The 72,089-nt window shown below is 45.3% G+C and overlaps 1 pseudogene; it reads left to right on the top strand.

Annotated features, from left to right (window-relative positions):
• Positions 1–36,086: 36,086 nt before the first annotated feature.
• LOC139009564 (mRNA export factor GLE1 pseudogene) lies at positions 36,087–47,772 on the top strand (annotated as a pseudogene).
• Positions 47,773–72,089: the final 24,317 nt, after the last annotated feature.

Raw genomic sequence — 72,089 nt, 5'->3', positions numbered from 1 at the left:
ATGGATGGACCTGGACAGCATTATGCTCAGTGAAATAAGCGTCAGAGAGAGACAAGTACCATATGATTTCACTCATGTGGAATCTAATGAACAAAATTAACTAAGAAGCAAAATAAAGACAGACTCATGGATAGAGAGCAGGCAGACAGCTGTTTGGGTAGGGTTTGGGAGCTGGTTGGGGGTGGTGGAGGATTAAGCAAAAGAGGGGAGAAAAAAGAAAAAACCTCATAGACACAGACAATAGTGTGGTGATTGCCGGGGGTGGGGTAGGGAGAGGTAGAAGAAAGTAAAGGGAACTGAATGGTGATGGTTGGAGACTTGACTTGAGGTGGTGAACACACAATACAGTGTACAGATGACGTGTTGTGGAATTGTGCACCTGAAACCTGTATAATTTTGCTAAACTGTGTCACCCCGATAAATTCCATAAAAAGGAAAAGAAAAAAGAAAAGGGGAAGAGAAGATTCGGGCCATTTAGCAATCTACCACAATAAATATAATGTCATTGCCCTTTAAAAAGGTAAAATCTCACCAATAGCATGGTGAGGTGCCTACTTCTCCACCCCCATTATGAACTGTGTACCAGTTTAAAAAACCTTCACTAATCAGGTCGATGAGAAGTAGTGTCTGATTTGCTCGGAGAATTTAATAGACATCCCTGGTGAAGGCAATGCAGGCTCCCACTGGCTCGCAGCAGGCAGGTGACCAGCCTTACCCTTGACTCTGGGCTGGCCTCGTGACTTGGTTTGACCAATGGCATGTTAGCAGAGGTGATGAAAGCAGAGGCTTAGAAAGTCTCTGTGCTTGCTGTCCCTTGTGCCCCTGTCGTCGCCAGGAGGACATGCCTAGGTGAGTGTGCTGCAGGGTGAGGGGCTCCTGGAGCAGAGATGAACCCACCACTGGCAGAGGCCATTCCAGATCAGCAGATAGTCAGTCGGCACCCAGACTCATGAGTGAGCCCAGCCAAGATCAGCAAGCCACCTGGCAGACCCTCTGCTGACCTCAGTGGTATGTGTTAATTGTTCCCATCTCACTGGTCTCCCCAGGAGACCTGTGAGTTTAGAGCAGTGGTTCTCAACCTTGGCTGCACATTAGAATCACCTGGGAATCTTTTTAAAATCCTGATTTCTGGGCCTTATCCTCCGGAAATTCTGTTTCTTTGTTGCTAATGTTGTGGCCCCACCCCATAATAAAGAAACAGAATTTCCGGAGGATGAGGCCCAGAAATCAGGATTTTAAAAAGATTCCCAGGTGAGTCTAATGTGCAGCCAAGGTTGAGAACCACTGGTTTAGAGCAAAGAACTCTGGGGCCCTACTGCCCCAGGTGGCAGAGGTGCTCCCTTAGCTCCCAGGGTCTCCAGGCCCTGGGGAGGTGGGGGCTGTGCCTGGCCTGTGGGGGCACTGCGGGGGCATGCTCTGCAACACTGGCCACCCCTTCCTGGCCTCTGAGTTGCCGCAGCTCTGGAGAGCTCTGCTGGGGCAGAGGCTGTTTGGCTGGGTGAGAAAAATCGCCATCCTTGTCAACGAGCTGGCCGGACCCAGAGCCTGCCAGCTAATGGAAAGGGTCATGAGTGGCGGGAGAGGCCGCTGCCGCTGCTGCTCAGAATGCCTGAGATGATGGATGGGAGGCCCAGCAGGCTGGGAAGGATGGAGATGTGTTTCCAGGGGCTGGCCTTTTCCTCCCAGGGCACAGGCTACTGGAAACAGGGTCAGAACAAAGCATGTTACATCTCTCCCTCTCTCTTTTCCTCCGATGAGAAAGAACTCCTACGCCCAGGGCAGGATAGACCAAGGAAACCGTACAGAGCTACATAGTCCTCTGAAAACTCTCCCCTTGGATTGTAATCTTTTCATGGGACAGTGACCTCTCTGAGAATCTGATGAAAGCTAGAATTCCCCAGGAAAAGCACTCACGAACACACATGTTTACTTATGATGTCAGGACATCGCTAGTGACTCTGAAGCCCACTCCTGGGACCTAGGAGAGGGAGAAGGAGAGACAGAAGGCAAGGGAGACACGGACCCGGGGGTTGGGGTTGGGGTGGGGGAGGAAGCGGGGAGTCTGGAAACAGGTGTGTGGAGGAGTTAGAGCTAAAGATTGGCCCTAACTATACCCCTCTGCACTCCGCCTTCTCCCCGAAACCCGTTCTCTTCGCCATGAGACGGCGCCGGGTGTGCTGTCCGCAGGCGCCCCTTTCAGTCGGTTCTGTGTGTTTGAGTCTGTCATGCTCACATATTGATCTGTTTATTCATCGGAACTGCCAGGCAGTACTCTATAGTATGAATACACTGTGTTTTATTTATCCATCCCTGAAAATAGACAGTTCAGTAGTTCCCTTCTTTCCTGTTCCCAGCAGGAAGTGTCCTGGTCTGTCTCTCCTCGCACAGTGACAGGAGTGGGTGACCCCTCGACGGGAAATGGCTGGGTGATGGGCGTGAGCGTTTCTAAGGTTTCTAAACGCCCTCGCCTTGCTCCCCGGACTCATCGCGCCACCAGCAACGCCCGAGGGTATGTCCCCCATATGCTGCCAATGCTTATTTTCTGACTTTTACATTTTTAAAACTAATTTGATGGATGTAAAATTATATAATTTTAATTTGTATTTTATTTGCATCTTTTTACTTTTGGCCTTTCTGGGCCTCTTCTGTAAATTACCCCATCCAGGGCTCAAACCTGAACCTAGGTATATGCCCTGACTGGAAATTGAACCCTAAACCTTTATGGTGTACAGGGCGATGCTCCCACCAACTGAGCCACCCTGCCAGGGCTAGCTCATTTTTAAAGAATATATTTTTATTGATTTAAGAAAGGAAGGGAGAGGTAGAGAGAGACAGAAAATCAATGATGAGAGAGAATCATCAATCGGCTGTGTTCTGTACACCCCCTAGTGGGGTTGGAGCCTACAATCCAGGCATGTGCCCTCACCGGGAATCGAACAATGACCTTCTGGTTCATAGGTCCACGCTCAATCCCTGAGCCATGCTGGCCAGGCTAGCTCATCTTTTTAAACACTGGTTTGCATCATGCTAGGGAGAGACTCTGGGTTAAAATCAATCTAACCCAGAGTCAACCAGATCCCACAACATACTGTCTGTGATGTTAGAAAAGTGGCTTTGTCTCCCCACCCCCCATGTTTCCTAACCTCCAAAACTGAGATGATAATACCTTTGCCTTGGCTTTGCTGGAGATAGTAGAGTGCAGAGGTTAGGGATAGGTTACCTGGGTTCAGATCCCAGCATCACCATTCCCAGTTGTGTGACCTTAGGCAAGTCTCTCATCCTCTGTGCCATCCTTCTGTTAAACTGGCAAAATAAAATTCATCACTTCATAAAGTTGTTTCAAAGACGGAGTTAATAACTGTAAAAGGCTTCATACCTGGCACACAGTGAGCACTTTCTAAAAAGTGTTGGTTGTTGTTGAGCAGTTAAAAACATTTAGCAGAGGGCAGATGCTCAGTACAACTCTTCGTGACACTGAGTCCCATGTAAATTAAAAATAATTACAGAGCACTGAAGGGCTTCTAATGAGAAACAGCATCTCCTGCTCCACCCACCTTTCCTGCTCTCTGGAGGCAAGCATTTTAAACTATTTGAGCTGCTTTCTCAATAATAAGCTCCTTTACCTATTTCTTTTTAAAAAATATATTTTTATTGATTTCAGAAAGGAAGGGAGAGGGGGGAGAGAGAGAGAAGCATCAATGATGAGAATCATTGATCAGCTGCCTCCTGCATGCCCCCTACTGGGGATGGAGCCCACAACCTCGGCATGTGCCCTGGCCGGAATTGAACCTGAGACCCTTCAGTCTGCAGGCTGACACTCTATCCACTGAGCCAAACCAGCTAGGGCTACCTATTTCTTGATGTATCAACTTTGGATATTGTCTATTTACATCCTGAAGTAATGATTGAGGACTTAGCTCTCTTATAGTTTCTATGTCTCATGTCGCTAATATAGATACCATTGCTTATAATTTAATAACCAGCAAATATCATTCACCAAAGGGCCAAAAGGTATACTATGATTATATTTCTCTTATTGAAAAATTTTCTTGTTGCCCTTCCTTTTTTCCTCTTTTTATTTGTACTACCTGCCTTTCTCAAATACAGTTTCTTCAACGACTTCATCCTATCAGTCACTCTATCAGATTCACTTGTTTTTTCCCTGGAGACTTTCCAAGTTGTATTGTTTTTGCTACACAGCTGTCATAACAATAGCAAAAAAAAATTAGTCTTTTCCCCTTTCCCTTCCAGCCTAATATCTGCTCCTGCGCCCACTCTTCCTTGGCGATCGTTACTGGCTGGTGCTTCTTCCTCCCTTTTCTTTTCCATCCATGCTTTTGGTCAGCTCCCTTCTTTTCCCGGCCATGTTCTTTCTTGGACCATCAATTTGGTCTTCTCAACAGTCCACTCATAGCAGTAGTATTATTACTCTGTCAGTCAACTTTTGGCTCATTATAAATTAGCATTTTGAAGTATTCTCATTTACATAGGGCACCCCAAAGAGAAGCTGATCCCCAGCTAAAAGGGCAGTTGTTGTAATGCAAGTCATTGAGACAAAGGCCTTGCAGGAAAGAGCAAGCTAAGGGCAGCTGATTATAATGAAAGGCTTAAGTGCGGCATAAATGCTTCAGGCCCGACAAGAGCACTGACGGAAACAATTGATCTATTTCAACAGAAACATGTCTGCCCCCAAGGAAACCTTTCCTAAGGGAGTGCCCAGCCAGCGTGTGGGCCTTCGGAAAGCTGGATCCATATTTTAGGAGAGAGCAACCAACTTTGTTGACAGGTCATAAGTCAAGAAACAAGTTTAATAAAAAATTCATTGAAAAACACTATTTCCACACCAGGCGCTAAAGCTGTTCTCAGAAGGGTAGGACTTAGGGAGGTTTTTGAACCTATTGTTGGTTGATATCAGATGTTAAACTTAGAAGACTACATCTTTAAGATTTATGGAGCAGTGTTTGGGCATCATGACCTGGACCTGGTCCAGAGTCCCATGTATTATCTACATGAATCCATTCGGACCAACTGCGTACCTACTTGGCTTTCGCCGTGCATTCTCTCCTGGTTAATTCCTGTTGCCATCGAGCCTGAATTACCTCTAGGGATGGGCTCTCACACTTTCCTACCCAGCTTAGCACTGTTGTTAGACAACCAGGCTGTGGACCCTGGAGCCCTGTCTCTGAAGTGGTCTTGCTGCTTTCCTGGGCCCCCTTAGTCTCAATTTCACACCTCAGCAGAGAGAGCGTTCTTAAGTATGAATCTGAACAGACCCACATCCTTCCTGGCTCCCCCCAGGGTTCAGGCTTAGGTCCAGTCTCCTTATCTTAGCCACAGCACTGCTTGTGCTCTGGCCTTGACACCTTCCCCTTTGTTTTAGCCATGTTGTGTGTGACCACATTGGCTCATTCAATAAATATTTATTAAGCGCCCAGCACTGTCTTTTCTTGGCACTGGGAATGTAGCAGTGAACAGAAACAAGACCCCTGACTTCATGGTGCTTCGTTCTAATTGGGGAGACAGATGGAATATGCCAGAAGGCAATGAGTACAGTGGAGAGAAACAAAGCAAGAAAGGAGTAGGGAGCCAGATGGGAGTGTGGTGCAATTTAAAAGAGGGTGTTCAGGGAACACCTCATCAAGGGGTGATAGTTTTGTATCTAGACTTTGTTAGGGTCACCAAAGGAGGAATGCATGAGGCTGGAAGGGATAAAGAATTATGAATGATGTATTAGGTCATCTGGAAAACCAGATGGGCTGACCCCAAAATGGCACCAGCACCCAGGGACAGGGAGTTGGAGATTTTAAAGGATTCTGGGTGGGTTTTTTCTGGGTGGAGAAATCTCTGGGCGGGTCCAGATCCTGGGAAGGTCAGGAGGGGAAGGATGATGGTCTTAGCAAATGGAATGTGGTCTTAGCAAGTGGAATGTGGTCTTAGCAAGTGGAATGTGGTCTAAGCAAAAGGAAATGTCAGTTGTGAAGTGGTCTAAAGGTCAGTTCCCAGGGGAGAAGGTAACGATTCAATTATTTAATCAGACCTAATATTCCAGCCTTTTTGTTTTATGGAACAGGGACAAAGGTTATATCTTCCATAGTTACTTCCTGCTGAGAGGGGATGTCGAGGTCCTAGGGGGGTGGACTTTGATTGTAGTTTGCTGGAACACTGTATAGATTCCTCATGGTTTGAGTGAGGGGTCACACGAGCATGATTTTCCCAAGACACTGGTTAGTGAAGGCTCAAAATCGGTCCCTGGGAGCGAGGTTCTTGTTTTCCCAGTTTTGCCCCTTGCTAGGCATCTGGAGCTTTCTGCCCTGTTGAGTTTCTGTACCTGGCCCATCGTCCTTGCTCTGGGGGTCAGAGGGATGATAAGGCCTGGGCACAAAAGGAGGTTGTGATGGTGTCTAGGGGTGGTATTTTCTGAGTACAAGTAGGGCTTGTAACCTGGTGGAGACAAACTGTTTTATAAATTTTAGTATTATTGAGGCAAAAGGTAGAACAACAAGAATTATGACAAATGGTCTGGTGGAAGGAAAGAGATATTAGTTTGGAGGGTTGTAGTATAATATATCAAAATGAGGTTTATTCTCTTAGCTTCATTTGTCCTTGGGTGTGGCTGTCTGTCTCCCTGAGTAGGTTGATTTAAGCTATTTACCCTCTGGTTGGGGAGGAATAGTGTAGATCATTTACTCTAAGTGTCCTTGGTTTAAGAAAGATAGGATTTACTATCCATCTAGCTTTGGACTGCTGTTTAACTATCTCAGTTTCCCTATTCTGTTTGTCCTGGCTTGCTGGCCTGTGTCATTTGTATAACTTCCTTTAAACATTTCTCCCTATAGACCTTCTATAACTTACACAAACCTTCTTTCACAAACCTTAACTCACTTTCTTTTTCCTTCAAAATGCATGTCCATGCCTCATGCCTTCTATTAGCCAAACCATACAATTTCTTTCCAATTTAATTAGAATTCTTAATTCTTAGAAACCTTAATTTTCCAATGATAACCGAAAAGTAAACAACCAGCACATATTAGATTGACATTTATAGATGCTCTCACTTTCAAGAAACACACCTTCAACAAAGCACAAGACATTACATGAACAGACTTGAAGGAGGTGAGAGAGCGAGCCATGTGGATATCTAGAGGAGGACACAGTGAGTGTAGGCCCCTGGGGTCACTTCAGGGGTCGGCAAGAAGGATAGTGTGGCTGGAGCACAGACGGGGAGAGCGGCAGGAAGTGGGCTGAGGCAGATCATCTAGTCCAGTGGTCGGCAAACTCATTAGTCAACAGAGCCAAATATTAACAGTACAATGATTGAAATTTCTTTTGAGAACCAAATTTTTTAAACTTAAACTATACTGGTAGGTACACTGTTATTAACTTAATTAGGGTACTCCTAAGGCTTAGGAAGAGCCACACTCAAGGGGCCAAAGAGCCGCATGTGGCTCGAGAGCCGCAGTTTGCAGACCACGGATCTAGGGCAGTGGTTCTCAACCTTCCTAATTCCGCGACCCTTTAATACAGTTCCTCATGTTGTGGTGATCCCCCATTTCAGTGTTACAAATTGAACATAATTAAAGCATAGTGATTAATCACAAAAACAATATGTAATTATATATGTGTTTTCCGATGGTCTTAGGCGAACCCTGTGAAAGGGTCGTTCGACCCCCAAAGGGGTCGTGACCCACAGGTTGAGAACCACTGATCTAGGGTCTTGCAGACCGTTCTTGTTACAACTTTGGCTTTTATCCTGAGTGAGATGGAAAAACCATTGGATTATTCTGATCCTAAGAGCCATGTGCTCTGACTTTCTATCTTAAAAATGAACCACTTGTTCCCTAGAATGCGTCCTAACTCTGCATTCTTGCCGCAATCTCCATGGTTCTCTCTCCTGACAGCACCCTCCTCACCTCTTTCTTTCAGAGTCATCTTTTCAGCAGGACCTTCCCTTGCCTCGAGGGTCCATTGAGGGGCCCCCTGTGCTGGGATAGCACTGCTGTTAGTGAGTGTTTGGGAGAGAGGAACATATGAGTGGGGTGTAGATCTGATTGGAGGGGAAGAGTCCACGTGGAAGGCAGCTGGGTGGAAGGTGCTCTCAGGACTAGCATTTTGGAGTGCTCACTGTTTGCCAGGCGTTCGCTGGGTGCCTCCCAGGGGTGATGCTGTCTGTGCTCAGAGCACTCTGGTGTGGGTGCTCTTTTAAACGTATTTTGCAGAGGAGTGGGCTGACCATGGAGAGGCGCAGCGGCTTGTTTAAGATCCCACACCTGGAGGAGGTGGGCCTGGAACAAGGAGCAGAGTCAGGCCTTCACGCCCGGGTGAGGGGAAGCGATCCGAGACCCCCTGGGCTTGCTTTCTGGAAAATTCCTGAGCCATATCAAAACTATAAGAACCAAGTCTGGGCGATGAAACTTCTACAGAGGTCAAGGGTGGGCAGGGTAGCCAGTGTATTCTGGGGCACCTGTTCCTTCTTGGAGATGGTCTGTACAAGCTAAGACAGGAAGGAGAGCTGTCACCGTGGGCAGCAGCAGGATTGGGTGTAGCAGCTAAGGTGGGGTGTTGTGTGAGGCAGACCTGAGTACGTTCGGCCCTCTCGTTGTCACCTGTGGGGCCTGGGAAAGTCACTAAGCTACTCTGGACCCCGGCGCCCCTCTGTAGAATGGGGATCTGGCTGTTTGTAGGGATCATATTTGGTAAAGCTTAGAAAGATGCTCCACCGTCTGGGGCCCGTCCTTTCATGGTTTGGCTCCTGCCTCGCAGCCAGGCAACCAGCAGACCCGCCAGCGGCCAGCCTTGCTCTTTGCTCTGTGGTCTGAGACGCACACTGGTGAGCATGAACATTCCAGGAAGCTCTTAAGATCTTTCCTTTCAGAGCTCAAGGTCTCAGGTAATAATCAGATCAATGTAGGAGCCAGATGCCCACATTTTCTAGGTGGAAGAAGCCCTTGCTTTTATGGAGAGAAACCAGTGCCTCTGAGGGTTCCTCAGTGCGTCACAGACTCGGAGAAGGGCTGCAGACAGCCACGTGGCGGAGGAGAAAGCAGGCCCACGCGGTTGTGTGGCGCCCCATCCACACTCCGTGCACGCGGATCTGAGACAGGGATCCAGGCAGTTGTCTGGCCCGGGACAACACTTTGTTTTTAGTCGCCAGCGGCCCTGGTGAAGGAGGCTCCTGCGGACGCCTGGCTAGGCTTCGCCGGGGGCCAATCCGCTTTAGAGCACCCATGTCAGCTGTGTTGGTGGCAAGTGACAGCCTACTTTGTACTGGCTTAAGCGGAAAGAGATTTGCTAGAAGGATACTGACTTCTCACATAGGAAAGTGCACAGTTCGACTCGGGTCGCCGGAAGCTGACCCTGCCAAGCCCCTGGGAAGCCAGGACCCATTCCTCTTGTTCGGGTCACATGTTTTCACATCAGCACATACTTCATACTTTTTCAAGAGACTGGCTCTATCTGCTTTTATAATCCTTGGCTGACCCTGAACTCCCAAGTTACATGTCCAGCATTCAGACAGCCTCCACTATCTCCCTGGCATCTGTCTTTGGCATCTCGGATTCTAATTCCCCAGAGAAAGGTTGGTGTCCCGCTGAGCCTGTCTGCACTGACCAGTCAGCAGCGGTGACGCAGGGCCTCGCAGGAAAGCCTGTGCGCCATCCGGCCGAGGGCGGTCCTCAGACAGGGGTGGGTCGGAGGCTCACAGGCATCCCTGTGGGTCTCTACCTCCAACCCTCACCAGCCAACTATGCTAAAGAGACCTCTAAATAAACTGACCATGAGCATAAACACTAAAGGATATAAAGAAATTAGAGCATTGTAAGGAATATGAATGCCTATGTATGATTTAGCATTTTTCTGTATACAGTTCAACTGATCATGATCAAACTTAACTCCGTCCTAACTGTGCTGTGAGGGCGCAGGGGAAGGGGCTTCGGAACAGGGAGTCATCCCCGAGGGGCTCGGCTCCCGTTGCTCGGACTCGGAGCACCTCCAAAGTCAGTAGTTCTGACCGAGGCTGTCTCCTTAGTTCATGAGCAGCAGGTCATGACCTGCTTCAGCGACTGGTGAAAAGGGGTCATTCTGCTTCCTAATTTCCTAATTAGCACCAGCACCTATAGCATGCTGCTCATTTCATCTTCTCTGAGGCCAGTGGTTCTCGACCTTCTGGCCCTTTAAATACAGTTCCTCATGTTGTGACCCAACCATAAGATTATTTTCGTTGCTACTTCATAACTGTAATGTTGCTACTGTTATAAATCATAATGTAAATATCTGATATGCAGGATGGTCTTAGGCGACCCCTGTGAACGGGTCGTTCAACTGCCAAAGGGGTCGCGACCCACAGGTTGAGAACCGCTGTCTGAGACCCTTTCTAGGAGGGAGAGCATCTTATTCCTCACGAACCAAGTTTTCTTTATGAGCAGCTTGTTACAAGCTGGAAGAGGATAAGGGGCTCGTTTCCGTGCCTTTCTTCTTTAATCCACGACACCTCTCAACACCAAGTACTTACTGAGCACCTACTACGTGCCAGGCATTGCAACTTAGTCAGGTTCTGTCAGCAGCTGTTTCATTACCTTGCTGCTCTGAAAGTAGATGTTCTTAAAGGATACATTTTCTCAAGCTTTCTAAAGTACACATGAAAAACATTTAGCAAGGTGCTAATTAGTGATTTCGACACCTATGGATCTGGAAGGTTCCGATGAGTTGTGGAATCTGTGCAGGTCGCCTGGCCTTTTTTGAAGCATATACCAGAACTTGTTCGGCCTACAGCTTTGCAGTGCGTCTAGATTAGTGACATGGTTATAGGTCAGGGGTGGGCAAACTTTTTGACTCGAGGGCCACAATGGGTTCTTAAACTGGACCGGAGGGCCGGAACAAAAGCATGGATGGAGTGTTTGTGTGAACTGATATAAATTCAAAGTAAACATCATTACATAAAAGGGTACGGTCTTTTTTTTTTTTAGTTTTATTCATTTCAAAAGGGCCGGATCCGGCCTGCGGGCCGTAGTTTGCCCACGGCTGTTCTAGGTACAGCAGGTAAAGAGGCAGGCAGTATGTTGTTACCCCTCACAGCTAACCTGTGATCTAACGCTGGCTTAAGTTAACTGCACCCACGTGATCCCTTCCTGTTCTGATATTAGAAGTTAGTAACACAGCCCTTGACGGGGTCAGCTAAGTTGTTTGGTGGAGGGACAGCTGATGTCTGAGAGGCACCAGCTTCCTGTTTGTAGATTTGGTCCTTAAGCAGCAGAGGAGCCTTCACCGGCTGGGGGAGCTTAACGCGTTAAGCACCCAGTCAGTCACCAGTGACCGACACTATACTTTCCATCCGGAAGACAAAACAGGCTGGGAGCTTAACGTGTTAATCCATGTTAGTTCATGAGTTTCCTTTTGTGGAAAAACTACCATCATGAACTTTCCCATTCTCCTTGCTGAAAGAGGAAGGATGTTGCAAAAACTGGCTTGTTGCCAAATCCCCTGGAAATGTCTATCTACTGTGCTTGCCAAAGAGATGGCTGTGATTGAGTAATGGTGCCTGAGTTCCTGACTGCAGTCTGCAGGGATGCTGCTCTCATTTGCCACCTGAAACGCGGCAATTACCAGAATTGCTTATAATGCCTCTCCTTTAGGAGTTCGCATTAGGAATCCCTGCGGGAGAATCTTGCATTCATTCATTCATTCATTCCTCCCTTGGCATGGCCATTTGAGCAAGCCTGTTCTAGCCATGCACCACAAGCCTGCCTACCCAAAAAGATGACTCACACATTTTCAGCTGCTCTCCTGGGACGACTCAGTGGTGTGCAGGAGATGCTTGACATCAGCTTGCTGAAGAAACAAGGCTCGATTTGTAGTGTTTGCCGATTTCCCTGGTGTAAATATTCCCATTGTGGCTGATTGCAAGCCAGCAATGGGATGTCACTGAAGGTGAATCCGGGGAGATGTATGTCCCCATGATCCTCACGAGTCAGCCGCAGACCTAAATCCCCATCATCCTGCTGCTTTCCTTTTTGCTTATTCTTTACCTAAACACTTGCTTTCTTCTCTCTTGTCCCTGGTTTGATCTCTTAACCTGTTCTGCAACCCTATCCTCAATTCTTATCTCTGCTTCCTTTGTTTTTATCGTATATGATCTTCCCTTTCCACTCTTGGCCTCAATCCCTCCTACCTGGCTTGCACTTTGGCACTTGAATCTTCAGGGATCATAAATAGAGACTCCTTCCTGAAGCCTCTATTAAGGGAAGCTGAATTGCTGCCATCATTCACCAGGTAGACCAGCTGCAGCTCCCACAGGAGGAGTTAGGTCGGGTTCATTCATAACTGAGGGGCAGATTTCACATGGGCTTCCCTTTGTGAATAGGTAAATGCAGTACTTGCCTCCTTCCACAACCACATCAAAATTACAACTAAATTACGGAACAACCACCATTGAGAACTGCCTGAAATATAGCTGAACAGAACTCCTATAACTAAGGATAAACAGAAGAAATCATGTGGAGATTGGTAGGAGGGGCAGAGGCTTGGAGCAGGCTGGTCCTGCACTCATGTGTGGTGTTTAAAAATTGAAGGGGTGTCTCAGCTGCAGAGGTCTCCCCTAAGCACCAAGGAGTCCAAGCCCCACACCAGCCCCACCCCCCCCACTGCCCCCCAGCCCCGAGTTCCAGTTTTAAGAAGAGAAGTTCCCATAACTTCTGGCTGTGAAAACCAGTGGGAATTGTGGCTGAGTGAGACAGAGGCTCCCGGAAGCCCAGGCATTCCTCTTAAAGGGCCTGCACACAAACTTACCTGGAGTCACTGGCTCTGAGCTCCAGCACTGGGAAGCAGCTTGAAAGACACCAGGGACATTCAGGGAGGAATAGAATCATTTGGCTTTGGTGCGAGAGTTAGAGAGGCATCTTTCTCCCAGACAGAAATGCTAGCAGAGGCCATGTTCCTTTGCTAAGCCCTCTTCCTACAGATCTGGCAGGTGGGCGTGATATCTCATCAACCTGCCTAACACTGTTTGCCCTGCCCTGGTGATTGCCTGAGACCCCCTACCCCATCCAGGGGGCCCACCCAAGCCATTTCCAGTGGCTTTTCCATACTGACAGCCTGTTTTGCCTCATGCTATGGACTTTCCTAAAATCCCTCAAAGGTGCAAAACCCCAAAACAAGTAGCATCTGGCTTTGGCTTGCCCCATGTACCTGTTGCTAAGTGGACCCAGACCCAGCACTAGTGGCCACCGGCCTCAGTTCACAGCTTTGCCTCTCCTAGGCACCACCAAGCCCAGCATAAATAGTAGTCATCTGAAGACCACTTTGTAGCTCATGTTGGGGGGCCCCAGGCAGGGCACAGGTAGCAGCTGATCTTGACCTGTACCTCCAGGGAAGTTTCAGAGCCAGTGCACTTGGTGGCCAGTTTCAACCAGGAAGAACCATTCAACCACCTCCATCAGTGATACACTCAAGAGGCAGACTTATTGGGCACCAGAGCCCAGATGAAGTGAATCCTGTTCTATGGGGTTGGCCCCTGCACAGAAACTTCTCCATTGTGGTTTCAGCCAGTCCTCACAGCTTATTGTCTCGGGGGTAAACCCCTCCCATCGATGTGCCAACAGCAGTCAAGGCTCAACTAGAATAGGAGGGTGCACATAGCTCATACCTGGAGTGCCTAGATTGGGTGGCTGGGAGGCTGTGCCATTGGGCCGTATTGGACAGCTACTACATAAAGCCCTGGAGATGTAGCAGTTCTACCTGAAACAACAAAAACACACGTCCCCAATGAAAGAACAGAACAAAACCCCAGAAATAGGACTAAATAAAATGGAAACAAACAATCTACCACATGCAGAGTTCAAAACACTGGTTATAAGGATGCTCACTGAACTTAGGGGAAGAGTAGATCAATTTAGTGAGAACTTCATCCAAGAGGTAGGAAACATAGAACTGATGATAGAAAATATAAAAAGGAACCAATCAGAAATGAAGAATATAATAACCGAAACAAAGAATATATTACAGGGGATCACAGTAGGGTAGAAAAGCAGAGGATCAAATCAATAATTTGGAAAATAAGGAAGAAGAAAACACTGAATCAGAACATCAAAAAGAAAAAAAAGAATTAAAAAAATGAGTATAGTTTAAGGAGCCTTTGGGACAACTTTAAGAGAACCAACATTTGTATCACAGGGGTACTGGAAGGAGAAGAAAGAAAGCAAAATATTGAAAAGCTATTTGGAAAAATAATTATGGAAAATTTCTCTAACCTGGTGAAGCAAACAGACAGATAAGCCTAGGAAGTATAGAGTCCCAAACAAGATGAATCCAAAGAGGCCCACACCAAGACACATCATAATTAAAATGCAAAATGTTAAAGACAAAGAGAGAATCTTCAAAGCAGCAAGAGAAAAGCAGTTAGTTACACACAAGGGAGCTCCCATAAGACTGTCAGCTGATTTCTCAACAGACACTTTGCAGGCCAGAAGGGATTGGCAAGAAATATTCAAAGCAATGAAAGGCAAGGACCTACAACCAAGATTACTCTACTCAGCTTTGCTATCATTTAGAATCAAAGGTCAGTTAAAGAGCTTTCCAGACAAGGAAAAAAATGAAGGAGTTCTTCTCCACCAAATTAGTATATGCAAGAAATATTAAAGAATTAAATCTTCAAGAAGAGGAAAAAAACATAAAAGATATGAATAATAAAATGGCAATAAATACATATCTATCAACAATTACTTTAAATACAAATGGATTAAATGCTCCCATTAATAGACATATCGTGGCTGAATGGATAACAAAACAAGACCCATATATATGTTGTTTGCAAGAGACTCACTTCAGATCAAAGGACACACATAGACTTAAAATAAAAAGATGATAAAAAGAGGACATTTCATGAAAATGGAAACAAACAAACAAAAAACACACCAAAAAAAACAACAACACCCAACAACAAAACCCAAAAACCAAACAAACCACAAAACCCCACAAAAACCTGTGGTAGCAATACTTATACCAGAGAAAATAGATTTTAAATCAAAGGCTATAACAAGGGACAAAGAAGGATCCAGCAATTTCACTTCTGGGTATTTATCCGAAACAAACAAACAAACAAACAAACAAAACCAAAACACTAAATTGAAAAGACATATGCACTTATGTGTTATTTACAATCCTATGTAATAAAAACCTAATATGCAAATTGTCCTCTCAGGCGGTTGTTAGATCTGGAGTTTGACCTGGAGTTCAACTGCTTGCTATGATATGCGCTGACCACCAGGGGGCGGTGCAGACCATGGTGGGCGTTGGCAAAGTGGCGCTGGCAGTGGGCAGCAGTAGAGGTGCTGCCGGCCCCAATGGGCCCTGATGAGAGCGGGACTGTGGCAGGATGGTGGAGCAGGTGAGTGGGCGGCTCTAGGTCAAGGCAGGTGTGAGCAGGGCCAATTGCCCTGCTGATCGTCCTGCAGACAGTGACCAGCCAGTGGCAGCAGAGGGGGGTGGGGCCACTGCTTGGCTCCCAGGCATTGAGGGAGCTAGGCAGGGGACCCGGCCACAGTTGATTGCCCCGCATGCGGGATGGTGGAGCAGGTGAGGAGGTGGCACCAGGCCAAGGAAGGGTGCCAGGCGGGGCTGTGGGGCTGTGAGGCTGGGGATGTGAGCTGGGGCCCCATCTCTGCAGGCCACCCTGAGGGACCCCACCCATGCACGAATTCATGCACTGGGCCTCTAGTAGGCAATATATGAAAGCAATCTAAGTGTTCATCAAAAGATAAATGGATAAAGAAGAAGTGTTGCATATATACAGTGGAATATGACTCAGCTATGAAAAAGAATGAAATCTTGCCATCTGCAACAACATGGATGAACCTAGAGGGTATTGTGCTAAGTGAAATAAGTGAAACAGAGAAAGACAAATGCCAGATGATTTCATTTGTAAGTGGAATCTGAATAACAAAAGAAACAATAGAAATAGACTTATAGATACAGGGACCATTTTAATGAGTGCCAGATGAGAAGGGCTTGGGGATGGGTAAAAAAGGTGAAGGGATTAAGATATATTAATTGGTAGTTACAGAATAGACATGGTGATGTCAAATACAGCATAAGGAATATAGTTAATAATATTGTAATAACTATGTATGGTGTCAGATGTGTGCTACTAGATTTATCAGAGTGGTCACTTAGTAAGTTATATAAATGTCTAATCATAATGTTGTATGCCTGACACTAATGCAATATTGTATGTAAACTGTAATTGAAAAATAAAAAAGTTATTAAAGAATAAAAATAAATAAAATTAATTTTACCTGAAAAATAACTGAGGGGTCAACAGCATAGCAGTTGTTATCAAGTGCACCGAGTAGTGCACATCAAATGCACATTCAAATTCAAATTTCAGCTCTGCACTCACTGTTGTGTTATCCTGGATGTGTTACTTACCCTGGTGTTCCTGTCTTTTCATCTTTAAGACAGGACCTCATTGGGTTGGTCTATAATTAAACATTCACATTTATAAAGTGCTTAGACTGGTGCCAATCACATAGTGTGAACAATGCAATTATTTGCTAAATAAGTAAGCCCTATTCCATAAATATTTACTTAGTACCTAGTTTGGGCCAAGTGCATACACTAGGCATTGTGGGTACCACAGAGACAAACACAAAGACAGCCAGTATAAGAAGACAAAGAAACAAGCCCCAAATGAAAGAACAGGAGGATTCAGCAAAAGCAGTCATGAGAGGGAAGTTCATAGCATTACAGGCCTACCTCTAGAAGCAAGAAAAAGTTCAAATAAACAACATAACCTTACAACTAAAGAGTTAGAAAGAAAACAACATGAAAAGCCCAGAGTAAGTAGAAAGAAGGAAATAATAAAGATCAGAGAGGAAATAAATAATACAAAAAGATTAATGAAAAGATAAACAAGACTGATGAACCTTTAGCCAGACTCATCAAGAAACAGAGAGAGGATCCAAATAAATAAAATCAGAAATGAAAGAGGAGACATAACAACTGACACCACAGAAATATAAAGGATTGTAAGAAAATACTATGATTAACTATATGCCAACAATTTAGACAACCCAAATTTGGATGAAATGGACAAACTCCTAGAAACATACAATATTCCAAAACTGAATCAGAAAGAATCAGAAAACCTAATTAGACTGATAACAAATATAGAAATTGAAGCAGTAATAAAAATTTTTTTTTATCAAGAAAGGTTACTGGGCCCTAACCGGTTTGGCTCAGTGGATAGAGCATTAGCCTGTGGACTGAAGGGTCCCAGGTTCAATTCCGGTCAAGGGCATGTACCTTGGTTGCAGGCACATCCCCAGTAGGGGGTGTGCAGGAGGCAGCTGATCGATGCTTCTCTCTCATCGATGTTTCTAACTCTCTATCCCTCTCCCTTCCTCTCTGTAAAAAATCAATAAAATATATTTAAAAAATCAAATCCTATTTAATAAAAGAGAAACATGGTAATTAGCTGTACCTCCACTACCTTTCCCATTGGCTAATCAGGGTGATATGCAAATTAACTGCCAGCCAAGATGGCGGCTGGCAGCCAGGCAGCTGACGTGAACAGGGAGGCTTGCTTGCTTCAGTGACGGAGGAAGCCAAGCTTCCCCACCTGCCTTGCCGGCCTCTGAGCTGCAACTCTAAGAAACATTATAACAAATATAGAAGCTAAACCAAACCCCAGAAACCTGCTTTAGTCAGCCAGGCTTTAGCCAGCAGGACCGCAACATTGTTTCAAATACAGAAGGTAAACAAAGGCCAGAAACCTGCGTTCAGCAGCCGAGGCCTAAGAGCTGGAGCCAAGCCTTAGAGCTAAAGCTGGCCCAGAATAAAAAAAGAAAAGAAAAAAAGGAGCGGTTGGGAGCTTCAGTCACCCACCAGCCTGAAAACAGCCCTCAGCCCCTCACCCAGACTGGCCAGGCACCCCAGTGGGGACCCCCACCCTGATCCAGGACACCCTTCAGGGCAAACCAGCCGGCTCCCACCCGTGCACCAGGCCTCTATCCTATATAGTAAAAGGGTAATATGCCCCCCAGCACCAGGATCAGCAGAGCCACGAGGCCTTCTGGCACCGGGATCAGCGTGACCGGGGGCAGCGCCCAAACCCCCTGATCGCCCTGCGGCTCTGTGTGTGACAGGGGGCAGGGCCACAACCTCCCTATCCATCCTGCTCTGTTCGTGACAGGGGAAGGCACCCCAACCCCCTGATCAGCCCTGCTCTGTACCTGATAGGGGGGAGCTCCCCAACCCCCTGATCACCCTGCGGCTCTGTGTGTGACAGAGTGTGGCGCCCCAACCCCCTGATCGGCCCTGCTCTGTGTGTGACAGGGTGCAGGGCCCCAACCACCCACCACCCCCATGGGCCCTGCTCTGTGTGTGACAGGGGGTGGTGCCCCAACCCCCTCATGGGCCCTGCTCTGTGTGTGACAGGGGGGAGCTCCCCAACCCCCTGATCGACCCTGCTCTGTGAGTGACAGGGGGCAACGCCCCAACCCCCTGATCAGCCCTGCTCTGTGCGTGACAGGGGGTGGCGCTGCAACCTCCCCATCGACCCTGCCTTGAGTGTGACAGGGGGCGGTGCCCCAACCCCCCAATCGGCCCTACCCTGAGCGTGACTAGGGGTGGCATCGCAACCTCCCGATCCGTCCTGCTCTGTGCATGACGGGGCGGTGCCCCAACTCCCCAATCGCCCCTGCTCTGAGCCTGATCAGGGGCTGCACCTAGGGATTGGGCCTGCTCTCTGCCACCCGGGAGCAGGCCTAAGCCAGCAGGTCGTTATCTCCCAAGGGGTCCCAGACTGCGAGAGGGCACAGGCCGGGCTGAGGGACCCCCCCCCCCCCCCCCCCCAGTGCACAAATTTTTGTGCACCGGGCCTCTAGTGTATATATATATATATATATATATATATATATATATATATATATGAAAGGTTGTTGGATTTTGTCAAATGCTTTTTTTTTTTCATCAATTGATATGACTATGTGATTTTTATCTCTCAATTTTTTTATGTGATGTATCACATTTATTGATTTGTGGATATTGTACCATCTTTGCATCCCCAGAATAAATCCCACTTGGCCATGGTATGTGATCTTTCTAATGTAATGCTGGATCTGATTTGCTAGAATTTTGTTGAGGATTTCAGCATCTATGTTCATCAGGGATATTGATCTATTATTCTCTTTCTTTGTAGTGTCTTTATTTGTTTTGGGATTAGGGTAATGCCGGATTCATAGAAAGAGTTTGGAAGTGTTCCTTCTCTTGAATTTTTTGGAATAGTCTGAAGAGGATAGGTTTTAGTTCTTCTTTGAATGTTTGGTAAAACTCCCCTGTGAAGCCGGGTAGCCCAGGGCTTTTGTTTGCTGGAAGTTTTTTGATTACTGCTTCAATTTCGTTGGTAGTTATTGACCTATTCGGATTTTTTGATTCTTCCTGATTGAGTTTTGGAAGTTTGTGTTTTTCTAGAAATATGTCCATTTCCTCTAGGTTGACCAGTTTGTTGGAATAGAGTTGTTCATAGTACTTTCTTAAAATCCTTTGTATTTCTGTGCGGTCTGTTGTTATTTCACCTCTTTCATTTATGATTTTGTTTATTTGGATCCTCTCTCAATGCTGACTTTTAAACACCTGGTTACATAATAATAAGTGGACATATACTTAACATGCCAAAATATGTAAAATTTACACACATTTACTCATATAACAAAAATGGCTAGTGTTTTGCTTAATAATAAAATGTTATAAAATTTCCATAAAGTGAGGAATAAAATGAGGCATATTATCACCACTATTAAAATCATTTTTTAATCCTCACCCAAGTTTGTGTGTGTGTGTGTGTGTGTGTGTGTGTGTATATATGTATATACACACACATTATATATATATATACACATTATATATATATATATATACATTATATATATATATACACATTATATATATATTGATTTAGAGGGATAGGATGAGAGAGAGAGAGAGAGAGAGAGAGAGAGAGAGAGAGAAACATCAATAGGTTGCCTCCCATATGCACCCTGATGGCATAGACCCAAAACCTAGGTATGTGCCCTGACTGGGAATTGAACCTGCAACTTTTTGTATAAGGGACAATGCTCCAATCAACTGAGCCATCATCCAGAGCTGTTAATATCTTTTTATTATATAAGTATGCATGTTATGATATAAAATTTAAACATTACAGAAAAATATAATGAAAATTGAAAGTGTCCCCCACTCCCCATAAGTCCATGCTCTTGAAACAGCCAGTATGAATAGTCTGATGCTTTGTTTTCTCAGTGTGTTTTTTTCTAAGTAAATACTAAGACATTATTATTATTATTATTATTATTATTTTTTTTTGGACAGATCACAAAATGAGGTAAGAGAACCAATCAACACATTTAGAATACTTTTAGCGAAAAATAAAAATTAAAAACAAACAAACAAAAAAAACCACATTTAGACAGGAGTATGAAGTAGCATCATAATTTTAACTGAGGACACAAAATTATTATTTACAGATGCTTCAACTTTGCATTGATGTGTAACAAACTACCCCAAGACTCAGTGACCTAAGATAACAACCGTTGTATTGTTTTTTAAATTTTTATTGATTTCAGAGAGGAAGGGAGAGGGAGAGAGAGATAGAAACATCAATGATGAGAGGAAATCATTGATCGGCTGCCTCTTGCATGCCCCCCATTGGGGATCCAGCCTATAACCTGGCCATGTACCCTTGACCAGAATCGAACCCTGACCTCCTGGTTCATAGGTTGACGCTCAACTGCGCCAATGATCTTGACACTGGGAAGGTTTCCCTGCCTCTTTACATGGCCTTTCTTTGTGGTCTCTCCACTGGGGAACCAGACTTCTTACACGGCTGATTCGGGCTCACTGCGCACAAGTAGAATCTTCTGGGCTTAAGGCTTAGGCACTGTGTCACGTCAACTGTAGTCTGTTGATTAAAAGCAAATCCCAAGCCCAGCCCAGAATCAAGATAAGAAGGTACACAAGGGTGTGAAGACTACGAGATGTGATTTACCGGGGCCATAATTTAACAGACTACTCTACAGATGGCATAATTTTAGTTACAGAAAACCCAAGAGAATCAACTGGAAACTGCTTAGGAACAATAAGAGAGTTCAGTCAAGTGATTGACAATAGATAAAAACAATTATATACCTACAATGTTACCAAGTTTAATGGAATCAAAGATAGTATTTACAATACTGTTAATAGTTTACCTCATGACTATTTAGCCATTAGTACATAACAAGTACTATGCTAGGCCCTGGCTATAGAGAGGTACACAATCACAGGTTTATGTCCACCTTATGAGACGTATAGTTTAGAGAAGCAGCCATACATTAAACAAAGTCCTTTGTGTAGGAAAAAAATTTGAAACCAAGATGGCGGCATAGGTAAATACCGGAGTTTGCTGCCTCGAACAACCACTTTAAAAATACAACTAAAAGACGGAACGGACATCACCCAGAACCACAGGAAGGCTGGCTGAGGAGAGACTCTTCAACTAGAAGGAAAAACAACAGCATTACGAGGCCCAGAGGAGGCGCAGTGTGGAAAATTTAAAGGTACGGTAGTGTGGCGGTGCGCGCGCAAAGCGGGCTGGTGGCTGAGGGCGCAGTTGTCGTTTTCAATCAGGAGTGAGTCTCAGACTCTGGGCTACAGATCCGGGCGAGTCTCTAGGGACCCAGACTCAAACGGGAGAAGCGGGACTGTCTGGCTACGGTCCCTCCGAGGTTTGCAGCGGTCGCTGGGACAGAGAGGCAGAGCCCCTGGGGACGGACTGAGAGCAGCCATAGCTGCTCCCTCCCCCCGCCCTGTTGAGCCCGCCCCGGCCAGGCCCTGCGCAGAGCCATTTGCCGATCGCCTCAGGCAAAGGCTGGACTAGCACCTCCCCAGAGGACTGAAGTTTTTCACACAGCTGATTCCCACAGCCAGTCGGCCTGGTGGTCAAATCCCTCTAGTATTAACTACAACAATTAAGGCTTGGCTAGAACAAGACTGCACACAAAGACCACAAAGGGGTGCACCAAGAAAGCATAAAAGATGCGGAGACAAAAAAACATGACAGAAATGGAGGATATGGAGCTAAGAATCGCAATTTTGAGGGCTTGCTATAAACTTGTGCAGAGCCTCACGAAAACTAATGAGACCCTCGATGCTACGATAAAGAAATTAGAAAGTAAGCATACACGGACTGAAATAAAGAATATTATACCCAATAGCAGACCAGAGGAGCACAAGGAAAAAAATTTGCATTAGTGAGCTATTGCTGTGATGGAGACTGTAGCAAACAATCCTCAAATCTTGTGGCCTAAAAGAACAAATACCTATTGTTCTGTTCAAGACTGCTAAGGTTGCCTAGGGCAACACTATCTTAGTGTATGGGGCAGGCTCAAGTCTGTTCCGCTTGTCTGTCAGTCTGGGACCAGCAGTGGCTTATCAGAGTGTGCCCTTCACCTGCTGCATGGCTAGAGTCCAAGCCAAATCATGTCAGCACATTTAAAGTCTCTGTTTGGCCTAACCGGTTTAGCTCAGTGGATAGAGCTTTGGCCCGGGGACTGAAGGGTCCCGGGTTCGATTCCGGTCAAGGGCACATGCCTGGGTTGTGGGCTTGATCCCCAGTAAGGAATGTGCAGGATGCAGCCGATCAATGATTCTCTCTCATCATTGATATTTCTCTTTCTCTCTTCCTCTCCCTCCCTCTCTGAAATCAATTATATATATATATATATATATATATATATATATTTTTTTTTTTTTTTTTAAAAGCCTCTGTTTGCATCATGACTTGCCAAAGCAAGTCACATGAACAAGTCCAATATAAATGATACAGAGATGGATAATTCTATAGCATGGAGGAAGTGAAGAATTAGAAACAATAATTTAATCAACAACTGTCAATAATTTGAAGACGTGAATAAGCCCAATGGGGCTTGGGTGTCACACATGGGAAGGACAATGGTGGGACAGATGGCTGAAGAGACAGATCAGGGCAAGGTCATGGAGGGTCTTGTTGGTCTTGCTGAAGATGCTGAATTGCATCTAAGTCATTGCAGAGCCATTGGAGGCTTTTAAGCATGAGGTGACAGGGTCAGTGTACCTTTTAAAAAAGATGCTGCTGTGTGAAGAAGAGACTGGAAGAAGAAAGGCGAGGACGTGGAGAGAGCGGCTCTGAAGCTACTGCAGTAAGTTAAGGTAGTGGTTTGGCTTGGCCAAGGAGAGTGATGATGTGGATGAAGGGGAGCAGTGGGTTTGAGATATATTTTAGAGACAGAATGGTCAGACTTGTTGCGAGTTGGATGTGAACTGGAGGAAGGATTCAGGATGACTCAGGGTCCTGGCAGCTGCACCAGGTGAACACAGGTGCTCTGGGGAGGACCTGGCGAAGGGAAGATTTGAGGAAGCACATTAAAAGTTTAATTCTGGGTACACTGAATTCCATATACCTGTGAAACAATACCCAGGAAATCTGTAAGGATTAATTCAACAAGCAGTGCGAAGGATCTATATGAATAAAACTATACACCTCTATTAGCATGATAAAAGAAGAATGGAGTCACTGGAGTGTCAAAGCTTGCACTTGGATAAAAAGATTCAAAATGGTAACGATGTCAATTTTCATTATATAAATGTATAAATTCAATCCAACTTCAAAATTTTGATAGCATTTTTTTTTTTTCTCGAAACTTGCAGCAATTACCAGGAGCATTCTCCAAAAGAAGAGTGATGAGTAATGCCCTGCTCCGTCATATATTAAAATACATTTTAAAGCAACAAAATTTATAGCAGCAGAGGAATAGACTGGTGACTTAATGCATGAAATAAAGTGTAGAAATATAAATCCAGGAACAGATGAGGATTTGCATGTTACAAGATGCCGTATTCATGTGGTTGGAGAAAAGACAGGTTATTCAGTAAATGGGCTAAAGATACCTGGATGGCTAGTTGGAGAAAAAATAAATAAAGCCACATTTACAAGCTCTATGTCTCTCTTTTTACCTGCTATATACTGCCCCACAGTGTCAGAATAGCATAGTTTAGTAAGTTATATTCACATTGATGTAGGTTTTTTAATTTTTTATTATGAACAATACTGAGAAAATAAAATTTTATGTAGCATTTTTTTTGACAAATGGAGAATCCTCTAGGGTAGATTCTGAAATGTGAAATTGTTGGGTGAGAAAGTATGAACATTTTTTTTAAGTGCTTATACATTTCCCTTTGAAATATCAAATTACAACACGGAAGCAGTGGGCAAGAAAACGAAACCAAAATAAACCCAAATGAAATAGATGGATCAAGTTAATTTAAAGAAAAGCAGAAACACATGAAACAGAAAAAAAAAGCAACAGTTGAGATGATCAATAAAACCCACAGCCTTTTTTTTTTTTTAAAATGAATGACAAAAACACACAAACTCTCTGCAAGTGTGATTGAGGCGTAGAGAGAAGACACAAGTGGCATCAGAAATGACGAAGGACATGCACGGACACACAGCAGGTTTTACGGTTAGTTTGTACAGTATCTTAGCTCAATTCAGAGGGTGAGGCAAAAACAGCGCATGACAAAATTGCCATTGCCATTGCTCTGTAAGTTGTGCTTGTGATAGAGTACATATGCTCTTGCAAACTTTTAATGTTTTTTTTCTTCAGCCTTGAATCTCATTACTATTTCTTGGTTTAGTAGCCAACTTATATGAAAAATACACTTAAGCCGTTGAATTCTCCCTCACAGTGGTGCAGTGTGGGAACAGACCGACTGCATGAGCAGCAGGGCCTTGCTCGCGTGAGACACAGCCTCCTTAACTGGAATGACAGGAGGAATCGTCCACATGGTTTAATGGTTAGGTTCTCTCTTAAATAAATTTTTTTTTATAATGGAGCATGTATAGTTGAATTCACCTGTAATAAATGTATGGATGCTATGATGCAACTATATAACACAAAACAAATCCATTTGAAAACCTAGATGAAATGGACAAAAATGTCAAGAAAATATAAATGACTGAAATTGGTCTGAGCAAACCAATAGAAAACACTCACAAATAATAGAAATGGCAAGTCCTAACTGGTTTGGCTCAGTGGGTAGAGCATTGGCCTGTGGACTGAGGGGTCCCAGGTTGGATTCCGGTCAAGGGCATGTACCTGGGTTGTGGGCACATCCCCAATGGGGGGTCTGCAGGAGGCAGTTGATCGATGTCTCTCTCCCATCGATGTTTCTAACTCTCTATCCCTCTCCCTTCCTCTCTGTAAAAAATCAATAAAAAAAAAGAAATGGCAGTTAAGGACCCATCTACCAACCTGCCCGTCCCTTCCCGTCACCCAGGTCACAGCCCTCTGTGGTTATGCAGGCAGGCTCTGCCAAATTTCAGGGGAGAAAAAGATCACTCAGAGCCTTACACGACTGCGCATAGAAAAATGTGGGGACCCACTCATCTTAATTGATAAAACTAGTCTATTCTGATAGCAAGACAAGAAAATACAATTATAGGCTAATCTCACTTATGAATGAATGTAGAGGTAAAACCCCTAAATTACACAAGATCATTGAATCCGGTATGTTAAAAGAATAATACATCTTGATCAAATAGGATTTATCTGAGAAATTAATGTTTGGGAATCATGTAACTATCAATGTGACTTACTGTATTTACAGATTAAAGGGGAAAAATGATGCAATGAACACCGGGAAGAAAACACTAGAAGTAGATATAGGTATCTACCATAAATATACTGAAATAGCCTACTTAATGGTGAATCTTTAGAGCTATTGTTATAGCAACACCTGGACTTCTGCTTTAACTGCTAATAATTACCATTCGCGTGAGGGCTGCCCAATGCAATCTGATAAGCTATGCGGGAGATAAATGTAGCCCAATAACCACAATCAGGGTACTGACAGCGACACAATCTTTCATCTTCCTCAGATTTCCCATTTTACTTGTACTCCTTTGCGAGCGTCTGTGCGTATGTATACTTAGTTCTATAACATTTCCTCCTGTTTGGGCTTACACATCCACCACCACAGTCAAGTTCCCTCACCACAGGATCCTTCCTGCTGCCTTTTCATAAGCACATCCAACCCTCCCACCCTCTACCACCCAACCCCACAAGGCTGCAGTCAACATGTCGACCAGGGTTTGGTTCTTATTAGACTTGACTGTGGAAGGATCTGCTTCCATGATCCCAGAGTTTGTTGCCAAAATTCATTTCCTTGTGACTGTAGGATTTATGACAGCTTGCTTCTTCAAAACGAGAGAGAGAGAGAGAGAGAGAGAGAGAGAGAAAGAGAGAGAGAGTCTAGAGGCTGCTAGTGTGAAAGTCTTATATAATGATAGACATCCCATCGCCTTGTCATATTGTTATCAGAGAAAAGCGTGGATGGCTCTCCTCTGTTGCTAGTGGGAGTGGGGTTCTTGGGGTGCCACTGGAACAGCATTCCTGGAGGCGCCCACAGGAGGATGAGATGTGGTGGAAAGCTTTATTCCCATGGAATTACATCCCTGGGTTTCTTAACTCCCATTTCCCTCAGTCCAGTCCTGGAAGAGGTGCCGCTGGGGATTCAGCAGAGCTAGAAGCAAAGCCAGAGTCCCGAGTTTCGCTTCCCCGGTGGAGCTGGGTCCGGAGTAGCACCAGGCTGGTGGCAGTCCACCCGTCCGTCCTGTGTGTGGGGTCCGCATGGCTGGGAGCCATCGTGAGGATGCAGGAGCGTAAGAGCCCAAGCCAACCAGGACGGTGAGCCAAGAGGCAAGAGAGCAAACTCCTTTGTTTAGGGACTTAAGTATCTCGAATCTTCCCGAGCCGGCAGTGGCCAGGCCTACTCTGGCCAATGGCCTGTTCCCAGTTGTGACTGCTACAGGCAGGTACCTTTCCTACATCATCCAGACTTTACTTAGACATGCATCCAATATTTGGCCTTCCCTTTGCTTTTTCCCAGACATTCATAACCAGCTTAAATGACAGCAACATCATTATCCTATTCGGTGGAAGAAGTAGACACAGGTCCCACACACACCCAGCCAATGGGAGGGGATTACAAAAGGGCCTGAACCCTTACAAAAGGGCTAGGGGTCATGGGAGCCACATGGGTGACTGCACACCTCACCTCTAACCCACACAATCACCTAAAAAAGAGCTTCTATGATCCAAACCTGAATTTGCTGCCAGGTGAGTAGAGATCTTACTTGATTTGAGTTGAAGAAATCCAGTCCCCCTGCAAAATACTCTCCTTCTAAACCAGTGGTTCTCCATCTTCCTAATGCCGCGACCCTTTAATACAGTTCCTCATGATATGGTGACCCCCAACCATAAAATTATTTCATTGCTACTTCATAACTATAATTTTGCTACTGTTATGAATTGTAATGTAAATATCTGATACGCAGGATGTATTTTCAGGGGTCGCGAGTGTTTAAAAACACTCATCTAAAAACACAAGAAAAAAAAAAATCAGCAACCGTTTGAGAAAAACCAGTGTGATAAGTGAGGTTCCAAGCTCAGCAAACACAAACACTCCTGAGAAAGCCTGGAAGAGAAGGAAGGAGGCGTTGGGATTAGCATCAGTTCCTTAGACAGATTCAGGAGTCACCACAAGCATAAAGAGCTGCTAGAAATGGGAAACCAGAGGCCTACAGTGCTGAAGGATGATGCGGAATGAAACCCACCAATAAGTGGTCTGAATTGGCAAACGGAAAGTGTGGGCTCTTCCAGGCTGCAGAGTAACATGACAAAGACATGTAAAGTGTGAAAGGCAGGGAGGATAGGTCTTTAGGTTATAAAACGAATCTAATAGATGTTCCAAAGGGAGATAATAGAGAACAGAAATAATAAAATTTCCTAGAGCTTAAGATGGATACACAGAGTGCTGATCAGTATTCATTTAAATAACCCACGGTGACACCTTAGATATATTCTAGCACCACAAGGATAAAGAGTAAATCTTTGAAACTTCCAGAGGGAAGAAACAGGGTTCCAAGAAAGCAAAGAGCATCAGATTTGTATCAGTGGCAACAGTGGATCCTTGGAGAAAACAGAGTTCAAAATTCTGAGAGAAAAGTATGGACCTGAAATTCTCTATTCAATTGAAGTATCAGTCAAGCAAGGGAAAGATAAAGATGTGTTTATATATACAAGTATTTTGGAATTTAGTCACGCAGAGTCCTTCTTCGAAAGTATTATTTAAGGATGTGCTCCAGGAAGATGAAAAAGCTAAATCAAAGAAAAAGGAAGATCTGGGACTTGAAAAAAGCACAGTGATGACACAACAAACCATTTAATGATGTGGTTAAGGGTAAAGAATTTTGATGCATAATTTAAAAAGGGGGAGCAATTTGGAATAAACCCCCCAGCTGCTGTCAACATAGGAGGTGGGGGTGGGGGTCTGGGGAGAGAAGTGAAAGCATGCCAAGAGACTTATTTAAGTTCATAAGGAGAGGAGGAGGAGAAAATGGCGGAGGCTTAGGCGGACGTGTTGGTGCTTCGTCCCGGACCAGATAGGGGCGAGCAGCTGAAACAGGTAACAATCAGCCCGATCAAGCTGGGGAGGTTCAGCTGAGAGACAGTCTGCAGCCAGGAAAGACAGAAAACTCCTAAAAAATGCGGATCGTTAGAGATTGAGGCTGAAACCTCCCTCTGGGCGCCAGCGCAGCGGCGAGACCGCGCCATCTCAGGCAGCGTTTACCAGCATCCAGAGATCGGCTACTAACCCGGAGGCAACGATTCGCAAACAGCGCGACTGCAAGAGCCAAGGGGAGACCTGCACCCCTCCACGGAAAGATTCAAGCAACAGCGGCCTCCTGATCACCACACGCTCTGCCTGGGGAACAGTTGCTGCGTCTGAAGCCTCCCTCCACCAGCCAGAAGAGCCACCACAACTGTGAACAGCACCCATCAGAGGCCCTGCTATCAACAGAGGAGCCGCTGCTACCACAACCGCCCAAGGAGCAACCACAGACCGAGGAGCCACTGCCACCCAGGGAGCAGCCACTGCCACCCAGGGTCCAGCCACTGAACGATTCAACAACTAGTAATGTCAGTGAGATCAAACATGGGTAGACAAAGAAACCCCCAAAGGAAAGAAAAGGAGGACTCGCCAGAAAAGCAGCTAAGTGAGACAGAGATATGCAACATGACGGAAAAAGAATTCAGAATAAGGTTCCTAGAGTACATGCACCGGATGTTCAAGAAGCAAGAAGAAACAGATGAAAAACTCAACTACGTATGCAAGAAGCTAGAAGAAACAGATGAAAAAATCAACAACTTAAGTAAGTCCCAAGAAGAAATGAAGAGCGACTTAACTGCAATAAAAAACACCATTGAAAGTATCAACAGTAGACTGGGAGAAGCGGAGGACCGAATCAGTGAATTAGAAGACAAGGAAGCAAAACACACTCAAACTGTACTGCAAATGGAGAAAAAAATTAAAAGACAGGAGGAGAGCCTAAGGGAACTTTGGGACAACATGAAACGAAGCAACATACGAATAATAGGGGTGCCAGAACAACAGAAAGATGAACATGGATTAGAAAACCTATTCGAAGAAATAATATCAGAAAACTTCCCTGAGGTGGGGAAGAAAAAAGTCACACAAGCCCAGAGAGTCCCAAACAAGGTGAACCCGAAAAGACCCACACCAAGACACATCATAATTACCATGGCAAATGTTCAGGATAAAGAGAGAATCTTACAGGCTGCAAGAGAGAGACGGAAAGTAACATACAAGGGATCTCCCATTAGATTAAGTTCATAAGGAGAATATGGATATTAACTACCACTGTAGAGAGAAAAGAGAATTTCTTTATATCTATCTATCTATCTATCTATCTATCTATCTATCTATCTATCATCTCTTCATATCTATATACAGGGTGTCCCAAAAAATATATACATAGTTTAACAGCTGATAGTTCAATTTTGAAAATTAAATGAATTTAAAAAACACTGCCTTTATAGTTATTCAAAGTGTGTGTATAGATTTCGTTGAGACACCTATATTTCCAAAACAACTAGAAAAATAAATTGAACCAAGAAAACCATCAATTTCCAGAAAATTAAAGAAAGAAATGGAAAAAAGAAATGAAGAAACTATGACCATAGAAGACATGAAATATGGTGGCAAAAATTAACTCAAGTATTAGTATTCAGATTCCAAGTGCATGAATTAAACTTCTCCATAGGAAGGCAGAAACTATAGCTACCACTTAGTGCATATTAGCTATGTTTTAGCATTGTACTAAGCACTATAAATAGATATTTTTATTAAAAGCTGCAAATAGATAATTTATTTAAAGATAATTTTATAAATAGATAATTTAACCTCTGCAAGGTGGGTTCTAATTTTACTCTCCTGTTACAGAGGAGAAAACTGAAGCTTAAGAGAAATTAGCCATTTGCTTACAGAGCAGAAACAGGGCTCTTTGATAATTAAGGCCATGCTTTTAATCATATTATTAAACTGCTACTTAGCTGGGTTAAAAAACCCCACATTATATACATATATTTGTGAGAGATAAACCAATCTGCTCTGGCCGGTTTGGCTCAGTTGGTTGGGCATTGTCCCAGGCACTGAAAGGTTGCTGGTTTGATTGTTGATCAGGGCATATGCCCGGTGGTTCGTGTGCTCGATTCCCAGGAGGGGGTGGGCAGGAGGCAGCCAATCAAAGTTTCTCTCACACTGATGTTTCTCCCTCTTTCTCCCCCTCTCTCTAAAAATCAATAAAAAATCTTTAATAAAAGAGATAAACCAATTTGAAAATAAACTGTTGGAAAAGATATACTATGCAAATGATAAAATGAAGGAGAGCAGGTGTCATAATATTGATATCAGTGTCACAGGATGTGAATTAGGCAACTTTGAGAACAGTACATATAATTGTGTTTATGTCAACAAAAATCATGTGTGTGTTATGTGCTGCAGAATTAGTGGTGCTATGAAGGGGTTTTATACGGAGATTGAGTTATCATATAATGCTGTTTTATTTGTGTAATTAAAAAAGATTGTGTTTTTTTAAATAGAAGTAATAAACACCATCCCTGATCTTTAGCAGTTTATTAGTTTAGCTTGAGAGTAGGCAGCTACCCAACTGTTTGTAATGCAAACCAAGAGAGGAACTGGGGAGAGAGGCTGTGTACTTTGTTGGGTGAATACAAAACTAAGCCTTAAAAGTGGTGGTGAACTGGGGATGCTTTTCAATGGAGGTGTCACCAACCTTCTTTCATCATGCTGTGACAATCCCCCCTTTCCGCTGAGGGGTTGCAGGGACAATCAATAGGCAGTGTCTAAGAATGACAGTGTTAGCCACGCGTCTCCTTTTCAAAGCAGTGGAATGTTTTCAATCAGAAAGAAAAATGAAAAAACCCCACAACAATTCAACTTTTCTTATTTCATCCAAACCGGGGTGTCTGTCACTTCGCAGTTGCTATGACAACAGCAGCTCTCCTCCTTCTTCATTTGGATCTGTTTCCAAACTGAGAACAATGAATGTAAAAGATCAGAAAATGGGGCAAGCAAGGAGGCAGTCAAGGCATTAGGATTCTTTACCCTGGAGAACAGAATGCTAAGAGGCGGCAATTACATTGTTCTGGGCTATTAAAGGTTACTACTACTTAAGTGGTTCTCTGCTTGGGCCCAAGATAAAATCAGATTTATTTTAACTGGAGGGAAATAGCTTTAGGGAGAAAAGGTCCCTGACAGAAAGTTCTGTGAGTCTGCCTTTCCTTTCTTAGGGTGGACTGCAGAGGAGGTGGCACTGGAATTGTGTCACTTGCAGTGGTTGTCACCTTCCCCTGAAAAGTTCTTGATCATGGAACATTCTGTGGGGCTAAGATGTATGAACACGTTTCCTCCCACCTTCTAAGTCCTTCTAGCTGGGCTAATAATCAGATTAACAGGAAAAAAAATGGTTAAATATATGCACACGGGGAATTCACATAAGTATGAACATTCCAAACACAGAGAGGCAACACTGGGTATATAAGACATTTTTGGACAAAAAAGAAAAGGGAGGGGTGGGGTATTGGATTTCAGAAGTGAGAACTGGTGATTTCCAGGGAGTTGAGGGAGAATGGAACGTGTATGGCAGGAAAATTCTTGCCAGGCGATTCAAACAACAGGCACAGGGGGTATTTTGCTAACAGGCTTGGAGTCTTCCTGCGAGGGCGAAGATGCTTACGGCCAAGGCGCCTTTCCTAACGCAGGTTTCTCTGCCTGCATCTCTTGGGAGTTTTATTTCTTAACTAGAGGCCTGATGCATGAAATTTGTGCAATGGGCTTGGCCCTCACAGCAGCCCCCGCTGCCTCTTGGCCCCCTCTTCCCCCCACCCCCCGCCCACTGGTCATTCTGGAAGGTCGTCCTGGAAGGTCATTCTGCAGTGCGGTCTAATTAACATATTAGCTCTTTATTATATAGGATAAACAACTTTAAATCAATATCCCCCAAAGGGTGGCAAAATTTTGGTTCCCTTCAATACCATAACAACAACAACAAACAACAAACACATGGTCCTTTAAGTGTTTTTATATTGAAATATAAAATTCCTCTCTGTTTTATCTTTATTATCTCAATCCTTGCAACAACCCTAAAGAAAGACACCGTTACTACTCCTGATAATAAAGCTGTTGGGCAGAGAGTTCAGCACCTTGCCCCAGGCCACAGAGCTGATGTGTGGCAGAGCTGTGACTTGAACCCAGGAAGTCTGTATCCTTAACCAATGGTAGCATCTCATGATAGACAATAACTCCCTTGAAATGGTTCCCATTGTGTTTGGGGCCTTGGAAGGAATCCTGTATAAAACCCCCATGGAGCACTAGCTGGTTTTTTCTCAGTGGGTAGAGCATCAGCCTGCAGACTGAAGGGTCGAGGGTTCAGTTCCGATCAAGGGCACATGCCCGAGTTGTGGGCTCGACCCCCAGTAGTGGGCATGCAGGAGGCAGCTGATCAATGATTGTCTCTCATCATTGATGTTTCTATGTCTCCCTCCCTCTCCCTTCCTCTCTGAAATCAATAAAAACGTTTTTTTTTTTTTTTTTTTTTTTTAAATAAAGCCCTCATGGATACGAGTTCTCATCTGGTTTCTCCATTCATTCAGTCCTTCTTCAACAACTCCTTACTAGTACTGAACGCCTACTATTCCAAGTCCCTAACTAGGCCCCAAGGAACCAGCAGAGAGCAGGATGGACAAGTTCTCATAGAGCTTATAATCCAAGTAAGCTCTTGGGGGCGGGGGGGGGGGGGGGGGGGCTACTTAGGCAGGATGGCTGGAAGGACTTTTCTGAGGAGGTGACAATTTCAGTGGAGACCTGGATGATGGAAGGAACTAACCTTCTGGGAGAACATTCCAGGCAGAGGAGCAGTAGGTGTGAACTTGGGGACAAGCTTGAAAGTAGGAGAGTGGGGTTAGATCATATTGGACCAGCGCAGGGCTTGGAGGTTGGTGGTGGCTTCAGATGCATTTGAAGAGTTTGGATTGAGAGGCAGGGTCTCTACTTAAGGTGAGGGTACCACTGGCATCTAGTGGGTAGAGACCAGGGATGATGCTCAACATCCTACAATGCCCAGGGAAAGACCCCACCGAAATAATTATCCAGCCCAAATGCCCACAGCACCAAGGCTGAAAGACCCTGATCTTCAGACACAAGACTGGCTTTGCGGGCCAAGGAGAAGAGATGGGATTTTATTCTGAGTGAAAGAGAACCCATGAGATGCTTGGAGGCAGTGGAGTGTTTGGTGGGATTTATATTTCCGAAGTCAACTATGACTGTGAACGGGAAATACGCTGGAAGGGATCCAGAGTAGAATCAGAGAGAATAATGAGTTGTTTTCGTTTTAATTTTCCTTAGTGGTACCATAGGCATTCCCGGTGAAAAGAGATGGTGCCTTGGTTTAGAGCAGCCGTGGGCAAACTACGGCCCGCGGGCCGGATCCGGCCAGTTTGAAATGAATAAAACTAAAAAAAAAAAACAAAACCGTACCCTTTTATGTAATGGTGTTTACTTTGAATTTATATTAGTTCACACAAACACTCCATCCATGCTTTTGTTCCCGTCCTCCGGTCCAGCTTAAGAACCCATTGTGGCCCTCGAGTCAAAAAGTTTGCCCACCCCTGGTTTAGAGGCATGATGGTAAAGATGGGGAGAAATGGGAAGATTCGGGAGGCGGAGGTGGCCAGGCTTGCTGATGGCCTGGACATGGGGCCTGGATGAAGAGAGGCATCAGGGAGACCCTCAGGCTGCGGCTGGAGCACCTGGCAGGTGGATGCTGAGCTGTCTATTTACATGGGAGGAAGGAGTTGGGGAAATGGAGAGAACCAAGGGTTTTCTCCTGATGCGTTAGATTTATTAGCGATTCAGGGGAGATGAATAGGCTGTTGGAAATCACAGTCACATGAGTGCCTTTCCCTCCCTGGCCTTTGTTTCCCCCTTAGGAAATGAGTATGGCCCTGAAGTTCTATGGTCCTAGAGCTACGCAGCCTGGAGATGGCTGCATTCCATGGACTTGGCAGTGTCACCTGATTCCACCCCCCCTGACTTCTCCCCTCTGAGCACCGCTGGGAAAGTAGACACGAGAGAAGGAAATTGGGCCTGTTGTGTGGAAACCAAATGATGCTGCATAAGAACTGACACTGCGCAAGAGCCAGCGGCATGGCTTGTGGAGCAAGCACCCGGGAGCACTCCAAGAATGAGGTCTGGGCTCGCGCCCGGGGGCGGGGGGGGGGGGGGGGTTAATAGAAATAAAGTCATGCCTTGCATTCACAGGGGCTGTTTGACCTCCAAGGAGAGTGACCTTGGAAGATTGTAACCCCTGATTCTCACCAGTTTCTTCCCCAGAGGCTCTGCTCTTTGTCTTCTTCCCAACCCGTTGTGGTCTTGCATCTCTGACAAGGCTTGGAAAGACCTGAGGCAGGGACAACACCTTGTTGTAAATTCACGGCTGTCTCCTTGGTATCTACCCACAGGCTGAAAAGGAAGGGCTCATTGTTTTGAGGTAACCTGGGCCAAATGTGCTCATTGTTTTGAGGTAACCTGGGGCCAAATGTGCGGAAAACACTTATTTGAGAAAATGAGATGGGTGAGAGGAAGAGAGGAAGACTGAGAATAAAGTGTCTCTTTATTTTCTTGAGGGTGGGGTGGGCCCGGTGGTAGCCGAGACCATGCCCATCCTCTGTGGTGAGAGGCGTTCCCAGCTGAGATGGGGTGACTGCCCAGGGAAATAATCTGGCTGTGTCACTGGTAATTAAATGGAGGATGGCAAGTCTCCCAGAGGCCACTGCTTGTTGCAGAAGCAGAGCACAACCTTCACTCGCAGCTACTCACCTGCGGAAAGGGAAAAGGAGCCCCGTTTTGCTGAGGGTCCTGAAGCTGGGGAGACATTCCGCCCAGGACCCTGTCCCCAAGACGCCCCTGAAAGGATTCTATTGAACAGAACGCTAAGCCAAGAAAGATAATCTTTTTTCTAAAAAAATTAAATCTTTATTGTTCAGATTATTACAGTTTTTCCTCCTTTCCTCCCCCATAGCTCCTCTCCCACCCCACCCTCTACCCTTATCCCCCCACTGTCCTCATCCATAGGTGTACGATTTTTTTCCAGTCTCTTCCCGAACCCCCACACCTCTTTCCCCCCGAGAATTGTCACTCCACTCCCTAAGACAGAGAATCTTGGCATATGTTTTTAGGGAAGGGAGAGAGAGAGGGAGAGAGAGAGAGAGAGAGAAAGAGAAAGAGAGAGAGAGACAGAGAGAGAGAGAGGAGGAAAGAAGAAAGGAAGGAGAGATTAAGATGGACAAATACTTTTCCAAGGGCTTGCCACGTACCAAGCTCAGTGATGTGGGTGCAGCGGTGAAACAAGGGTTTTGGGCAACCTTTGGGTTTCTGGGCCGGACAGGTTCTGTCTCAGCTACTCAGTGCTGCCACCGTAGCGTGGAAGCAGCCACGGACAAATGTACCTGGATGAGCGTGGCTGTGTCCCCATAAAGCTTGCTTTACAGAAACAGACAGCGGCTGGATTGCCTGTGACTTATAGTTTGCCAATCCCTGGTTTAGAGCAAAGTTCTTATACCCACTGTTACAGCGTCATGCGGGAGCCTCATAATACAGTCGGCCCCCGTTTCCTGCGGGAGGATACCTGCCAAGGCCCCAGTGGAGGCCTGAAGCCGCCTATGGTACCAAACCCTATATCTGAAGCCGGACAACTAATGGGTCTGAGCTGCCTGTCACTACTTGAGCCAGTTAAGCAGAGACAGCATTGAATCATATATGAGTGTTTATTCCAATAATCCTGACAGTATGTGAGAGCAGCAGGTCATTAATGAAAATCTGCTGAACCCTCCTACTAGCTGGCTGATTAGATAAGGATAAGGAAGAGAGGCAGCATGGGAAGGGGAAGAGGAAGGGGAGCAGGATAACGGCTGCAGGGTCCGTGGTCCATGTGTCTCCTTCCAGTATTTTGAAGTCCGATAACAAGGTAGTTAATTTTCAATGGTGTTAATACCCAGTTCTATCAGTTCCTGGGACTGGAGAATGGTCAGCATTCCTGAGGCAAACTTCCTAAGGGGGTCAGGGTCCAGGCACAGCAACCAAGTCAAAGTGTCTCCTGTCCTCTGTCTGTTCCCAAAATGTATTTTCTTTTGCCCAGCTGGTGTGGCTCAGTGGTTGAGCATTGACCTATGAACCAAAAGGCTACTGGTTCGATTCCCAGTCAGAGCACATGCCCGGGTTGTAGGCTTGATCCCCCGTGTGGGGGAGGGGGGTCCCAGGAGGCAACCAATCGATGTTTCTTTTTCATTAATGTTTCTATCTCTCTATCCCTCTCCCTTCCTCTCTCTCTAAAAAATCAATAAAAATATATTTAAAAACTATAAAAAATAAAGATCTTTCAAAATGTGTTTTCTTTTCTGAGCAATGGACTCATCCGGGCTCCAAGGTGTCTCTTATCTTTTTACAGCCCTGTTTTCTACTTGCAGTACATCCTCCAGTTTCCCAGGGTTTACAAGAAAACCGCTCCTCTATAGTTGGTAAGGTGAGTCATCATTAAACAACCGTGGCTCTATTCTTCTTATGTGCCCTTCCCCCTATCATTCTACTATGCTATTTCCTGTACAAACAGACCTATGATAAAGTCTAATTTATAAATTATGCACAGTGGGAGATTAATAATAACTAATAATGAAATAAAATGATATTGTAATATACTGTAATAAAGTTGTGTGAATGTGGTTTCTCTGTCCTTCAAAATATCTTCTTGTACTGTACTCACCCTTCTTGGGATGAAGTGAGGTGACACAGTACCTGTGTGATGACATGAAGTGAGGGGACACAGTGCCTGTGTGATGAGATGAAGTGAGGTGACACAGTGCCTGTGTGATGAAATGAAGTGAGGGGACACAGGGCCTGTGTGATGAGATGAAGTGAGGGGACACAGGGCCTGTGTGATGAGATGAAGTGAGGGGACACAGGGCCTGTGTGATGACATGCAGTGAGGGGACACAGGGCCTGTGTGATGACATGCAGTGAAGGGACACAGGGCCTGTGTGATGAGATGAAGTGAGATGACACAGTGCCTGTGTGATGAGATGAAGTGAGATGACACAGTGCCTGTGTGATGACATGCAGTGAGTGGACACAGGGCCTGTGTGATGACATGCAGTGAGGGGACACAGGGCCTGTGTGATGAGATGAAGTGAAGGGACACAGGGCCTGTGTGATGAGATGAAGTGAGGGGACACAGGGCCTGTGTGATGACATGAAGTGAGTGGACACAGGGCCTGTGTGATGAGATGAAGTGAGATGACACAGTGCCTGTGTGATGACATGCAGTGAAGGGACACAGGGCCTGTGTGATGAGATGAAGTGAGGGGACACAGGGCCTGTGTGATGAGATGAAGTGAGGGGACACAGGGCCTGTGTGATGAGATGAAGTGAGGGGACACAGGGCCTGTGTGATGAGATGAAGCGAGGGGACACAGGGCCTGTATGATGAGATGAAGTGAGGGGACACAGGGCCTGTGTGATGACATGAAGTGAGTGGACACAGGGCCTGTGTGATGAGATGAAGTGAGATGACACAGTGTCTGTGTGATGAGATGAAGTGAGATGACACAGTGCCTGTGTGATGACATGCAGTGAGGGGACACAGGGCCTGTGTGATGACATGCAGTGAGGGGACACAGGGCCTGTGTGATGAGATGAAGTGAGGGGACACAGGCCTGTGTGATGAGATGAAGTGAGGGGACACAGGGCCTGTGTGATGACATGCAGTGAGGGGACACAGTGCCTGTGTGATGACATGAAGTGAGGGGACACAGGGCCTGTGTGATGAGATGAAGTGAGGGGACACAGGGCCTGTGTGATGAGATGAAGTGAGGGGACACAGGGCCTGTGTGATGAGATGAAGTGAGGGGACACAGTGCCTGTGTGATGAGATGAAGTGAGGGGACACAGGGCCTGTGTGATGAGATGAAGTGAGGGGACACAGGGCCTGTGTGATGAGATGAAGTGAGGGGACACAGGGCCTGTGTGATGAGATGAAGTGAGGGGACACAGGGCCTGTGTGATGAGATGAAGTGAGGGGACACAGGGCCTGTGTGATGAGATGAAGTGAGGGGACACAGGGCCTGTGTGATGAGATGAAGTGAGATGACACAGTGCCTGTGTGATGACATGCAGTGAGGGGACACAGGGCCTGTGTGATGACATGCAGTGAGGGGACACAGGGCCTGTGTGATGAGATGAAGTGAGGGGACACAGTGCCTGTGTGATGACATGAAGTGAGGGGACACAGGGCCTGTGTGATGAGATGCAGTGAGGGGACACAGGGCCTGTGTGATGACATGCAGTGAGGGGACACAGGGCCTGTGTGATGACATGCAGTGAGGTGACACAGTGCCTGTGTGATGACATGAAGTGAGGGGACACAGTGCCTGTGTGATGACATGAAGTGAGGGGACACAGGGCCTGTGTGATGAGATGAAGTGAGGGGACACAGGGCCTGTGTGATGAGATGAAGTGAGTGGACACAGGGCCTGTGTGATGAGATGAAGTGAGATGACACAGTGCCTGTGTGATGACACAGTGCCTGTGTGATGAGATGAAGCGAGGGGACACAGGGCCTGTGTGATGAGATGAAGTGAGGGGACACAGGGCCTGTGTGATGACATAAAGTGAGTGTACACAGGGCCTGTGTGATGACATGAAGTGAGTGAAAACAGTGCCTGTGTGATGAGATGAAGTGAGGGGACACAGGGCCTGTGTGATGAGAAGAAGTGAGTGGACACAGGGCCTGTGTGATGAGAAGAAGTGAGAGGACACAGTGCCTGTGTGATGAGATGAAGTGAGGGGACACAGTGCCTGTGTGATGAGATGAAGTGAGGGGACACAGGGCCTGTGTGATGAGATGAAGTGAGGGGACACAGGGCCTGTGTGATGAGAAGAAGTGAGTGGACACAGGGCCTGTGTGATGAGAAGAAGTGAGAGGACACAGTGCCTGTGTGATGAGATGAAGTGAGGGGACACAGTGCCTGTGTGATGAGATGAAGTGAGGGGACACAGGGCCTGTGTGATGAGATGAAGTGAGGGGACACAGTGCCTGTGTGATGAGATGAAGTGAGGGGACACAGGGCCTGTGTGATGAGATGAAGTGAGGGGACACAGGGCCTGTGTGATGACATGAAGTGAGGGGACACAGGGCCTGTGTGATGAGATGAAGTGAGGGGACACAGGGCCTGTGTGATGTAATGAAGTGAGGGGACACAGGGCCTGTGTGATGAGATGAAGTGAGTGGACACAGGGCCTGTGTGATGACATGCAGTGAGGGGACACAGGGCCTGTGTGATGACATGCAGTGAGGGGACACAGGGCCTGTGTGATGAGATGAAGTGAGTGAATAAAATCGTTATTGTGAAGTAGCATTAGGCTATGACAATGGTGACTTGAACACAAGCATTGTAATACTGCTACAGTCCATCTGGTAACTGAGACGACTACTGGGCATGTGGACACTGGACAAAGGGATGGTTACTGTCCCCAGTGGGACTGAGCAGGACAGTGCCAGATTTCATCCCATGCTACTCAGCATGGCATGCAATCTCAAACTTATGACTGTGGACATGGTTCCACGGGTATATCCACATGTCCAAACCCATCAGGTTGTGCACAGTGAATATGTACAGTTTTTGTGTCTATCAATTATACTTCAATAAAGCTGCTTTTTAAAAACAGTGTTTTCAGAGCCATGTCGGAGATGAAATGGTTTTTAAGGAGTGGATGGAAAAGGATGGAATGGGAGTGACGATCATTCCTGTAGGACTGTGGCGATAAGAAATACATGCGGTGACAAGGAGAAGGATGAAGGGCAGAGTTTATTGAAATGGCAGCACCGACCGAGGCTGGAGGTCGGGGCAGAGGTGAATGATGGGCAGGGTCTCGAGAAGGAGGCCCAGGATCCAGAAGGTGCAGGGAGCTGCTGGGGAGCAGGGCCTGTCTGGGAGGAAAGCGCAGTGATGATGCGTACGCAGTGAGGGGGCAGATGGTGGGGGAGGCCCTGTCTGGGGTTTTGCCAGGTGTGGCTGTTCTGGTGGGAAGGAACCGGGATCCACTCAGGCTTGCTCAAGCGAGTGTCAGTTCGAACTGCGCGCAGAAATCAAGGAGAGGTGCTTAGTCTAACAGAATCTTACATTCCTCAATACTGAAGTTAGGGCTACTAAGGAAATGGTAACGAACTGAAACTCTTTCCAGCCCCCCCCCCCCACCCCCCCCCCGGAACTCCAAGGGTTGCATTAGCCTCGTGGCCGCATGATGTTTACTCTTTCTTGGCAGAAGGAAGGGCAAAAGAGACATGTCAACTAAAGCTCTCATTTTTTCCCCCTAGAGGCCCCCTGCAGTGGTCTATCGCTATATCCCATTGGCCAGGCTGAGTCACAAGCCACCCCATCTGCAAGAGGGTTTGAAGAGGCAAGTATATTTAATTGGGGCACATTGTTCCTCACACCAAGTCAGGGTTGTCTTCTGTAGAGAGAAGGAGGAGGCAATGTGGTTGGGCACACAGTTCGGCCTCCACAGAAGAGTACATGAGGGAGAGGCGGGCCTCGCAGAGCTCTGAGCTGGGAATGGAGACTCTGGCGGACGGTGGAGAACGCCGCCTTCGCCCGTCCCTGCGCTGCTGTCCTTTCTCCGCTGACCCTCTTCTGTTGATGTTTTTTGTCTGCTGGGTACAATTTTTGCTTCCCCACAGATAATGCTGGCTGCACAACTGACTTTTGTTTAGCTGCTTCAGTTCCTCAGCTCCACATTCAGGAACATATCAGGTTGGAGACGTGTCCAGCCAGGCTTGCAGATTCTGTGTTACTGGCGAGGCCTGGGCTGGCCCACGCGTGGCTGCACAGTGGCTGGGCTGTGGGGTGCAGCCTCAGCCAGACCAGAACTCAGGAACGCCAAGGGCGGCCTCCCTTTGAAGGACCTCTGGGAGTGGCGGGGCGGGGCTTGTGGAATTTCCACTTTCTCTGGGAAAGAAGGTGCGGTCTTAACCTACGGGTGAGCAGGGGGTGGGTGGGTAAGAAAGCCTACGAGAGTGAGCTCCTGAAACAACCACAGAAATGGAAGCCTAGAAGGTAGTCAGAACCGTATAAAGGGCCCAACTGAGCTTTCAGACCAACCTTTGCACAAGTTCGCTTCTTTGTACTGAGTTTTCCTTCAGAAGAGTTCACAGCATGTGAAGAGGAGGGGAGGCCAAGGCAGGGCTCACCCAGGGTTGGCTCTTTCCCAGGGAGGTGAAAAAGTTAAAAAGCGGATTATCATCTGTTGCCAAAGAGAAATCTCATGTACGATGTCAGAGACCTAGCATTTCCTGTGGGATGACTACATGGTCCAGGGCAGGGGTCCTCAAACTATGGCCTGCGGGCCACATGCAAATACAAATATTGTATTTGTTCCTGTTTTGTTTTTTTACTTCAAAATAAGATATGTGCAGTGTGCATAGGAATTTGTTCATAGTTTTTTTTTAAAACTATAGTCCGGCCCTCCAACGGTCTGAGGGACAGTGAACTGGCCCCCTGTTTTAAAAGTTTGAGGACTCCTGGTCCAGGGTATGATCATGAGAGGGGAGGGCTAAAGAGGTGTAGAGGTGAAGGCTATAGAGTTGAGAAGGTAAAATATTTGGGGAGCAGGGGTAGTAGATGGGTGGCTCAAGTGGTACTGAAGTCTCTTGGGATAGTGGCAGGATTTGAAATGGAGAGGAAAATGGAGTGTTTAGTAAAAGAAGAAGGTGGCTAGGAATGAGTGGGGAATTGTGATGTGAGGATAGAGAATCAAATCTGGGCATCATTTTTTTTATTCCTCTCTCTTCTTCACTATCCATACCCAACAAATGACTAGATCTTCTATTCCCTTCTATTTCCACTGCCATCACCCAGACCAATTCACCATTTCCTCTCACCTTTACCACATGAAAACTGACCAGCATCCCCTTGTGACTTTCTTCAAACCATTCTCCGTACTGTAGCCAGAGCAGCCTATTAAGAATTATGACTCTTGCTTGGCCAGTGTGGCTCAGTGGTTGAGCATCGACCCATAAACCAAGAGGTCCCTGATTGGACTCCTGGTTCGGGCACATGCCCGGTAGGGGGCATGCAGGAAGCAGCCAACAGATGTCTTTCTCTCTCTCTCATTGATACCTCCATCTCTCTATCCCTTTCCCTTCCTCTCTTTCTAAAATCAATAAAAATATATTAAAAATTATGACTCTTATCACTGCTAAAGACTTTAATGGCTTTTTAGTGGTCTTAGGATAAGCAAATGTAGGGAATTGTAAGCTCAAAATATTTACTTTCCCTCCCTAGCAGAGGATTCTACTTCCCTGCCTTTCTGATGTCGGGCTTAATCATGTGACTTGCAGGGACCCCTCCCCCACGCCCCCTGCAGGAGGATTATATTTTCCTATTTTGTTGAACATGAAAGCTAACGGAATGTGGGCCAAAGTGATGTGTGTTATTTCTAAGCAGAAGTACTGAGATATATGGCTCCTCATTTCTCTCTGTTCCCTCCTGTATAAGATTGGCATTGGCCCAGATGCAGGCTGATCCATCAGGCATGAAGACAACGTGGAGACAAGACCCACGACGGACATATAACATGAGTGTAAAATAGAATGCTGTTGTAGGCCATTGACTTTTATTACTACAGCAAAACTTAATATAGTCCGCAAGGCTCTGAATGATTTAATGATTCGGCCCCATTTCTCCAGCCTTATCTAGCCAATATTTCCCCTTTACCTGACTAACTCCTATTTTTATTTCCAGACCCCAGCTTAAATGTCACTTCCCCAGAAAAGTCTTTTCTAACTCCCTCGCTTCCCTTCCAACACTGGACTAATTTAGATCGCCTATTATTCTACCTAACATCTTTTTCATTTCCTTCCTTCCTATTGCTCAAACACAGTCTGTAATATTTCTTGAGCACGATTATCTGCTTACTGCAGGGTAATGTAAGTCCAGAGAGGGCAGACATTACGTCCATGTGATTCTTCATTATGTTTCAGTGCCTGGTATACAATAAGCACTCAATTAATATGTTTTTAATCGAATGGGCAAATCTGAGTCCAGATAACAGGTGAGCCCAGAATCCAAGGAGAGTCTGAAATGTGAAGAGATGGGTGGGAAGCAAGAAATGGATGCAGTGCAAATAGAAACCTGTGAGGAGAAAGGGTTGTTGCAAGGAGAAATTACTAAAGACAAAAGTTCACAGAGGAGGGGCCTCTTAGAAGATGCCAGGTGAGGAGAGAGCTGTCAGGGCAAAGAGCAGGCCATGCACTGAGCTGCCATCCTGTCTCCTCTGCTCATTTTGGGATTTCTCATTTCATCAACTTGAACATCTCCTAGATGTTGGGTATTAGGAGAGATGCAATTAATAAACAACTGAATTCTTAGTTTCATTAGCTTCCCAAGTAGGGAAGACAGACATAAACGAAATAATTATGAGTGAGAGATGAATTCTTCAAGAGAGAAGTTCAGAGGCCATGGGAAATTCCACAGAGAAACACCCCTGTGCTTGCCTTTCCCGTCTCTGCTATGCTTTCTGTTCGCAATGACCTTCTGCCTGATCGTTGCTTGCCCAAATTTTACCCATAGTTCACGGCTGCAACTCAGAAGTTACTTTATTTAAAAGGACAGAAAATAAATAAACCTGCCGATGGTCATGAGATGCCATGGTCCAGGGCTACTCAAGACAATGGTATTTCTGTTGAGGTCCTCTTCACCCTGACGTGAACGAAGCGTTGCAGGTGTTTGCAGTGGGATGCTGTCCGCGTACACTGGCACAGAGGGAGAGCTAAGAGTGTGGGGCACTGACAGCGTCAGCCATGCTTCCTCACTCCTCAGATTAAACCCCATGGCCAGCCTCCCTTCTCCCCTGACTGGTTCTGATGGAACTATATGCCTTTAGTAGTTCTGCCTTATCTTGTGCATTCATGTCTTTCTCTTCCTTTCCTGTAAGCTGCTGGAAGCAGGAACCATGTCTAATTTATCTTTTTATCCTTTTCATGGCTTAGCAGAGGTCCTGTCGCAGAGAATCTATTTTCTCAATAACTGTTTGCAGAATTGAATTGTGGAGGACACCATTGCTCCCCAGGGCACGGTTAAATCAGGTCTGCTTTTCTAAACACCACCAGAAGGCACCGTCATAACATTGTCATTGATTTAGAGAACCTATTTCCAGAATTTTATCTATTAAAATTAAAAATTTTTTAAATCAAGATATGCATGGTAACACGTTCTATAATACAGAAGCACCATTGACAAAAAGCAACAGACTTTCACCTCCCCTGTATCTTCTCTCCAGGGGCAGCTTCCTTTAAACTGTTTCTCTTCATTGCCACCAAAATTCTAGATTCTATACATCCAGCTGTATTTTTTTTTGTTTGTCTACTGCAGGCAATTTTTATTTTTTCTTTTCTATGAAAGATGAGGGTTTGGGTACATGAACATAATCCCTCTATCCTTCTCCCAGTGGCTGGTACATTTGTTTTTAGTTCTTGAAAAATTACTTTTGTAACTTTATATAATATGGTTTAAGGGCTATTTCTATCCTACCATTTATTTTATCAATGTTATTTTCCTACATCTTTTGTGTGATTAGAACATTAGTGTTTCCTTTCTTTTCTCCTTCTGCCTCAACTTGACCTTCTCTCTCCCCTTTTCTGGCGCCCACCCTTGTATCTCACATTGCCAAGATGGTTAACAGCTACATTCTGTTCTTCAAAGACGGTTAAGTTGTTCCTTGCCAATAGGTTGACACTGGAAGTTGAATACACACCAGCGTGCTTGCTATTACAATGATGTAATTATCACCCACGCCTGGACCAAGGGTTGTGCTAGGATTACGTTTTCTTTTTCACAGCCCTTGGCTCACTCAAATAAGAAGGTCAAAAGCATTAGGTGAGACAGAACCTGGCTGGGGAACCTAACCAGAACTTGGCTGGAGATCCAAACCAAAACTTGGCTGGAGATCTGAGACAGACCTTGGCTGGAGATCCTGGCCAGAACTTGGCTAGAGCAATTAGGAAGCAACTTTAGAGTGAAGGAGCGCTTGCTTCCGCTTCCGGGGAGACTGAGTCAAGGGGTTTGTTTTCTCTGCCCGTGGCACCTGGGAAGAGCAGCTGCAGCACTGGCCATGCGTCCGAGAGCTGCCACCGCCGCCGCCGCCTCCGGGAGACCCTGCAGGCGCTGCGCAGCTCTGACAAAGGTCGCCTCTGCTACCGCCGCGACCGGCTCCTGCGGGGCGAGGATGTTTTAGAAGAACGTGCGTCCACTCCCCAACTATCTTCTTACGCCGGATGGGTGGTAGATCATGTCCTACCCCACGCACAAGAGAACCTGTCTGCCTCAGAGACTTCGACATCCTCTAGCTCCACTTCAGGCCTAGACCAACCTTCATTTGTTCCCAGGTCTCCCATAAGAAGCCTTGCCTTCTCACCAGCATCCCCAAGAACACCAGCAACACCAGGTAGGACCAAGGGCACACGTGAGTCCCAGCACACGGAACCCATGTTACTTCGGTCCTCCAGGGGCATCGAGGTGGAAGGCTGCATCCGAATGTATGAGCTAGTGCACAGAATGCAAGGAACAGAGGGCCTGAGGTTGTGGCAGGAGGAGCAGGGGAGGAAGGTGCGAGCGCTCTCTGAGATGGCATCTGAACAGCTGAAGCGTTTTGATGAACGCAAGGAACGGGAGCATCGCAAAGAATTCCAGGACTTGAGGGAAATGATGGAGAAGAGCTCCAGAGAAGCCCTGGCGCAGCAAGAAAAGCTGAAAGCGGAGCATCGCCACAGAGCGGAGATTCTCAACCTGAAGCTGCGGGAGGCAGAGCAGCAGCGCCTGAAGCGGGTGGAGCAGGAGCGGCTGCGGAGGGAGGAAGGCCAGGTCCGCCTGCGGAGCCTCTATGCCCTGCAGGAGGAGCTACTGCACCTCAACCAGCAGCTGGACTCCGTGGGCCAGCAGAGACCCGAAGGTGGACCCGCTGGCCTTGCGGAGCCGAGGCAACCAGCTGTGCGGCCTCATCGCGGGGATCATTCGGACCACCTCGGAGAACGGCGTTCCCACGGCAGAGGACCAAGCCCTGGCCGAGAGCGCGCTGCAAGAAATGCGGGACCTCCTGAGGGACGCCAGGGCATGTGAAGACAAGAGGAGGAGGCAGGATGAAGAGGAGCCCCGGGTGAAGCGGCAAGAGGCACAGGTGCAGCAGAGGCCAGAGGTCCACAACGAGTGCCCCGCTCCCAGCCAGGGCCCGGGAGGGACACGGAGTGAAGGCCTCCAGGTGAAGGTCCAAGACAGTACAATGCAGTGGCACCAGCAGCTGCAGGAGGCCTCCCGTCAGTGTGTGCTGGCCTTTGAGGGACTGACCGGCAGCAAGGACAGCCAGGTCAAAAAGATAAAGATGGACCTCCAGAAGGCAGCCACTATCCCAGTGAGCCAGATCTCCACCAGCGCAGGCTCCCAGCTGAAGGAGATCTTCGACAAGATCCACAACCTGCTCTCTGGGAAACCCGTTCGATCTGGTGGGCGCTCTGTGTCCGTCACACTGAATCCACAGGGCCTGGACTTTGTCCAGTACAAACTGGCAGAGAAATTTGTGAAACAAGGAGAGGAGGAGGTGGCCTCTCACCATGAAGCTGTGTTCCCCATCGCCGCCATAGCGTCCGGGATCTGGGAGCTGCACCCGAGGGTGGGGGACCTCATCTTGGCTCATCTGCACAAGAATTGTCCGTACTCTGTCCCTCTCTACCCGGCTTTCAGGGAGGGAATGGCTTTGGAAGACTACCAAAGAATGCTTTGCTAACAAGTGAAGGATTCCAAGATGGAGCAGCTGGACCGCTTTCTGAAACGCATGTCCGGGATGATGCGTCTCTATGCTGCCATCATCCAGCTCCGGTGGCCGTATGGAACTCGACAAGAGGTTCACCCTCATGGCTTAAACCATGGCTGGCGCTGGTTGGCACAGATACTAAACACGGAGCCCCTGCCGGACGTGACGGCCACCCTCCTCTTGGACTTCTTAGAGGTGTGTGGGAATGCCCTCATGAAGCAGTATCTGGCCCAGTTCTGGAAGATGATGCTTCTCATCAAAGAGGACTACTGCCCCAGGATTGAAGCCATTACAAGCCCGGGACAGATGGGATCCTTCAGACGCCTCAAGAGGTTCTTGGAGGAATGTTTGCAGCGCAAGGAGGTTCCTGTCCCCAAGGGCTTTCTGACTTCCTCCTTCTGGCGTTCCTGACGTCACTCGTCACCCACCAGCACCGTTTTGTTGCAGAGGCGCAGTAATAAAGTCACTGAGCAGAGCTGTGTCTGATAGAGCACTGTCAGATTTAGTAACCTACCAATGTGTGTTTTTATATATCTATTTATGCCTTGTGGCTAGGAAAGGTTTTCATGGGCCACTGATGACTCCTCAAGGGATCCACAGGACAGAAGGAATGGATTTGGCCTTCTCACTTTTGCAAACGTTTTGAGGTATTTAGCACTGGATGCCACTGTTTCTATGACCTTTCTGTCTCGAATCTTTCAGAAAGTAGGTAATAACTAAGCGTGTCGCTCTGAGCTGAAGTGAGCCCACCACTTCCAAGAGTCCTGTAGTAGTTGAGGCCCGAATCCTCACATATGACTCTGAGCTGTGGCTGCTTTGCCTTTCCCGGCTTGTGAAGTCATTAGAAATTCAGAGGCAATGCCTGATGTAGGGATGGACTTTGTTCTCAATGGCATTTCGGACAGCCTAGTGTCTAGGATTAGGCCCTGCCATGTGTTGTATTGAACCAAGAAGCACTGTTTTCCCTCTCGATTGGAATCCAGTGCCTGGGTGACAAGGGGTGCATGAGCCAGGGCAGGTGCCCTCTGTGTGTGTCGGGTTTTCAGTTTGAATGAAGATGGACCGAGATGGAGCTGGCCACAGTATGCATGAGCTGAGCATTCACAAGCAATGGCGGGGTGAAACAGATATGTTAGGAATTGAGAACTGCGTTGTTGTTGTTGTTGTTGTTGTTACTTTGGCTTGTTCTGACTAATGAATGATGATAAATTTGCCTGATTAAACCCACTACGGAAATCCAAAGCCTGGCTTTTCAGATAAGAGTGGAGATTTGAGAGGAGAACCAAGATGGCGGCGTAGGGAGCGGACCTGTGTGTGCTGCTCTCTCACAGCATCATTGAAACTATCAACTATGAAGTAAACAACCGCCACTCAGAACCATGGGGAAGTTGGCCCAGTGGGAGATCTACAACTGGAGGAAAAGAAAGAAGCGCAGTGAGACTGAGTGGGAGCTACGGAGGCACCAAAACCAGAGGTACGCAGTCACACGCCACGCGGGCTGCAAATGGATTCTCGGTTTTTTACGAACCCTCGAATCCGCTGGGCTTGCTCGGGGCGGGTCTCTGAGGCCCCAGATCCCACAGGGAGAGGCGGCCACGGCCTTGCAGTGGTCGGAGAGCGAGGGAAGCTCTGACACGCGGCTGCTCGCCGGCACCGAGGGACAAGAAGTCCTGGTGTCCCGGGGAGGCGAGGGGCGCGGAGACGCCGCCATCGCTATTTCCTCCACGCTGGCGACTCCCTGTGACCCCGCCCTACCCTCAGGGCTGTGCCAGAGGCACAAGAGGGAATGACTGTGCTTTTACAAACTCTCAAATCCACTGAGCTGGTTCGGGCGGGTCTCTGAGGCCCCAGGCCCCAAGGCGAGAGACGGCACGGCCTTCCAGCGGTCAGAAAGCGAGGGAGGCTCTGGCGCTCAGCTGCTCGCCGGCACTGGGGGACGCAAAGTCCTGGAGTCCTGGATAGGCAAGGGGCCGCTGAGTCTCCGCCCCGGCGACTCCCTGTGACCCCGCCCTACGCAATTTACATTCCCATCTGGGCTGTGCCAGACTCACAAGTAGAAACGCCTTTGCTTTTGCAAACTTTCAAATCCACTGAGCTGGTTCAGGCGGGATCATGAGGCACCAGAACCTACAGGGAGAGGCAGCACGACCTTGCAGCCATCAGAAAGCGAGGGAGACTCTGTTGCACAGCTGCTCGCCGGCACTGGGGGACACAAAGCCATGGCAGAGAGTCAAGGGGCCGCGGAGACTCAGCCAGTGCTATTTGCTCCGCCATGGCGACTCCCTGAGTCTCAGCCCTAATCAATTTACATCCCCATCCAAGCTGTGCCAGGTGCACAAAAAGACCCACCTGCGCTTTTGCAGCCTATCCCAACAAATTGCAGACTTCAACTGCTCGCAGCCATGGGAGACACACTCAAGAAGCAGACCCAGGAGAACCAGGATGGCGGCATAAGGAAGAGACCTGTGCGTGCTACCTCACACAACAACATCGAAACTACCAAATATCAGACAAACACCTATCATACAGAACCATGGGAAAGTTGGCCCAGTGGAAGCTCTACAACTGGAAGGAGAGAAAGAACATTGAGACTGAGTAGGATGTGACACCAAGTACAGAGCCCAACCCAACAAACTGCAGATTTCAACTCCTCGCATAGAAAGAAGCACATTGAGACTGAGTAGGATGTGCAGAGGCACCAAGTTCAGAGCCCATCCCAGCAGGCTGCAGATTTCAGCTCCTTACATCTGGGAGGGACGCAATTGGGGGGCAGAGTCGGGTCCGGGGCCGGCCAGGGCTAGGCCTGACTCGGCCGGCACTGTGGAACTGCTGTACCAGCAAGCCCACAAACATGCCCACTGGTCCCAGTCTCTTGTGGGGCGCTGGGGGACAGCAGACAGGCAGTCTGTGCACTTGGTGGAGGGCAGGAGTGCTGGATGTTCAACCACCAGGAACGCCTGGAGATTTTGTCTAGTGGGGAGCCGCCGGCAGGGGACAGAGGGCCAAACTTCCTGTTTCCCCGGTAAGGCTGGGATGGCCCTGGTGAGGTCGGGATGGCCCCGGTGAGGTCGAAACGGCCCCGGTGTGGTAGGGACGACCCCGGTGAGGTTGAAACAGCCCCCGTGAGGTAGGGATGACCCCAGTCAGGTCGAAACGGCCCGGTGTGGTAGGGACGACCCCGGTGAGGTTGAAACGGCCCCCGTGAGGTAGGGACGACCCTGGTCAGGTCGAAACGGCCCCGGTGTGGTAGGGACAACCCCGGTCAGGTTGAAACGGCCCCCGTGAGGTAGGGACGACCCCGGTGAGGTTGAAACGGCCACCGTGAGGTAGGGACGACCCTGGTCAGGTCGAAACGGCCCCGGTGTGGTAGGAACAACCCCGGTCAGGTTGAAACGGCCCCCGTGAGGTAGGGACGACCCCGGTGAGGTTGAAACGGCCCCCGTGAGGTAGGGACGACCCCAGTCAGGTCGAAACGGCCCCGGTGTGGTAGGGACAACCCCGGTCAGGTTGAAACAGCCCCAGTGTGGTAGGGACAACCCCGGTGAGGTTGAAACGGCCCCCGTGAGGTAGGGATGACCCCAGTCAGGTCGAAACGGCCCCGGTGTGGTAGGGACGACCCCGGTGAGGTTGAAACGGCCCCTGTGAGGTAGGGACGACCCTGGTCAGGTCGAAACGGCCCCTGTGTGGTAGGGACGACCCCGGTGAGGTTGAAACAGCCCCGGTGTGGTAGGGACGACCCCAGTGAGGTAGAAACAGCCCCCGTGAGGTAGGGACGACCCCGGTCAGGTCGAAACGGCCCCGGTGTGGTAGGGACGACCCCGGTGAGGTTGAAACGGCCCCCGTGAGGTAGGGACGGCCCCGGTGAGGTTGAAACGGCCCTGGTGAGGCTCAGACGGCCCTGGTGAGGTTGAGACTACTCCAGTGAGGTTGGGACAAATAAAGGGGACCAGTATGGACTGATGAACAGGGATAGATACAGAAGCAGAGCAACATTGAACAGAATGTTAAACTACAGTGGGAAGCCTGGGGAGGGTTGGGGGGGGGATTAAGAGACCAACTGAAGGACTTATATGCATGCATATAAGATTAACCAATGGACACAAGACACGGGGCGGGGGGTGCGGGGGGTTGGGGCCGGGGGAATGTCAAGGGGGGGAAAAAAGGAGACATATGTAATACTCTTTGTAATACTTTAAGAAATAAAAATTATTAAAAAAAAAAAGCATTAGGTGAAAAGATTTTTATAGTTTTACATCAGTCGCTTATAATCATGCCACATTTAATTACTTTCATATTTAGACCACGATTTCCTTGTAATTTTTAAGCCTGGAGTTTCTAGTTGCTCTTTTACTTGTTGCCAGAAACATTATGTTCCTTTATTGTCTTGAATTTCCCCATTCGCCAAGCCGTTAGAGAGTGTATTTCTGGGGTGCGTCCTCTCTGCCAAGCCGTTGGAAGGAGCAGGGCGTGGGAGGTACTCTGGCTGCTGTGTTGAACCGTAAGCTCTTCCCCACTTTTGAAATTTATTTAAACATGTGTAATTTTGTGAACTGTGATTATGAGCCAGAATTCCTCCAGGCAGACAACCTTTCTGTCTCTTATTGGACTTTCTCACATTTTCAATTTTGCTATTTTTTGTGTCTTCATTTTCTTACCAATAAAATGGGACAAAACATTCAAACTGTGTCACAGTAAAAATGATTAGGAAATATAATTCTTGGATTTTTTTGGGGGAAAATCTACATACAAAAGCTGTATGTAAATTATATACATGAATGATATGAGTTTATTAAGCTTATAAGACAATACAAACAACTTGGGAGAAATCTTATTATGAGTAAGATGGGGATATTGTAAAGTACACATCATTTTTATTACTGTGGGGCTGGCCATTTATTCAGGATCCTCTGTGATGTCCCTTGAATTAGAGCACAGTCTGATATCAGCATCAGGACCAAGACTTCCGGTGTTTGAGGTGGCGGCTGAAGCCTCAGGTAAGCTTGGATGAGATGCTGAACCACACACCTGTCCCTGGAAGGTGCAAACTCTCTCTCCTACCTGTCCGGTCTTGTGAAAAGTCCCTCTGCACGCCTCGCAAATGGAGAAGAAAAACTCCTGGACTGTTGCAGGCTGCCTTCATCTCAAAAGGAGCGGGAATCTCATTGACTCTATGGGATCATGTCCTCTACTCTGAAGCCAACCCGGCACCTTTGAGTTACTCAGAAATTCAAGTGGTTCGGAAGTGACTCCCCACCACCCCTTTTAGTCTCAGCTTAAGGGTCATTTTTTTAAGGGAGCTCCTTCCTGATGCGTAGACTATGACAGGGATATTCACTTTCAACACAGTAGTATTGGAAAACCTAGCCACAGTAATCAGACAAGAAGAAGAAATAAAAGGCATCCAAATTGGAAAGAAAGAATTAAAATTGTCATTATTTGCAGATGACATGGTACTGTATATAGAAAATTCTAGATTCCACCAAAATCTATTAGAACTGATAAATAAATTCAGTAAATTTGCAGGAAAAAATAAATATTCAGAAATCAGTTGCATTTTATACACCCATAACACACTATCAGAAAGAAAAATTTAAAAAAGAAAGAAAAATTAAGAAAAGAAAGAAAAATTAAGAAAACAATTCCATTTACTATTGCCTCAAAAAATACCTAGGAATAGATTTAACTAAGTAGGTAATAGGCCTGTATGCAGAAAATGATAAGACACTGAAGAATGAGATTGAAGAAGATACAAATAAATGGAAGCATATACTGTGCTCATGCATAGGAACAATTAACATCATTAAAATGTCCATAATACCCAAAGCAATCTATAGATTCAATGTAATCCCTATCAAAATACCAATGTCCTTTTTACAGAACTAGAGGAAATAATCCAAAAATTTACTGGTATATGGAACCACAAAAGACTCCAAATAGCCACTGCAATTTTGAGAAAGAACAAAGTTAGAGGTATTATGCTACCTATTATGAAAGTATACTACAAGGCTAGAGTAATCAAAACAACATGATACTGGTATAAAAGCAGGCACATAAAACAATGGAACAGAATAGAGAGTCCAGAAATAAACACATACCTCTATGGTCAATTAATATATGACAACGGAGGCAATGATATACAATGGGGTAAAGACCGTCCATTTAATAAATGGTGTTGGAAAAACTGAACAAATACATGCAAAAAATGAAACCAGGCCATCTTCTTATAGCATATAGGATGGGGCAAAATTAGTTTTACAGTTGTTCATACAGAAAATAATACAATCTATCTATCTATCTCTATATATAAAAGCCTATGCCACCAAATGACAGAATGACTGAACAACTGGTCAACTGGCCACTAGGATGTGCACTGACCACCAGGGGACAGATGCTCAGCACACAGGGTCAGGCTCCCTCATGTCTGGATCAGGCCTGCGGGGATTAGGTTGAAACAGGCTATCTGACATCCCCCGAGGGGCCCTGGATTGCAAGAGGGCACAGGCCAGGCCAAGGGACCCCACCGGTGCACAAATCCATGCACCGGGCCTCTAGTAATTAATAAATAGTAATGCAAGAATAAACTGTTTTGTGTATAACAGCTGTAAACCTACTTTTGCCACACCCTGTATACAAGAATACATGCAAAATGGACTAAAGACTTAAATGTAAGACTCAAAACCATAAAACTTTTAGAAAAAAACATAGGTACTCAACTGTTTGACATTGCTCTTAGTAATATTTTTTTCTGATATATCTCCTTAGCCAAGGGAAATAAAAGAAAAAATAAACAAATAGGACTACACCAAACTACAAAGTTTTTACACAGCAAAGGAACCATCAACACAATGAAAACAAAAACTATTAAGTTTGAGAAGATATTCACTAATGAGATACATCCTATAAGAGGTAAATATCCAAAATTTATAAAGAACTCAGACAATTCAACACCAAAAAATAAACAGTTCTATTAAAAAGTTGGCAGAGGACCTGAACAGACACTTCTCCAAAGAGGATATACAGATGGCTACTAGACTGTAAAAAGATGCTCAGTGTCATTAATCACCAGAGAAATGCAAATTAAAACTACAATAAGGTATCACCTCACACTGTCAGAATGTCTATCATCAATAAATAAACAAACAACAAGTGTTGGTGAGGATGTGGAGAAAAGGGAACCCTTGTGCACTGTTTGTGAGATTGCAATTGGTGCAGCTACTGTGGAAAACAGTACGGAGGTTCCTAAAAAATTTAAAAATTGAGCTACCATATAACTCAACAATTCTACTTTTGGGTATTATCCAAAGAAACCCAACACACTAATTCAAAGGAATATATATATTTATACCCCCATGTTCATTCCAGCATTATTTACAGTAGTCAAGATATAAAAGCAATCAAAATGCCCATCAATGCACAACTGGATAAAGAAGATGTAGTACACAAAACAACAAGAGAGCCCACTGCATGGGAGAACATATTTGCCAATGTTATATCCGATAAGAATTTAATCTCCAACATTTACAGGGAACTCATACAACTTAACAAAAGGAAGATAAATAATCCAATAAAAAATGGGCAAAGGATCTCAATAAACACTTTTTGAAAGAGGACATACAGAAGGCCAAGAGATATATGAAAACATGCTCAAAGTCACTAATCATCCGAGAGATGCAAATCAAAACATTAATGAAGTACCATCTCACACCTGCCAGAATGGCTATCATCAAAAAATCAACAAATGACAAGTGCTGGAGAGGATGTGGAGAAAATGGAACCCTCGTGCACTGCTGGTGAGAATGCAGACTGTTGCATCCACTGTGGAAAACAGTATGGAGTTTTCTCAAAGAACTAAAAATGGAACTCCCATTTGACCCAGTGATCCCACTTCTAGGAATATATCCCAAGAAATCAGAAACACCAATCAGAAAGGATATTTGCACCCCTATGTTCCTAGCAGCACAATTTACAATAGCGAAGATTTGGAAACCACCTAAGTGCCCATCAGCAGATGAGTGGATTAAAATGCTGTGGTACATCTATACAATGGAATACTATACTGCTATAAAAAAGAAGGAACTCTTAGCATTTGCAACAGCATGGATGGACTTACAGAGAATTATGCTAAGTGAAATAAGCCAGTCAGAGAAAGATAAATATCATTGATTTCACTCATTTATGGAATATAATGAACATTATAAACTGATGAACAAAAATAGAGACAGAGACAAGAAGCATCGAACAGACTGTCAAACTTCAGTGGGAAGGCAGGGGAAGGGTGAAGAGGGGGTAAGAGATCAACCAAAGGACTTGTATGCATGCATGTAAGTATAACCAATGGACACAGACACTAGGGGGGTGAGGGCATGTGCCAGGGGGTAGGGGTGGCTGGGGGGAGGTCAATGGGGGAAGAAGGAGACATATATAATACTATATGTAATACTTTAAATAATAAAATAAAACTTAAAAAGAACTCCCCAAACCCTAAATCTTATAATTTGGGATAGCATCAATGGGCCTAGAGGGTATTATGCTAAGTGAAATAAGTCAGACAGAAAAAGACAAATACCATATGATTTCACTTGTGTATGGAATCTAAAGAACAAAATAAACAAGCAAACAAAATAGAAACAGACTCCTAGACACAGAGAACAGACTGATGGTTGCCAGAGGGGAGGGGGTTGGGGATGGGTGGGAAAGGTGAAGGGATTAAGAAGTACAAATTGGTAGTTAAAAATAGTCACAGGGATGTAAAGTACAGCATAAGAGACTATAGTCAATAATATTGTAATAATTATGTATTGTGCCAATGGGTACTGGAAATATCTGGGGGAATACTTTGCACAGTATATGATTGTTTAACCACTATGCTATACACTTGAAACTAATGCAAAATAATATTGAATGTCCCCCTGGCTGGTGTGGCTCAGTGGTTGGGTGTTGTCCTGGGCACCAAAGGGTTGCTGGTTTGATTCCCAATCAGGGCACATGTCCAGGTTGTGGGCTTGATCCCCTGTGCAGGGGTTGCAGGAGGCAGCCAATCAACAGCTGATCGATGTTTCGCTCACATTGATGCTTCTCTCTCTCTATCTCTCTCTCTCTCTCTCTCTCTCCCCCTTCCTTCCTCTCTAAAAATCAATAAAAATCTTTAAAAAGTAATACTGAATGTAAATTGTAATTGAAAGAAAAAAAGAAAAAGAAAAAAGGAATGAAATCTTACCATTTGCGACAATGTGGATGGACCTAGAGGGTGTTATGCTAAGTGAAGTAAGTCAAACAGAGACAGATAAATACCATATGATTTCACTTATATGTGGAATCTAATGAACAAAAAAAAGAGGAACAAATGAAACAGACACAGATTCATAGACAGAGGGCAAACTGAAAACTGATGGTTGCCAGAGGATAGGGGCTAGGGGTTTGGGTGAAAAAGGTAAAGAGATTAAGAAGTTACAAAGTAGTCATGGGTATGTAAAATACAGCATAGGGAATATGGTCAATAATATTGTAATAAGTATGTATGGTGCCAGGTGGGTACTAGACTTACAGGGGAATTACTTCATAAATCTTATAAATGTCTAACTACTATGCTGTACACCTGAAAGTAATCCTATATAATAAAAGCCTGATATGCTAAGTGTCCAGTCATCCATTCAACCAATCAAAGCGTAATATGCTAATGATATACTAAGGTCGCTCAACTGCTCGCTATGACGTGTACTGACCACCAGGGGGCAGATGCTCCAACCGGTAGGTGAGCTTGCTGCTGGGTTCCGGCCGATCAGTACTGAGGGAGATGGGCCGGACATGCCCTGGAGCCCTCCCATGTCCCTCCCAGCCCCAATCGTGCACCAGTGGGGTCCCTCAGCCTTGTCTGTACCCTCTTGCAATCTGGGCTGAGGGATTCCCCCCCACCCCAGAGTGCATGATTTTCATGCACCAGGCCTCTAGTATAAAATAATATTGAAGGTCAATTGCAATTCAAAAATTGAAAGGCAAGAGTGGAAAGACAGATGACTTCAGACCGAGTGCTCCAGCCAGGCTGCACATCATATCCCAGCTGCATCTCCAGCCCGACGCTATTTAAAATCAGCATCTTCAGGAGTGGGGTGTAGGGGTCCTTTGGTAGCCAGTGCTGAGAATCACTGCCTTGGCAGGTGGTCACAGCAGCCCAGGTAAGAGATGAGGCCGTCTGGGTTAGGAGAGTGACCTTGAAGAGAGGAATTTGACAGGCATATTTTGAGGTAAAATAGACAGGCTTGGCTGAGTGTGGGGAGGGAGTGAATGGGAAGAATCAAGGATGACCCCATGTTTCTGGCTTGGGCAATGGCTAGCAATGGCTCTCACACAGTCCCCCAGAAGGCTAGTAGAGCACAGGTTGCTGAACCCCACCCTTAGAGTGTCCCATTCAGTGTGTCTGGGTGGGGCTTGAGAATTTGCATTTTTAATAAGCTCCCAGATGATATTGTCTGTCCAGGGACCACATTTTACCCTGACAGGAGAGCTTTTCAAACTCTCAATACCAATAAATGTTCCCAGACCTTCCTGTTAGCATTAAATTGACATTTCATTAGAACAGTTCTTTCTAGACAAACATGTTTCTATTAAAAGGCAAAGCAATCTATTTCTCTCTGCAAAACAGGCCAGATACATTCATGACTCTCTGTAGAGGGAAGATTTGCCCTAATTCGTGTGTCGTTAGTAAGTCTGGCCCTAACAAACGTTTACTGAGCATCTGCTGAGTGCCGGGTGCTGAGGACTCCGGAGGAGAGACCCTCCGGGAACTCCAGTTTAAGGCGGAGCAGCAACAGGCTTTTATAAAATGAGGCGATGAAACAGGAATAAAGGCCGGGGAGCATTGTGGAAGAGCCAATAGGAAATGTATGGAGGAAATGGCATTTGACCTGGTGTGTGAGGGACACGTGACTGATTTCAGGTGGAAATGAGAGAGAGGGCATTCCAGGAAGAGGAGCGGCCAGAGCAGAGGGCAAGGGCAGGGCCCGGCACAGTCCATTCACACACCTGCGTGCACGGGGGCCAGGAGGCAGTAGCTGTGGGAGTTGCTTTTGAGGAGAGCAGGAAGTAGGAAGTGGAAGAAGTTTCTCTAAATCTGCATTTTAGGACTAACATGTACATCGTGTGTGTGTGTGTGTGTGTGTGTGTGTGTATGTGTAGCTTCTCAATACGATGACTACTGCTGCTGCCACTACAGAGCTGGCATTGGTATGTCAGGGTGTCCCATTGGCTCCTTGTCTCTGCGATCAGGCTCCCCCATGAGCCTCGCTTGACAAAAGGTGTCCAGCACCTTTTCACAGGTTGCTCCCTGACCTCCAGGCACCTGAGAGACACAGGTTCAGTGCGGCTGGCTTCTTCCTGCAGAGCCATGTAGTTAAACACGATTGTCTTGAGAGCAAAAGCTCTGCTTTCAGTCAAAACGCAGTCACCAGCGCGGTGTCCACTCCAGTCGTTTGCGAGCAGCCTTTTCCATGCGCCTGGTCTCCGCTCCGGCAGTGCCTGACACCGCGTGTCTGGCCTCTGCATCTAGCAGTTCTCACAACCGTGTTCATTTCTTTATGCCCTTTCCACCGCCATCACTCCTTGAGCTTGTTCCCATACCACTGGCTACACTTTCTGTAGGAGGCATTCCCCTGTTGGGTGTTTCTGTGCATTTTAATTTATTTTATCGTTTTAAATTACTTCTTAGTATCATAACATATCCTTCCTGCTTATGCCTTCCTCCTTTGTCCCACCGCTGATGTCTGGCCGCACCACGTGACCCCTCTTGCTGGGGTCCAATCCCAGCAGGTCCAGGGGTCCCCAAAGGTGTGGACGGAGTCGGCGAAGAAGGAATGACACGAAGACAGCCTTCAGTTGATCAGCAGCCTAGTCAGGACCTATAGCCAGGATTTCCAGCCAAAGTTCTGGTCGGAGCTCTGGTTAGGAACTGATGAGGTTCTGATGTTTATTGTCTTGTTACATCCATATTTATACCAGCCGATTTTAATCCTGTCAATTTCTATTACAAAGGTTAGGGCGGTTCTTATCTCCATTCCAGGGAGTAAAGATTATGTAGCTTAACTACCCGCCTGGCACTTAATTAAGGGGTTGTATCCCCTCCCTAACCTCAGGGAAAAATCCCCACCTGGGGAAACAACCTTTCTCGGAGAGGTGACCTTGGTTAAAACACATGGCGCTAAAGAGAGCAAACATATTAAGAACAATATGCTATATATACCAGGTCCCTTGAAACATATGCTGTGCAGATGTTTCTTTCCTGCAGCGACTGTGTCTAGCAGCAAGGATGGACTGGCTCCCGGCACCCTCTGTTTTGACTTTTAGGACACTGGTGCCTCCTCTTTTGACTTAGAATTAGGCTTGTATCTCCTCAGATGGACTTTCCCCCACAGTGTTCTCCAGAGTGGATTCCGTTAAGCTAATTTAATCCCTTGATCAATTTTCTTCATAGCACAGTTAAACCATTTCCAAAAATGTTAACTCTACTGAAATTATTTTCATTTGGATCAATTCTTTTCCATTTAAAATTTGAAACAAAAGTTGGTGTATTGATTAAGTATTGTCCGCATCAAATTGTATTGATCCTGGCTTCTACTTTATGTAACAGACATTATTTCTATCAAGTCCATTTTTTTTCTGGGTCAAAATTTGCAGGTATATATTTTAAAAAATAAAGTTTGATTTTTCTTTCAGTTTGTAGTGAACTACAATGCTTGTTGTGTGCAGTTTTAGCTGCTGTTAGTTTTATACAGCACTGATTATTTATAGCAGTAATTTAAAAACATCAGTCCATCACATCCTGAACTAAAATAATGATGCTTTGCATTTCTTTATTATTCATAGAAAAGTGTGGACATTTTTGTATGCATGTGTGTGTATAAAAGAGAAAAAGAATAAAAAGAGAGGGAAAGGAAGAGAGAGAGGAGGAAGAGGAATGGAGTAGAAGGAGGAGGAAAGAGACAGACAGAGATAGAAATAGAGACGTGCAGAGAAAGACATAAGTGAAAGAAAGACCTGGGGGCGGGGAGAAGGGAGAGAGAGAGAGAGAGAGAGAGAGAGAGGGAGAGAGTTGCATCTCGGACTCTTGACATCTTCAGGGTTTTTAAGACAAGAGGCCGTTGGTCTGGCTTTCCTTTGCACCTTCTGAATCCCGCAGAAACACAGGCTTGTGCCTTGCAGAGCCTCTTTTCCAATGGATTTTCATTTCCTACTGGATTAAGTCCAGAACCTTTAGAGCAGAACACCGGTCCTTCGAAATGTGGCTGCTGTCCACTTCTCAAGCCTCCACTCTTATCAAACCAGCCAGTGCACACTTCACTCAGGCCACTCTGAGGTCTGCGCCCTCTCTGAGGTCTGCACCCACTCAGGTCTGCACCCACTCAGGTCTGCACCCACTCAGGTCTGCACCCACTCTGAGGTCTGCACCCACTCTGGGGTCTGCACCCACTGTGAGGTCTGCACCCACTCAGGTCTGCACCCACTCTGGGGTCTGCACCCACTCAGGTCTGCACCCTCTGTGAGGTCTGCACCCACTCAGGTCTGCACCCACTCAGGTCTGCACCCACTCTGAGGTCTGCACCCACTCAGGTCTGCGCCCACTCAGGTCTGCGCCCACTCTGGAAGTCAGATGTCTGCACCGTCTCCTGTTCCTCCTGTGTCAGTTTGCCAGGAATTTCATTTCCTCTCTTTTGCCCGGAGACCTCATACTCATGCTTCCAGCCCTTTCCAAAGGGCCGCCTCTCTTCTGTGAAGCAGGCAGGCACATGGAGGAGACATGTGGGACTTTCTAATGTGAAGCACAGGGGAGTGACTAGGGCACGCAGAGTGGGACTTGAAGGTGATCAGGGGCTAGGAGGGGAACTAAGAGGAACAGGCAGTTGGAAGGATTGGGAAATAGAAAGTTCTGGAAGAGACCAGGGAGGCACAGACTCTGATGTGCGGGATGCCACAGAGAATGAGAGGGGATGGAGGGGATGAGGTAACCAGAAGGCAGCAGAGGTTGGGGCTGGAGGGACAGCTGTGCGCTCCTGTTCTCGGCAGCCCCATGGGGAGCTCGCACAGCACTGAGCACACTTGTGCGGGCTGTGAGCTCCTCTCAGGCCTGGAGCGCGGGGGGCAGAGTGTGCAGTGACCGAGCCTCATCCCTTTGGGAGAAACTCTTTGGTAAGAAGTGAGCAGGTAGAGTGGGCCTCTCTGGCCTCTGTAGGAGGCGCCTGCCCGTCTCTCCTCAGGGCCGTCTTTCCCACATCACTACGCTGTGCTGTGAACGGGAAGCTGTGACTCTCACTGGGGCCCACCCAGGTCGGGAGAGCAGATATTTGCTTGAACTTCCTTTTGCATGTACAGTGTCATCAGGTTCTTTGCCCGGACTCTCTGTCCTGAGCTGGAGGCGGAGCCCTTTTGCTAAGAGTTATGAGCGAGGTTACAAGAGAAATTAGTGAAGTTACCCAACGGGGACACCGGTGGCAAAGTGCCTGGGACCCCGCTGCTGTGTGACCTGCATCTTCACAGTGGAGATCAGCTGTTGTAATTAGTGAATGTGTTACAGTACCTTTAGTGTTTATATTTTTCATTTAGGTTTTAATTCTGTTTCAATTGATTTTTGTGTCTGGTGTAAGGTTGGAATTTAACTTATTTTTTCCTGAATGAATAGACAATTATACTACAACACCACTTATCGAATAACCCCCGTTGCCTTTGTCAATAAGAAATCCCATCTCATCATACACTAAATTCTCATCTGTCCATTTCTGGACACTCAAATTGTGTTCTGTGAACTCATTGGCCTATGCCTGGCTGCTGTCATACTCTTTCATTATTAAGATTTTCTTTGCTGTTCTTGGGCATATTTCCCCCTCACATGAAAGTTCTTACCAAGTTGTTAAGTTAAAAAATACTGGGACTCAGTTTTAAATGTGTACTATTCTACAGGAATTCGGGGAATCTCTTAGTTAGCTCGCACAAGCAAAATAGCTTAGACTGGTGGCTTAACAAGACATTTATTTCTTACAGTTCTGGGGGCTGGAAGTCTACGATTGGAGTGCCGGTCTGGTTGGGTTCTGGTGCGGGCCTCTTCCTGGCTTTCGAGGCCGCTTTCTCACTGTGTCCTCACGGGATGGAGAAACAGAGAGCTTTCATGGTTCTCCTTTTTTTTAAAAATCAAGGCATTAATTCCATCATGAGGACCCACCCTCATGACATCACCTAGTCCTAATCACTCCCAAAGACCACCCCCCCCAACTCCAAACGCCGTCACATTGGGGATTAGGGCTTCAACATACAAACAGGGGGGAGGGTCAGTGCACAAACACTCAGTCCGCACCGGGCGAGATGGCATCTCCTTAAAATAGTGACTTTCCTAATTAGAAGACTGGCATGGACTTCAATTTACTCAGGAGTTCTTTTCTGTCTTTTGTTATTTTCTTTATAAAGTTCTTAGCATCTGATTACACGTTTTCCTGGGTGGCATCCATTGTGAGTGGCGTCTTCTTCATTTTGCTTTCCAGGGAGATACTGATCACTTTCGTGTTGACAGGGATTCTGCCCAGCACCACGTCCCTCTTCACCTCCCACACTCAGGTCACGTGGCCACGGCAGGGGCTGCCATATAGGACAACACGACCCTGCTCCCCAGGAGCATTTAACCGGGCCAGGTGAGTCCTCCCTGAGACCAGGAGCCTCATGTAGACACCCAGACTCTTCTAACATCGGGGTCTCAGAAGCCAGGATCAGCTATGGAATTGGAATCTGGGAAAAACTAGTCTTTTTCCCCCGGTAACTTCCAGTGACCTCCAGACACAAGGGATGAATTCTATTGTATCTAAGAGACCAGACTAGCAGAAAACTCCAACTTGGCAAAGAAGTCAAGTGCACAAAATCTATCGGGTGTGGCATGGAACATAGAGATTTCCTGTGGCAACACTTGGAAGAAGTGGGGTGGAGGAAGCGTTGGTGCCTGCAGCTGTGAGTTCCTGTGTCATTAACGTGACTAGTCAGTTTGGACGACACAGGGTAGGTGAGTAACACAAGCAAGATTAGAACGGACATTGTCCAACTTCAGAAAGCAGGTTCTTTTTCTGTCTCTGGGCACCACTCAGATACTGCTGCCCACTCAGTTCCTGACACACACTTCACTTCTATTTCTTTTATACCTTCCTCCACATACCACGTCCTTCTCCTTTCATCCTCCTTCTTTCCTCCACTCTCTGTCACACTTCACTTTGGTGATTTTGGCCCCCCACTTTCCTGGAGTGGGGGACAGTCCATAGACTGATGGGAAATGACCCCAACCTCCTTTATCTCACTCCCTCTTGCAGCAAATCACTAGTATAAAAGCTCTGAGCTTTTATGCAACCATCTGTAATGTCAGATTGTTCCATAGATGACACATAACATGAAAATAGGCTTCATGTCCTGGAATGACAAATAAGTGCACTGCCCCCGCCCCCGTGCCGTGTCCTGTGTGAGCTGAGCTGTTCCATCTGAATTCAAGCAGATGGTGCAATTTTCTTGTCTTTCTTCGTACACACAGCTCAGCTCTGGGAACGAGGGTGCTGTCATTTTGTCTGGGCTCTTTGCTTCAAGTTGTAATTGTTGAGGTTAGTGTGACACTTGATGAAATATCTGTAATTAACACATCACTCATCACTCAGGTGGCAGAGAGGGAAGGAAAGATGGAGGGACATTTTTATGGAGATGTAAATTCAATAATCAATTTAAGCATCCTTTGGATACCTACTATGCTCAAATTACTGCTTAGAACTGGGGTAGCAGAGTTGAGAAAATGATCCTTAGTGTAAGGAGCACAGCCTTGGCAGAGACAGCGATTGTCAGTGAAGGACAATGCCACGTGGTCAGTGTGCTAAGGGAAGTATTCACACAATGCTTTGATAATTGGTTGGAATTAGACAGAGAAAACATACCTTAGCACCCAACAGAAAAATGCTAAAAGTTGTGAATGGGATCATCCATGTGGCCAATAAATATATCTTAATCAAAATAAGATACTATTTTATCCATGAAAGACTAGAAAGAATTAAAATTAAGGAGAAATGTCCAGAGCTGGTAAGGATGTTGGGAGGAATATGTAATCATATGTAGCATTGGGGGGGGGATGTAATCCATCAGATCCATGTTGGGACCATAATCATGTCATATTCATTCAATTCATTCAACTTAAACATACACTTACTGTTTGTTCTGATCTGCCCCACTTTTAGTAATATATCTAAACAAAGTTATTTGTTGAGGAAATAAATGGGAAACAATTAAATATGAGTTAGATCTATGACTATGGACCTATAAGGATGTTCACTATGCTTTCTTAATGACAATAGCAAGTAGCATTGGAACATATATAATACTATTTCATTTTGGCAAAACCTCTGACAAAACCTCTCTCTCTCGCTCTCTCTGTACATAAATGTTTAAATAAATATGGATCCAAGTTGGTAGAGTAGGTGGAAGTTGCAGTCACCTCCTCCCATGACCACATCAAAATTATAACTAAATTATAGAACAATCAATCTGGATAACCATTGAAAGACTAGCTGAACAGAAATCTTATAACTAAGGATTTATAGAAAAGCCACATCAAGACTGGTAGGAAGGACAGAGATGTGCAAAGGGCTAGCTCCACACCCACATGCAATGGTTGAGAATCTGGGGGGATATCTCAGCTGCAGAGCTCCTGCCCTGAGTAGTGAGAGGTCTCAACGTCATACCAGGCCCCTCAGCCCCAAGCACTGGTGCTGGGAAGAGAAGCCCACATAACATCTGGCTGTAGAAATCAGCAGGGATTCAGTTGGCCCAAATGAGACAGAAAGCTGCTGGAAACCCAGGTGTCCTCTTAAAGTGACAGCATTCAAGCTGTTGCTTGCCAGTACTCACCCTGGGCTCCAGTGGAAGATAGTGGCTCAGAGGATACTGAAGGCAAACAGGGAGAGACTTGAGTTGTGTGGCTTTGGGACAGCCAACAATGTCTCTGTACTGAGTCACTCTCTGTCACCACCCATGGAAGCCATCTTTCCTTGGTTGAGCACTCACCTCACATGGCATCAATCTGGGGAGATGCACTGGCCTCACACTGACTACTCCCAGAGGCCCCGTCCTACCCAGCTCATACACAGCTCTGAGGTCTGCCAGTGGTTGCTAGTCTTTCTTAAAATACTCTTGAAGAATTCCAGGAAAGTTCTGGGGGTGCCAGAGGCAAACAGGGAGAAACTGCATTGTGTGGCTTTAGGATGAGGGCCATTTTCATAGAACCCCTAAGTAATACCACCATTCCTGTATTGGGCTTGTCCCCCTTTCACAGCGTTAGCCTGGGAACTGCATTAGTTCCACTCTGATGACTCCATAGTTGTGTGTGTCCTACTCAGCTCACACACAGCTATGAGATCTGCTCATAGTGGCCAGCCTGGGCCTGTGGTGTGGTCTTTATTGGAAAACTCTTGAGGAATTCCAGGCAAGCTTGAGGGTGAGGACAGGGTGCTAGAGACACATGGGGAGAGGCTTAGTTGTGCAGCTTTAGGACAAGAGTCATCTTCCTGCATGCTGGATGGGCACCAATTCATGTGCTGAGCCCTCTCTCCACACAGCCAAATCTTAATCTGCTTAGCTTTATGAGCTCTACCGGCTCCACCCTGATTATTCCCTGACCCCAGCACAAGCGAAGGTCGACAGGCCCCAAACAGGTGGAAACTGGCCTTTGTGTACCCTGAGACAAAGCAAGCAATATACCAGATACAGAGTTGAAAACAATGGTTATAAAGATGCTCAAGGAAATGATGGGAAGAATGGAAGAACTCAATGAGACCTTCAACAAAGAGATAGTAAGCATAAAAAAGGACATGAAAACAATAAATAAGAAGCAGTCAGAAAAGAAGAATGCAACATCTGAAACAAAGAATACAATAGAAGGTATCAACAGCACATTAGATGAAGCAGAGGATCAAATCAACAATTTGGAAGAAAAGGTAGCAAAAAACACTCAATGAAACAGCAAAAAGAAGAAAAAAAATGAGGAGAGTTAAGGGACCTCTAGGACAGTGGTTCTCAACCTTCCTAATGCTGCGACCCTTTAATACAGTTCCTCATCTTGTGGTGACCCCCAATTTCATTGTTACAAATTGAACATAATTAAAGCATAGTGATTAATCACAAAAACAATATGTAATTATATATGTGTTTTCCGATGGTCTTAGGCTACCCCTGTGAAAGGGTCGTTTGACCCCCAAAGGGGTCGCGACCCACAGGTTGAGAACCGCTGCTCTAGGATAACATCAAGTGTAACAATGTTTGCATCATAAGGATACCAGAAGAAGAGAAAGAGAAGGGATTGAGAACCTACTTAAAGAAATAATGCCTAAAATTTTTTCTAATCTGGTGAAAAAAATACATACAAGTCCAGGAAGTGTAGAGAGTCTCAAACAATATGAAGCCACAGGGGCCCACACCAAGATGTATCATAATTAAAATGCCAGAGGGTGGAGACAAGGAGAGAATCTTAAAAACAGCAAGGAAAAGACAGTTACTTACAAAAAAGGTCCCATAAAACTGTCAGCTGATTTCTCAACAGAAACTTTGCAGGCCAGAAAGGATTGGCATGAAATATTCAAAGTGATGAAAGCAAGGACCTACCACCAAACTACTCTATCCAGAAAGGCTATCATTTAAAATTGAAGGAGAAATAAAGATTTTTCCAGAAAAGAAAAAGCTAAAGGAGATTATTACCACAAAACCAGTATTACAAGAAATGTTAAAGGGTCTTCTCTAAGATGAAGAAAGAAAAATGGATCATAAATATAAATAATAAACAGGCAATAACTATGTAGTGACCAATAATCACTTTAAAAGTAAGTGGATTCAATGCTTTTATCAAAAGATATAGGGTAACTGAATGGATAAAAAAAGATTCATACATATGCTCTCTATAAGAGATGTGCTGCAGATTGAAAGACACACACAGACTGAAAGTAAAGGAATGGAAAAGCAAATGGAAATTAAAAAAAGAAGCTGGGATAGCAATTCTTTTATTAGACAAACTAGACTTTAAATCTTAGGCTAAAATAAGAGCCAAAGAAAGACATTTTATAATGATAAAGGGATCAACCAAACAAGAAGACACAACCTTTGTAAACATTTTTGCTCTCATCATAGGAGCACCTAAATATATAAAGCAAATATTACAATCCTATAAGAAAATGTAGGCAGCAAAATATCAGACATCTCATGGAGCAAAATTTTCACTGATACACTGCCTAGGGAAAGAGAAACAAAGGAAACAAATAAACAAATGAGACTACATAAAAATAAAAGGCTTCTGCACAGCCAAAGAAATCAGCATCAAAATGAAAAGGACACCCACTGTATGGGAGAACATATTTGCCAATGATACATCTGATAAGGGGTTAATTTCCAAAATATGTAAAGTACTCTTACAGCTCAATAAAAGGAAGACAAAAATTAAAAAATGAACAGAAGACCTAAATAGACACTTTTCCAAAGAGGACATACAAATGGCCAAGAGACATGAAAAAATGCTCAATGTCACTAATCATCAGAGAAATGCAAATTAAAATGACAATGAGGTACCACGACGTGACACCTGCCAGAATGCCTACCATCAATAAATCACAAACAACAAGTGCTGGCGAGGATGTGGCGAAAAAAAAGGAACCATAGTACACTGCTGGTGGGAATGAAGAATGGTACACCCACTATAGAAAACAGTATGGAGTTTCCTCAAAAAAATTTAAAATGGAACTGCCATTTGACCCAGTGATTCCACTTTTAGGAATATATTCTAAGAAGACGGAAACACCAATCAGAAAGAATATATGCACTCCTATGTTCATAGCAGTATTATTTACAATAGCTAAGATGTAGAAACAGTGCAAGCGCCCATCAGTAGATGCGTGAATAAAAAAAAGTTGTGGTATATTTACACAATGGGATATTATGCAGCTGTAAAAAAGAAGACAACATGGTGGGACCTGAAGAGTATTATGCTAAGTGAATAAGCCAGTCAGAGGAAGACAAGTATCACATGATCTTACTTATATGTGGAACCCAATGAACAAAACAAACTGACAAACAAAATAGATCCAGAGACATAGATGCATGCAACAGACTGATGATTCTCAGAGGTAAGGAGCGGGGTGGAATGGGAAGAGATTAACCAAAGAACTTACATGCATATATACATAATCATGGACACATACAATAGTGCAGTGAAGGCTTGGGGAGGGGGGAGGGAGGGGAGGAAGGTGTGAATGAGGAAAAAAAAGGGACATCTTTAATACTTCCAACAATAAAGATAAATAAAAAATAAAGCAAATATTAATGGTCATAAAGGGAGAGATCAACAGTAAAAGTAGGGGACTTTAGCACCCACTTGACATCAATGGATAGATCTTCTAGAGTCTAGACAGAAAATCTACAAGGAATCAGTGGTCTTAAATGACACATTAGATCAGATAAATTTTATTGATATGTTTAGAGCATTTTACCCCAAAGCAGCAGAATATATATTCTTTCCAAGTGCACATAGAACATTTTCCAGGATAGACGACATTTGGCAGCAGAACAAGTCTCAATAAGTTTAAGAAGATTAAAATCATATCAAACATCTTCCTTAATCACAATGTTATGAAACTAGAAATCAATTACAAAAAACAAAAAAACAACGGAGACACACATGCACAAAGGATAAATAGCATGCTACTAAACAAGGAATGGATTAGAAATAAGATCAAGGAAAAAAATTAAAAGATACTTTGAGATAAATGAAAATGAAATCACAACATCACAAATCTATAAGACATAGTGAAAGCAGTCCCAAGACTGCAATATAAATATCACCTCAAGATAAGGATAAACAATCTAACTTTATACTTAAGGGGACTAGAAAAAGAAAAACAAACATGGACAAAAGTGAATAGAAGGAAGGAAATAATCAATATCAGAGTGGAAATAAATGAAGTAAAGTCTACAAAAACAGTACAAAAAACCAAGATGGTCCTTTGAAAAGATAAACAAGAATAATAACCTTTAACTAGACTAATCAAGAAAAAAGAGAAAGGGCCCAAATAAACAAAATCAGAAATGATAGAGAAGTGACAACTGACACCACAGAAATACAAGGAATTAAAAGAAAATACTGCAATTATATGCCAACTAATTGGACAATCTGGAAGAAATGGATACATTCATCAAAACATATAATTATCCAAGACAAAATCTGGAAGAAACAGAAAAATCTGAACAGACTGATTACCACCAATGAAAGCGAATCAGTAAACAAAACACTCCCAACAAACAGGCATCCCAGACTGGATGTCTTCACAGGTGAGTTTTACCAGCCATTCACAGAAGAATTAATAGCTATCCCTCTTAAACGGTTCTAAAAAATTCAAATGGAGGAAAGACTCCCAAGTTAATCTTACGACGCCCACCTTATCCTAACTCTAAAACCAGACAGAGATTACAAATAAAGAAAATTACAGGCCAATATTTCTAATGAACATAGATGCAAAAATTCTTGACAAAATATTGGCAAACCGAATTCAGCAATACATTAAACAGATCTTCCACCATGATTAAATGGTATTTATTCCTGGAATGCAAGCTTGGTTCAATATCCACAAACCAATGAACGTAATACACTATGCAAACAAAATGAAAGATAAAAATGATTTGACCATATCAATAGATACAGAATAAGTATTTGGCAAAATCCAGCATTCATTTATGAAAAAACTTAAATTAACAAAGTGGGAGCAGAGGGAACATACTTTAACATAATAGAAAACATATTTGACAAACCCACAGCTAACATCATACTCAATGGGCAAAAGCTAAAAGCATTTTCCTTAGGGTCAGGAATAAGACAGGGATGTTCACCTTCACCACTCTTATTCAACACTAGAGGCCCAGTGCACGAATTAGTGCACAGGTGGGGTCCGGCTGACCCACCCTGATCGGGGCTGATCAGGCCAGGCCGGCTGCGGGGAGGGGATGCTGGAGTTTGGCTGGCTGACCCCACTCCTGATTAGGGTGTGTGTGTGTGGGGGGGAGCGATTGGGGGTGGGGCCAGCCAGGGGAAGGGGCTGCGGGCGGTTGGCAGGCTGGCCCCTGGTCAGACTCCTAGTTGAACTCCTGGTCAAGGGGACAATTTGCATATTAGCCTTTTATCATATAGGATAGTATTGGAAATCCTAGCCACAGCAATCAGATAAGAAGATGAAATAAAAGGCATCTAAATTGGGAAGGAAGAAGTGAAACTGTTATTATTTGCAGATGACATGAAATGATATAGAGAGAACCTTAAAAATTTCACCAGAAATCTATCAGAACTGATAAATGAGTTCAGTAAATTAGCAGGAAACAAAATAAATAGTCATAAATTGGCTGCATTTCTATACACCAATGATTAACTACCAGAAATACAAGCTAAGAGAACAATTCTATTTACAATTGCATAAAGAAATCCCAAGAATATATTTAACCAAGCAGGTAAAAGGCCTACTTGGAAAATTATAAGCTATTGTGAAAGAAACTGAAGAAGATACAAATAAGTGGAGGCATATACTGTGCTCATGGATAGGGAGAATTAAAATTTTTTTTTAAAAATATATTTTTATTAATTTCAGAGAGGAAGGGAGAGGGAGAGAGAGATAGAAATATCAGTGATGAGACAGAATCATTGATTGGCTGCCTCCTGCATGCCCCACAAAGGGGATCGAGCCCATAACCGAAGCATATGTCCTGACCAGGAATCAAACCATGACCTCCTGGTTCATACGTCAACCACTGAGCCACACTGACTGGGTGAGAATTAACATTATTAAAATGTTCATACTACCCAAAGCAATCTATAGGTTCAATGCAATTACTATCAAAACACCAATGGTATACTTCACAGAACTAAAACAAATAATCCAAACATTTGAACCACAAAGGACCCCAAATAGTGACAGCAATCTTGAGGAAGAAGAGCAAAGTTGGAGGTATCACTTTACCTGATATTAAAGTATACTGCAAAGTTATAGTAATCAAACAGCATGGTAGTGGCATACAAACAGACACTTAGATTAATGGAACAGAATAGAGAGCCAAGAAGAAAATCCACACCTATATGATAAATTAATGTATGACAAAAGAAGCAAGAATATGCAATGGGTAAAGACAGTCTATTTAATAAATGGCATTGGAAAAACTGGGCAGATACATACAAAAAAATGAAACTAGACTACCTTCTAATACCAATACAAGAATTAACTCAAAATGATTTAAAGATTTAAATATAAGACTCAAAACCATAAAACTCCTAGAAGAAAACATAGGCATTCAACTGTCTTACATTGCTCTTAGTAACATATTTTTTTCTCATATATCTTCTTAGGCTAGGGAAAAACAAGAAATTTTAAACAAATGGGACTACATCAAACTACAAACACTAAGCAAAAATATGGAAAATACAAATACTTTTCTTCTCTTTTTGAGTCTTTTAAATCATATTTGACTATTGAAAAAATTTGTAACACTGTTGGATGTGGTTCTAAAACATGTAAAGGAAATTTTAAAACAATTATAAATTAAGGTGGATAAGAAGACAAAATGTAGGTACAGTTTCTACGCCTTATTTGAACTGTTAAAATATGACATCAGTAGACTGTGATAAGTTATGTATATATACAGTAATACCAAGAGCAACT

Source organism: Myotis yumanensis, unplaced genomic scaffold (genome assembly GCF_028538775.1).
Source record: "Myotis yumanensis isolate MYYU_CA2020_CCGP unplaced genomic scaffold, mMyoYum1.0.hap1 SCAF_4, whole genome shotgun sequence".
Taxonomy (NCBI): Eukaryota; Metazoa; Chordata; class Mammalia; order Chiroptera; family Vespertilionidae; genus Myotis; species Myotis yumanensis.
Note: the sequence above shows the minus strand (reverse complement) of the source record. Positions and strands in the feature narration are given on the sequence as shown.